The 70,254-nt window shown below is 44.4% G+C and overlaps 1 protein-coding gene across 1 annotated transcript; it reads left to right on the top strand.

Moving 5' to 3' along the window:
• Nucleotides 1-37,350: 37,350 nt before the first annotated feature.
• Nucleotides 37,351-62,161, top strand: LOC133136655 (desmoplakin-A-like). Its single transcript, XM_061254296.1, is given in 26 exon segments — nucleotides 37,351-37,593; nucleotides 38,615-38,699; nucleotides 43,585-43,712; nucleotides 44,267-44,417; nucleotides 45,974-46,125; nucleotides 46,396-46,429; nucleotides 47,027-47,194; nucleotides 47,333-47,437; nucleotides 47,852-47,947; nucleotides 48,075-48,200; nucleotides 48,542-48,694; nucleotides 48,898-49,052; nucleotides 49,520-49,650; nucleotides 50,750-50,920; nucleotides 51,155-51,294; nucleotides 51,741-51,919; nucleotides 53,118-53,256; nucleotides 53,668-53,858; nucleotides 54,357-54,519; nucleotides 54,856-54,939; nucleotides 55,230-55,337; nucleotides 56,072-56,170; nucleotides 56,746-58,572; nucleotides 59,545-60,913; nucleotides 60,916-61,329; nucleotides 61,332-62,161. Coding segments are annotated over 26 exon segments (6,996 nt in total). The 5' UTR covers nucleotides 37,351-37,516; the 3' UTR covers nucleotides 61,883-62,161.
• The last annotated feature ends 8,093 nt before the right edge of the window (nucleotides 62,162-70,254 follow it).

The raw sequence follows: 70,254 nt of genomic DNA, 5'->3' as shown, positions 1-70,254 counted from the left end.
TTGGGAGATCGTTGGGAGAGAATGGCTCCTACCCCTACCTTGGAGGCATCCACCTCCACAATAAACGGCAGGCCCGGGTTCGGAGTTATGAGAATGGGTTCAGAGCAGAACCTCTTTTTTAGCTCCCCGAATGCTGCCTCCGCCCGAGAGGTCCACACAAAACGTGCAAGAGCATCTTTCCTAGTGAGCGCGGTGATGGGCGCAACTACGGTGCTAAAATTTCTTATAAAACGCCGATAAAAGTTGGCGAACTCTCTGCACCTTTTTGACGGATTCCGGAGTGGGCCAGTTCTGAACGGCCTTAATTTTTGCTGGATCCATCTCAGTCTTGCCCGCCGATACAATGAACCCGAGAAAGGAGACGGAATTTGCATGAAACACGCATTTTTCCGCCTTCACAAAAAGGCGTGCTTCTAGAAGACGCGTCAACACTAGCTTGACATGGCGAACGTGCTCAGAAATGGTGGCGGAGAAGATCAGAATATCATCAAGATAAACGAATATGAACCTCTCCAACATCTCTCTGAGCACATCGTTGACGAGCGCCTGAAATACTGCCGGAGCATTAGTGAGGCCGAACGGCATAACCAAGTACTCATAATGGCCCGAGTGTGTATTAAAAGCGGTTTTCCACTCGTCCCCCTCCCGGATGCGTACAAGATTGTACGCATTCCGGAGGTCCAACTTAGTGAAAACCGATGCCGTTTGCAGACGCTCGAACGCAGAGTTCATCAAGGGCAGGGGATATCTATTCTTTATAGTTATAGCATTCAGCCCTCTGTAGTCAATACATGGCCTTAAGCTACCGTCTTTCTTTTTGACAAAAAAAGAACCCTGCTCCTGCCGGTGATGAAGAGGGTCTGATGAACCCGCTAGCTAGGGCGTCACGAATGTACTCCTTCATGGCCTTACTCTCAGGCACAGATAGCGAATAGAGGGAACCCCGAGGTGGAACAGTACCCGGATGCAAGTCTATCGCACAATCGTACGAACGGTGCGGGGGTAACGAGGTAGCACGTTGCTTGCTGAACACCTCAGCTAGCTCGCAATAAACCCTCGGGATGTTGGTTGGCAGCGAAAACTCGATAGCCCCAACCATCTGATCATCGCCTCCACCGCCTGCGGTTTGACCCAGGAGCCCGGTGTCCCCTTTAATGTCATCACTGCCCTCACTCTCATCAATAGGACAATTCCAATCAAAATCAGAGTCCCACTCCAAACTCCCCTCGTGCTCCTCCTGCTCCGACACCCTGACATTATGACCAAGGGGCTCCCTAGCCTCCTCCTCGTCCATTTCGGACCCTATATCAGTGCCAATGTGAGGCTTCGAGGAAGTGTAACCCTGATACGAGTGAGCAGCGCATTGCGGACCCCACCGAGACACCGGCTGGCTCCGGTTACCCCAGTTTATTTGCGGCTGATGTTTTACCAGCCAGACGTGGCCTAAAACTATCGGATACGCTGGAGATTCCACTAGATAAAAATATATACGCTCCCGGTGGCCACCAAACGGGATGCGCATAATAACCCGCTCGGTCTTGTGGCGGACCACCCCTGACCCCAAGGGACGACCGTCGAGCGCCGTAATAGGTTGGGGCCGCGGCATAGATCGGACGGGCATTTGGTGTTGTGCAGCCCACTGACGGTCAATAAAGTTATCCACCTGAATCAATAAAAGCCTCAGCACCAATGGCGACCCCTCTCCATGCCAGTTCTATGCGCAGAGTTGTGCGAAAGCTAATACCTTTGACCGGTCCCACTAGCGACTTTCGCTCCGCTAGTGGGACTGATCTTTTGCTTTCAAGTGTGGACAATGTTTTACCAGGTGCCCTGGCCGTTTGCAAAAATAACACAACCCTTCTCTTCCGGACCACCTCCTAGGGCGTGCTAGAGAAGTGCTACCCAGCTGCATAGCCTCCTCCCCCTTGTGTGCACCCTGTCTCCCTTCTGCCTCTAAGGTTCTGCCTAAAGGAGGTGAACCCGGCCACATTAACCCGCTTATTTTGCCGGCTCTTTCTCTCTCTCTCTCTCTCCCGAACCCGATTATCAATTCGGATTGCTTTGGAAATCAGTGACCCTAAATCCCCTGGTGGTTCTACTGTGGCCAGCGCGTCTCTGACAGGGTCAGACAAAGCTCCCGTAAACAGTGTCACTAGGGGTTCATCAGCCCATCCTGTCTCCCCTGCCAGAGCCTGGAATGCCACGGAGAATTCAGCAACACTCCGGGTCCCCTGCCTCATCCAAGTCAAGCGGGCCGCAGCCTCTTTTCCCGTGACATTGTGATCAAAGACCCTAGCCATCTCTTGTATTAGGAGCTGGGAATCATTCATAAAAGGAGACTGGGTCCTGATCAGAGGTTCTGCCCAGGCGAGCGCAGTCCCGGTTAACAACGACAGGATAAACGCCACACGGGATTCCTCAGTCGAAAACACTGGGAGAGAAACCCCCTACATTTCCCTGTTTCTCCCCCGTACCGCAACGTCAGCTGTAATTTCGGCTCCCTGACCACTGGGGGAATAGGCTGGTAAGGCATAGCAAATTGGGGAGGGGTGGGTGGTTGAGGGTTGTCAGGGGGTGGCATAGGTGTTTGTGCTGCACGAAATTCGCTCGCTAACTGCCGAAAACTCTCGGCGAGCCCCAGCAGCACATCCTGCTGCCCACCTAACCTAGCCAAGATTTCATCCTGCCGCTGGTACACTAAAGTCTGCTGCTCGGTGGTGGCAGCCTGCTGAGCCTGCAGTGCCTGCAGCTGCTGTTCCTGCCTATTTAGAGCAGCCTGCTGGGCGGCTATCACCGCTTCCAGTGAGGAATCTCCTGCTTCCATTACTGACTAGTCGCTGGCCCCTCCGAGATGGCTTTTGTGTTCTGTAGGGTAGGGGCAGAGTGGAGGGCCAGTAGCGACTGAGGTTCGACCCTTGAAGGCGAACTCACAATAAAGAAAGTGGGATACAACAATAAGACCTTCTCCCGGGACACAGGGAGGAACAGAAACTAACCCGTAGGCGGTAATTGGAAAGAACAGAAATTAAGCCCAAAAAACGGCTGTAGAAAATAAAAACAACCCTCAGAAAACAGGGCAAATACACAAACCAGATATAGTGCTGGGAAGTGAGCACTGTGAGTAATAATAGTGAATTCCCCAAATAAAAGTACAACCTAGCAAAAACCGCTAGGCACAAAACAAAAACCCATGAGGCGCAGCTCAGGAAGAAAAACACAAACTAAAATACAATACCGGGGACAACGTCCCTCTACCACCGGCTCACACGAGCCCCAAACAAAAAGGAAGAAATGAAAACCTTTCAGGAAGGCGTCGGTGAACAAACACCACAACCGAGCGCCTTCCTTGCCTATTTTTTGGTAGTCTCAGAGATTTTTGGATAAATAACCAACACCGTACCTGACTCTACCAGTACAGAGTCTACCTGGTGTCTTACCAGCTTTGTGCACGTGCAAACGTTGAACACAAAAGCACTGAAGGGAGTCAGCACTGGCTTTAAATACTCTTGGGGAAGGTAATTCCCCAGGAGTTAATGAGGAACAGGTGGAACTAATGATCCTCAGCCCTCTGGTGGAGGTTTCAGAGGGCACGGCCTGTTAGGCCCTGACCTTCTCCTGAACCCCCCTTTATTGCTCTCTCCCTCTTTACTCAGTCACTAAATGATGTGTACAGCACTGGATGTTTCATGACAAAGTCAGTTTAGATAATATTCATGTTTGGTATTATTCTGATTGTTTCAGTGCGACTGGTGCAATGGTTTTATTTCTGCAACAGCAAACCCTGGACATCATAACCATCCAGGAGCCAGAGAAAACTGTGTGGAGCTCTGCCCCAGTGAAAGCCATGTGCCTCAACCCCCCTGCGCTTCCTGGGGAGGCGTGGCTCCAAATTACAGATGGGTGACCCATTTTTAGGGTTAACATCAAAGGCCAGATTTTGGATTTAAGGACAGCAAACTAAGCAATCTGGGAGAATGCAATCAGCCTCCCGTGCACTCCGTGCACGTAATTTCTACGTACAGGGTGTCTGTAGCCAGACTCCCGTATGTAGCTTTTATTACCAGGTATGAATTTTAAGACTCCGTAATTTGGTTTCCGTTGTGATGTTTTTTGATTTGGAACTAGTATGTAATTACGTGTATGTAACCTGCCTGGTAAAATAAATTGTTAAAACTTGATCTGTGTGGTATCGCTTACTGACACTCAAAGTTATACAGGGAATGCTTGGTTTACCCCCACGAACTGGTCTAGGGAGGATGAATATTTACGCTTAATGTATCACGGCGTATAGCACCCGTAGACCTATGATGGTAAATCCCTCGCCTCCACGTGGTAGTTGTCGAGCACAGCCATAGCTAGGTTGGTCTGCTTGGGTCCCTTGGCTGTAAACAGATATACCCAAGAGTAGCTATTCCTGCGACCTCTGATGACTACAGATAGCTAGTCAGTTCGTGAGATGTGCACATTACGCGCGATGTGACATGCGGTGGTACCAGCAGAGGACTGTTCGGAGAGTAAATCTCAGTACAGGATTCCTATAGCGATCAAGTCAAAATTATCAATAAGAAATCTACATAATGTGGATAACTAATCTAAATTATTATTCTAAAATGGAGTCAGATAAACGAAGGTGAATCTATTGGCCCTATTGTGGAGATTATTGGTCAGCCCGGACCAGTAAAGAGCGGAAGGCAGAGTGGTACTACTGTCTTGGATCATGGTTTATTTATTGGCTGATCTAGACTCTCCGCATAGGGGCCACTAATTTTTAACCCTACTAGTATTCTTTCAGCAACACCAGAAGGACGAGCACGCTGATACCTTCAGCCCTCGCTAAATTCCGTCGTTGGGTTAGCATGGGGTTTTACAGCTGTTTCTGAATCTTAATTAATCATGTAACCGAGGATGGCAGCACGCTGTGCTTGTATCCATAAATAAGGCACCTAACCTGAGCTGCTCAGCTGCAGCTAAAACATCCAGCCAGGTAAATAGAATGTACATGACAAATATAAGCTATGCAAGTCACAACCAAAAAAGCCGGCATCATGTGAGTAAATGAAAGGGAAAAAAAGTCTTACTTTTGCGATTACTTTGTTTGAGTAATCAACATTTTCTTTCAGATTTCCTCCTGATAAGACCCAAGACCTTTTTTGCCTCTTTAACTTTATGAGTCCTTCGGTATCCACCTTGATAATTAAAACCTAAAAATCAGAGAGAGAGAGAGAGAGAGAGAGAGAGAGAGAGAGAGAGAGAGAGAGAGAGAGAGAGAGAGAGAGAGAGAGAGAGAGAGAGAGAGAGAGAGAGAGAGAGAGAGAGAGAGAGAGAGAGAGAGAGAGAGAGAGAGAGAGAGAGAGAGAGAGAGAGAGAGAGAGAGAGAGAGAGAGAGAGAGAGAGAATAATTTCCATTATTCTAATGATAGTACTTCACATTTTAAAGCAAAAGTCATAGGTGGTCATAGGTACTGTTTTATTTAACAATTAATTAGTTGCAGCTACGTCTACAAAATGCCCAGTGGTCAAAGTATGATGGCTGCAATACACAGTATAAAAAATATCTGTTAACACCTTGGACAAAGCAGCCCATACCGCCCCTCTCCCACCCCACACAAAATGAGTTTATGATCATATCAAGAAGACACACTTGATTACCCTTAAAATGAATTTGTCTGCACACACAGAGACTGTGTCTAAAATCAAACACTACACACTGCACACTAAGCACTTTATTAGGTATTGATTAGACTTTTTTTGTGTGTTCAGAGATGCTCTTCTGCATACCACAGTTGTAATGTGTGGTTATTTGCATTGCTGTCGCCTTCCTGTCAGCTTTGACCAGTCTGACCCTTCTCCTCTGACCTCTCTTAATAAAAAGCCTGAAGAACTGCTGCTCACTGGATGTCTTTTGTTTTTTGCACCATTCTCTGCAAACTCTAGACTGTTGTGTGTGAATATCCCAGGAAATCATCAGTTCCTGAGATACTCAAACCACCCTGTCTGGCATGAATAATTATTCCACAATCACACTCACTTTGTGGCAGCCGAATATGTCACCCTCATGCGCAATGCACTGTAAATCCTGAAGGCCAATGACATTAGCCACAAATTCTTTCAAGAGTTTAGCAAGGTCAAACTCTGTAGATCCATTTGGCCTGGGACTAGGCGTGGAGATCCCACTGTGCAGGACTTACAGGGCATTAGGTACAACACTGATGGCACAATGGAGTACAAACTCCACCACTCTGAGCAGTGGACAGCATTACCCTTGCAGCTCTGAAACAAATGTTAACTCCATACTCACTGTCAGCATGTGGAGCAGCAGTGCATATATTCCAGCATGAAATATCCCAGCCATGTTGCTCTTCTGAATTACAATGATTCAAAACTGTCTGTGTTTTTTATGTCTAGTGGCTATGCCCAATGTTGTTTTTTTTTTTATTTACTCATGAAGCACACCAATTCCCAAGAAGGCTGCTGACAGAATAGTACGTGTATTGTGCCTCGGGAGTCAATATAAGTTTTTTTTCATTTGATTTTAATTTGGCTGGACTCCCATTTACCTGGGTGGGGCGGCATACATACATGCGCGCACACCCACATGTTTATGATTATACCAAAGGTACTTGCAAACAGGGACCCAAACATTATTTATTAAATTGTGCAAGGATGGGGCGGTGGGGCCCAATGTCAGATCTTTTCATGGAGAGTTCAATCCCAGGTATGAGTTTGGGGTTTCTGTGGAACAGAAAGTGAACCAGTAAAAGTAAAGAGAATGATGAAATAGCAGCACAGGTAATAACAATGTTAACCCACCAATTATGTTTGGGGTCAATTTGACCCCATTCAGTGTTTGACATGTCTTAAACACCAGTTAACCTTTTCTTCATCTTGATAATGTATGGTTTTTTTAATGTTCTATTCTGGTGGGATTAAATAGCAAACATGCAATAAACATAATTCTTTGTTTTCAGAAGTCCTGTACCAACGTTGCATGGCTTATTTTAACCGTCTGTAAGTATGTAAAATGTCTGTTCTCAAAGACTTTTTATATTTATCGATAAAAGGCTAGTCTTTTGGGAGACAATAAGAATGTGACACACAAAGTGTAATCATTTTGCATTTATTTAAACTGTTGGGGTCAATTTCACCCCAAATATAAAAGCGGTCATAAACTCTTAACATTATAGGGGGGTTAAGTAGATGGTTTGTTTCTAATCAAGTGGTTGATGAGACTGAGGTTTTTGTTACTCATCCCTATGAGGTAAAGCAGGCTGAAGGTGCTTGAGAACAGTCTGACAGAACATTGTCTGTACTATCTGAAACTACTGCCTGCCCTTCTTGGCCAAGACCAAATTTGGGAATGGAGAACTTAACCTATTCTGTCCGGGGCTTGTCATAGAAAAGTAAAATGTAAAAAAAAATGACAATCAATACCTGCCTCTGGAGAGATTAAAAGTGGAGTCAGCTCTTGTAATAACATGGTGTGGCCAATGCTAGCCTTAGTCAGCCTTCCAACGCACATAAAACTTCCAACGTCTTAATGTGCACATTGCAAGCGAATATGATTGAAATATACGATACAGACACAGAAATGTTCCCATGTAAATCTGGCCCTTGGCACATTCTCAAAGCTGAATCATACACCAATCAGTGACAAAATTAACATAACCAGACTTTGTTTGATTGATTGCCTGTTGATCTATATAGAGTACTTGTTATTCATTCGACAACAAAACAAGTATATTAAACACATTACGCTCAACACAAGATAAACACAAATATATCCCCATTTACAGAACTGTTGGGTGTTTATTAAAGTCATGATATAGCTAACCACATCACTTCTACGAGAAACTTTTCAGACAATGGCAATATGTTATCCTTAAAAGAGAAAGCTGCCGAACTGGAAAGGTTAAATTGCGACTCCATATTAGCAAAATGTTGAGTACATTTTAACATTTGTTGTGAAAACTGGATGAGAGAGCTGAAAATCCCTCTCCCACTTCACCTTCTGACTGGCAGATTATATGGACACCGCAGACTCTGAGAACCGTATTCACTTTTCTCTGTCTCCTGACAAACTACAGAAAATATGCCCGCAGCGTATCATCCTCTCCCAGGCCAAACGGGGGCATCGGGGAGGGGGGACAGTTACACTTGAGAACTCGTAAGGTGTGGTCTTCATTGGAAAAACGGGACTCATCCGTGTTTGCGAATCAGTCTAGGCGCTCGGAGACGGCGAAGGTGAGCGCACGGGAGTGCAACGGTGAAGTATTATTTCCCTCTCCATATAACGTCTACTTTACGTCATCTTGCTTTTTTTCTGTACCATCCCAAAAGTGCTGTTCTGCCATATACTGTCTACTGTGATCCAAGTCAAGACAGGGTAACAGTGTGAGCCAGTCATAAGTAACATTTGGTCTCATGCGCTGGTCAGCTCGCTGACTTCCCCCTCCTGGAGCATACATTGTTAGCCCCCACTGTTGGCACACATGCCTGTGGGGGAGAGCTAGAGAAGGATTCTTAGAGGCGCCTTCTTGGGCCCTGGGGGCCCCCTTTTTCTCACATTCCTGACAGGTTAGAGCACAGGAATATTGGAGATTTTATAAAGATGTTTCATGATAATCCCAGGTCAGAATATAGTAATGTTTGGTGTTATTCTGATTGGTTCAGTGCGCCTGGTGTAATGGTCTAGTTTTTGTAACAGTCTACCTTTGATAGCATAACCATTCAGGAGCCAAGGGGAAACTGGGCAAAAGCTGTCTCTGTAGAAGCCATGTGTTTTAGCCCCCTGCCTGGTGGGCCTGGCTGTAAATTATAGATGGGTGACTCACTTTTAGGGTCAAGAACTTAGGCCTGGATTTCGGAGATAAGGAGAAGAAACCAAACAATCTGGGGTTGTGTCTCCTTTCCTTTCATTCACCCAAATCAGGTTTATGCAAAAGGTATATTACCATGAGAGGCACAAATACAGATTTACAGCATAATGCAGTTATCATGAAAACTCCCAACGACAGCATTCATAGATATGATGGGGCGGCCTGCAGCATAGTGGTTAAGGTCAAGAAGGGCTGCCATTTGTGAGGGGCCTGAGAGCTGGGGTTTCAATGTTGTTTAAACTAGATTTGGGGAGTTTCGGGTAAAGATAAGAGAAAGATGTATGAGCGGTCCAAGGGCAGTTGGGTCATGGGAAAAGAATCCTCCCGAACATTGGTGACCTCCCTGTGACCCCATACCTGGTCACTTCCAAGGGGGAAGACTCCGGACAATGCCACAGTGCCCTCATTTGTGCACTGCTGTCATTACGCCGGTGACGGCTCTCCTAAATTAAATATTCAAAACTGCTATTAAGATAGTGATTAGACCCGGTAACACCTTGAAAACATTGCTCATGTGATCCTTGTATTATTGCATTCAGTCTTATGTAATGGTAACAGGAATTGCATGTAAAATGGATAATCAGGAGAGAAGTTTCATGATAACTGCAACATAATAAAACAAAAGGGTAATCTGTTTGGTATGGATGTTTTCAAGCACCTTCAGCTCAAGCACCTTCAGTATGTAAAATGTCTGAAAATGTGTATATTTTTATCTCAGATTTCTGTGGATGATTCTGGTGACACTTTCCCATACTGGTGCCAGAATTTCACTTCATCAGACTGCCATCAGACAAAAGCAAAGTTATTTGGAACTTCACTTGCAGTTGAGTTGAGGGTGGATGTTCTATCCAGGGCTTGTCATTGAAAAGTAAAATGTAAAAAAAAATGACAATCAATACCTGCCTCTGGAGAAATTAAAAGTGGAGTCAGCTCTTGTAATAACATGGTGTGGCCAATGCTAGCCTTAGTCAGCCTTCCAACGCACATAAAACTTCCAACGTCTTAATGTGCACATTGCAAGCGAATATGATTGAAATATACGATACAGACACAGAAATGTTCCCATGTAAAGATGGCCCTTGGCACATTCTCTGTCACGTTTCAGGTCTGTCTTGCCATGTTTTATGTTGATTTATGTTTATTCATGTTGTCTTAGTCACGTAGTGTCTTATCATGTATTATGTTAGTCTAGGTTTGTCATGTTGTTTAGTTTATTTCTTGTTACGATTTATTTTCTCGTCATGTCTAGTTATGTTTTCGTACGATTATATTACCTGGTTATGTTGAGTGATTATCGTCTTAGTTCCGCTTTGTGTTATGTTTCGATGTATGTTTATTGTTCCGTTAACTGGTCGTTGTTATGCATACACTTTTACATGTTTTTCCGCAAACCTTGCGTTCCGCCTTTTCTCTCTCTCTCTCTCTCTCGTTCTGTCCTTCACTCCCCTAATGTTCTATTTGTCTATTTACTAAAACTACTAACGCTAGATCAGGATTGGGTAGAAACTAACAAGACTAATCATGTGTTCATGTTACCTTATGTTTCTCGTGCATGTCATTTACTAATTTACTAATGCTAGGGCAGGATAGGTTTATTACTAACGATTACTAATCTCCTTGTTAAACTTGTCATCCATCGCACCTGTTTTCCATTTCCTTGCTACGCTCTTACTAATTGTCTACACCTGTCTACACCTGCATTTATAGCCCAGTCGCGCTACTGTTCACTGCGAAATTGTCTGCCTCTGTTTTTTCACGCAACTCTTGAGCATTACTTACTGTTTGATTACACGTTACGATCCACGCCTGTTTACTGACCATCGACTTTTGATTCCTGTTTTGTGACCTTCGTTTTGTTTCTCGACTACGTCCCCGCCTACCGTTTTTGTACTTTTGCCCCGCTGATTGTTTCATGGTTTCGACTCCCGCTTCGCCCACGACTACGCCTCTGCCTGCCGTCCGCCTGTTCATCTGCCCCGCTGACAGCTCTCCTGCTACCGGACCTCCCTGCACGCCTACCGACTAGGAGATTGCCTCTTCCCTCGGCACCGTGCTTTTTGTTTGTTTTGTATTTGTTTGGCTGGATCTTCGTGTATGGACTTTGCTTGTATTGACTACGCTCCTGGGACTCGTCCCTAATAAAGCCCTAACGGGACTTTATTTTACTATTGTTTCTGAGTCGTGCATTTTGGGTCCAACCCCCACGCACCCGTCTCAGAACAATTTCGCCACTATGGACCCTGCTGACTCAACTGCCATGTTCCACGCCCTCCAGGAACAAGGAGCCATCGTCCGGCTGCATTCACAAGGAATCTCCGAGCTTCACCTGGAGATTCGTGAACTGTGTGCAGAGATGAGGAGGCTCGCCATCGCAGTCCTGCCACAACCACAGGAGGAACCCACCCACCCACCCACTTCCTCGGCGGCAAACCCCTCGGGAGCCTGGCAATTCCGGGAGCCCCAACAACCCCCTCCGGAGAGGTTCGGTGGAGAACCTGAGAGGTGCAAGGCGTTCCTACTCCAATGCGAGTTTGTTTTCAAGCAACAGCCCCAGACCTACAACAGCGACGACCGTCGGATAGGCTATGTGATGGGATTGCTCAAGGGGAGGGCATTGGATTGGGCTACGGCGGTGTGGTCCGGGGATTCTTTTCCTCCTCGTTACCCAGTCTTCGCCGATGAGATTCGGAAGGTGTTCCAACACGCATCCAGCGACCAGGAGCCATCCCAGAGACTGATTGCTCTGCGCCAGGGACGGAAGACCGCGGCAGATCACTCCATCGACTTCCGCACCCTCGCGGCGGCTACTAGTTGGAACGATGCATCATTGGCGAATCTCTTCCTGGCCAGCCTGAGTGAGACGCTCCAGGACGAGTTGGCGCGACTGGACCCCATAACCCAGCTCGACCAACTCGTGCGCACCACGATCCGCCTGGACAACCGTGCCAGACAACGCCGGTCGGAAAGACCGATCCTTCCCGGCAACCTGTACCCCAGGCAGGGGCCAAGTCCGCGACAAGAGGAGCAGCAGTCGGAGGGACCCGAACCCATGGACCTGTCCCGAGCCGGTACCAAGATCTCTACCGAGGAACGAGCACGCCGCAGAACCACCGGCTCATGCTTCTACTGTGGGAGGCCGGGTCACACCCAGGCTCGGTGCTCCTTCAGGACCAGGCGACCAGTAGAGGTGAGAGCAGTCGACAGGCATGGGGGTTCTGACAAAGACAACCATCGTCCCACGCTCACCACCCTGCTGATTCTCCCCGACGGAACTACCCGGGTTAACGCATTGGTGGATTCTGGAGCGGATGCCAACCTCATCGACGAGGTTCTGGTGTCTGAACTGAACATTCCCACCCTCCCTCTACCCCACCCTGAGAATGCGCGGTCGCTGGATGGAAGGACTTTCTGTCGCATGACGCACATCACTATTCCCGTACAATTGATCATTTCTGGAAACCATCGGGAGATGATCCAGTTCCGCGTCATCCAGTCCCCTAATGACCAACTCATCTTGGGATTACCCTGGCTCCAGAAACACAACCCCACGATCAACTGGAGTTCTAACCAAGTGCAAGCATGGGATCCTAAGTGCCATCTGTCCTGCTTGCGTTCCGCCCCACCACCAGCAGAGGGAGTGCCAGCCCTACCACAGACTCCCAAACCCTCCCTGGATAGGGTCCCCTCTCCTTACCATGACCTGGGCACAGTGTTCTCCAAGACACAAGCTCAGTCTTTGCCGCCTCATCGACCCTACGACTGCGCCATCGAGCTCCTTCCTGGTTCGTCACTTCCCTCAAGTCGCCTATACAACGTCTCCAGACCAGAAAGGGAGGCGATGGAGAAATACATCCGTGACTGCCTGGCTAACGGACTAATTCGCCCTTCTTCCTCTCCCGTCGGTGCGGGATTCTTCTTCGTTCAGAAGAAGGATGGCTCCCTACGCCCGTGCATCGACTACAGGGAGCTGAACAACATCACGGTGAGGAACAAGTATCCTCTGCCCCTGATGGACTCCGCGTTTCACCCACTTCACGAGGCCACCATCTTCACCAAGTTGGATCTCCGCAACGCTTACCACCTGGTCCGTATCCGTGAGGGCGATGAATGGAAGACCGCCTTCAACACCTCTCTTGGACACTTCGAATACCTGGTCATGCCATTCGGCCTCACCAATGCTCCTGCTGTGTTCCAGGCCTTGGTAAATGATGTTCTTCGGGACTTGTTGGGTCGCCATGTGTTCGTCTACCTGGATGACATCTTGATCTACTCCACCAATGCCAAGGATCATGAGCACCACGTCAGGCAAGTTCTACAGAGACTCCTTGAGAACAGATTATTCGTCAAGGCGGAGAAGTGCGTCTTCCACTCCGACACAGTTGAGTTCCTAGGGTTTATCCTAGAGAGGGGACGGATCAGGGCGGATCCCAAGAAGATTCTGGCAGTTACCGACTGGCCCACACCCACCTCACGTAAGCAGCTCCAACGCTTCTTGGGATTCGCCAACTTCTACCGAAGGTTCATCAGATCCTATAGTCAAGTGGTCGCCCCCTTAACCAAGCTCACGTCCCCTGCGGTGCCATTCCGGTGGAGCCCCGAAGCTGAGACGGCCTTCACCAAGGTCAAGAGACTGTTCTCTTCCGCTCCCATCCTGGTACACCCCGACCCGACCCGCCAGTTTGTGGTCGAGACGGATGCTTCCGACACAGGGGTGGGAGCAGTGCTCTCTCAGGTGGCGGCCGCTGACAACCGACTACACCCCTGCGCCTTCTTCTCCAAGAAGCTGTCCTCTGCAGAGAGGAACTATGACGTTGGAAACCGAGAGCTGCTGGCAGTCAAACTGGCGCTGGAGGAGTGGAGACATTGGCTGGAGGGGGCCGAGAAGCCGTTCATCGTTTGGACTGACCACAAGAACCTGGCATACCTCCAGACAGCCAAGAGGCTGAACTCTCGACAGGCTAGATGGGCGCTGTTCTTCGGGAGGTTCAACTTTTCTCTGACCTACCGCCCGGGTTCGAAGAACGTTAAGCCCGACGCCCTGTCCCGTCAATTCAACGCCTGTTCTGAGCGTGAGGTTCCCGAGAACATCCTTCCTGCCTCCTGCACTATCGGATCTGTCACGTGGAAGATCGAGGCGGTGATCCAGAGGGCTCTACGGGAGGATCCCGATCCCAGGTCCAACCCCGGATTACGCCTATACGTTCCCTCAGCCGCTCGGACACAGGTGCTGCAATGGGCCCATTCATCCCTCCTTTCCTGCCATCCTGGCTTTACCCGCACCTTGGCGGTGCTGAAGCGGAGATTCTGGTGGAGCTCCATGATCCCTGACACCAGGCGCTTCATCAAGGCATGTACCACCTGTGCCAGAAGCAAGGCCTCCCACCAAGCCCCGGCTGGTCTACTCCAACCTCTGCCTGTGCCCAGCCGACCCTGGAGCCACATCGGCGTGGACTTCGTTACCGGACTTCCCCCTTCCGAAGGTAACACCACCATCCTCACTGTGGTGGACCGATTCAGTAAGGCGGCCCACTTCATCCCCCTGCCAGGGTTACCCACTGCCCAAGAGACTGCGGATGTACTTATTAAGGAAGTGTTCCGCATCCATGGAATCCCCTCAGACATTGTATCCGACCGGGGCCCACAATTCATTTCTCAAGTATGGAAAGCTTTCTGCCTGGCCCTCGGTGCCACGGCCAGCCTCTCATCCGGCTACCACCCTCAATCCAATGGGCAAACCGAGAGGGCCAACCAGGATTTGGGAGCCGCGCTACGTTGTGTCTCTGCCCAGAATCCGGCTTCATGGAGCAAGATGCTCACCTGGGTGGAGTACTCACACAACACCTTACCCTGCGCCGCCACCGGGAAATCTCCATTTGAGATCTCTCTTGGCTACCAACCTCCATTGTTTCCCGACCAAGAAGCTGAGATCGCGGTTCCCTCCCTCGCCACCCACATGAAGCGATGTGCCAAGATTTGGAGGGACGCCAAGGCCGCGCTCTTACGCACGGCAGATCGTAATCGGCGTGTTGCTGATCGCCACCGCACTCCAGCTCCGGCCTACAAACCAGGTGACTCCGTCTGGCTGTCCACTAAGGACATTCCCCTCCAAGCCACTTCCCACAAACTGCAACCCCGCTTTATTGGTCCCTTTAAAATCCACAAAATCATCAATCCTTCCTCTGTTAAACTGTCACTCCCTGCTTCCCTTAAGATTCACCCCACATTCCATGTTTCATGTATTAAGCCCGTATCCTCTCACCCTATATGTCCCCCGGATCCCCCACCACCTCCCCCCCGCATTATTGACAACCACCCCGCATTCACGGTTAAGAAACTCTTGAACATTCGTAAGAGGGGCCGTGGGGTGCAATACTTGGTTGACTGGGAGGGCTATGGCCCTGAGGAGCGTTCCTGGGTCGCTCCCAGTCTCATTCTGGACAAATCGCTCATCAGAGACTTCCATCGTGACCACCCTGATAAATTCCAAGGACCGCCAGGAGTCGGTCGTTAAGGGGGGGGTCCTGTCACGTTTCAGGTCTGTCTTGCCATGTTTTATGTTGATTTATGTTTATTCATGTTGTCTTAGTCACGTAGTGTCTTATCATGTATTATGTTAGTCTAGGTTTGTCATGTTGTTTAGTTTATTTCTTGTTACGATTTATTTTCTCGTCATGTCTAGTTATGTTTTCGTACGATTATATTACCTGGTTATGTTGAGTGATTATCGTCTTAGTTCCGCTTTGTGTTATGTTTCGATGTATGTTTATTGTTCCGTTAACTGGTCGTTGTTATGCATACACTTTTACATGTTTTTCCGCAAACCTTGCGTTCCGCCTTTTCTCTCTCTCTCTCTCTCGTTCTGTCCTTCACTCCCCTAATGTTCTATTTGTCTATTTACTAAAACTACTAACGCTAGATCAGGATTGGGTAGAAACTAACAAGACTAATCATGTGTTCATGTTACCTTATGTTTCTCGTGCATGTCATTTACTAATTTACTAATGCTAGGGCAGGATAGGTTTATTACTAACGATTACTAATCTCCTTGTTAAACTTGTCATCCATCGCACCTGTTTTCCATTTCCTTGCTACGCTCTTACTAATTGTCTACACCTGTCTACACCTGCATTTATAGCCCAGTCGCGCTACTGTTCACTGCGAAATTGTCTGCCTCTGTTTTTTCACGCAACTCTTGAGCATTACTTACGGTTTGATTACACGTTACGATCAACGCCTGTTTACTGACCATCGACTTTTGATTCCTGTTTTGTGACCTTCGTTTTGTTTCTCGACTACGTCCCCGCCTACCGTTTTTGTACTTTTGCCCCGCTGATTGTTTCATGGTTTCGACTCCCGCTTCGCCCACGACTACGCCTCTGCCTGCCGTCCGCCTGTTCATCTGCCCCGCTGACAGCTCTCCTGCTACCGGACCTCCCTGCACGCCTACCGACTACGAGATTGCCTCTTCCCTCGGCACCGTGCTTTTTGTTTGTTTTGTATTTGTTTGGCTGGATCTTCGTGTATGGACTTTGCTTGTATTGACTACGCTCCTGGGACTCGTCCCGAATAAAGCCCTAACGGGACTTTATTTTACTATTGTTTCTGAGTCGTGCATTTTGGGTCCAACCCCCACGCACCCGTCTCATTCTCAAAACTGAATCATACACCAATCAGCAACAAAATTAACATAACCTGACTTTGTTTGATTGATTGCCTGTTGATATATTTAGATTACTTCCTTGTTATTCACTCGGCAACAAAACAAGTATATTAAACACATTACGCTCAACACAAGATGAACACAAATATATCCCCATTTACAGAACTGTTGGGTGTTTATTAAAGTCATGATATAGCTAACCACATCACTTCTACTAGAAACTTTTCAGACAATGGCAATATTTTATCCTTAAAAGAGAAAGCTGCCGAACTGGAAAGGTTAAATTGCGACTCCATATTAGCAAAATGTTGAGTACATTTTAACATTTGTTGTGAAAACTGGATGAGAGAGCTGAAAATCCCTCTCCCACTTCACCTTCTGACTGGCAGATTATATGGACACCGCAGACTGTGAAAACCGTATTCACTTTTCTCTGTCTCCTGACAAACTATAGAAAATATGCCCACAGCGTATCATCCTCTCCCAGGCCAAACGGGGGCATCGGGGAGGGGGGACAGTTACACTTGAGAGCTCGTAAGGTGTGGTCTTCATTGGAAAAACGGGACTCATCCGTGTTTGCGAATCAGTCTAGGCGCTCGGAGACGGCGAAGGTGAGCGCACGGGAGTGCAACGGTGAAGTATTATTTCCCTCTCCATATAACGTCTACTTTACGTCATCTTGCCTTTTTTCTGTACCATCCCAAAAGTGCTGTTCTGTCATCTACTGTCTACTGTGATCCATTGCAAGACAGGGTAACAGTGTAAGCCAGTCATAAGTAACATTTGGTCTCATGCGCTGGTCAGCTTGCTGACTTCCCCCTCCTGGAGCATACATTGTTAGCCCCCACTGTTGGCACACATGCCTGTGGGGGAGAGCTAGAGAAGGATTCTTAGAGGCGCCTTCTTGGGCCCTGGGGGCCCCCTTTTTCTCACATTCCTGACAGGTTAGAGCACAGGAATATTGGAGATTTTATAAAGATGTTTCATGATAATCCCAGGTCAGAATATAGTAATGTTTGGTGTTATTCTGATTGGTTCAGTGCGACTGGTGTAATGGTCTAGTTTTTGTAACAGTCTACCTTTGATAGCATAACCATTCAGGAGCCGAGGGGAAACTGGGCAAAAGCTGTCTCTGTAGAAGCCATGTGTTTTAGCCCCCTGCCTGGTGGGCCTGGCTGTAAATTATAGATGGGTGACTCACTTTTAGGGTCAAGAACTTAGGCCTGGATTTCGGAGATAAGGAGAAGAAACCAAACAATCTGGGGTTGTGTCTCCTTTCCTTTCATTCACCCAAATCAGGTTTATGCAAAAGGTATATTACCATGAGAGGCACAAATACAGATTTACAGCATAAAGCAGTTATCATGAAAACTCCCAACGACAGCATTCATAGATATGATGGGGCGGCCTGCAGCATAGTGGTTAAGGTCAAGAAGGGCTGCCATTTGTGAGGGGCCTGAGAGCTGGGGTTTCAATGTTGTTTAAACTAGATTTGGGGAGTTTCGGGTAAAGATAAGAGAAAGATGTATGAGCGGTCCAAGGGCAGTTGGGTCATGGGAAAAGAATCCTCCCGAACATTGGTGACCTCCCTGTGACCCCATACCTGGTCACTTCCAAGGGGGAAGACTCCGGACAATGCCACAGTGCCCTCATTTGTGCACTGCTGTCATTACGCCGGTGACGGCTCTCCTAAATTAAATATTCAAAACTGCTATTAAGATAGTGATTAGACCCGGTAACACCTTGAAAACATTGCTCATGTGATCCTTGTATTATTGCATTAAGTCTTATGTAATGGTAACAGGAATTGCCTGTAAAATGGATAATCAGGAGAGAAGTTTCATGAAAACTGCAACATAATAAAACATAAGGGTAATCTGTTTGGTATGGATGTGATCTGATAAAATCAAGGAATTGGATGAGATACATTTCATACCAAATGGAATTTAATAAACCATAGTTTCAGTAACCCAAGGGAAAACCTACACGTCCTCTCTTGGTAATCATCTCATTTTCCCTACTCAACAACCCCCAACGGTGGGGGTCTAAATTCCAGATTTGACCACCCCTCCAGGTTGATTTATGGCACTGCCGCCTGGTTTCAAACATATGATTTTGCATAAAAGCAAGGGAGACAGACCAATCTGGGAAGATCGTATTCGACTTCCCACACAGCACATTGTATGTCTATGTAAGTATCGGGAAGATCGTGTTCGACTTCCCATACAACATGTCTTGGGTATGTAGGTATGTATGTATGTATGTGTAGCAACGGAAGATCGTAATCGGCTTCCAATACAAGGCATATTCTATACTCTTTGTTTGTGTGTAGTCCAAGCAGGCTAGGTATGATTATTTACAATATCTCTGTTCATAATTTGTGTATTTTGTAATTGATTGTGATATTCTAAAGCTAATAACCTACCTGTCTGTTTGTAACTTGCGTGATCTCCATCTTGTACCTTTTCAGCCTAAATTACAACTGAATACTCAGGGGGAAATGGTGGCTAGAGACCGACCGATCGGCGGTACACCTGTGGTAGTTCTAAGCTGTGAGGCCAGCAAGTTTCTGTCCGTTAAAGGGTCGGGGGACGTACGGCTCTTGTAATCTGGTGCGAAGGGAACCCATGGGCGTTACGGTGCTGGTTCCTGCCAAATTAGCTCTAAGGAGCCCAGACAATGCTACCCTGACCTGGGCTCACAACTATCATGGCAGGTTTGCATGTATTGTGTTGACTGGACCCTCAGCCTCTGAGTTCTCCACCGAACTGAGATTTCAGCAGTAATGCTAATCCCGGGAGCATCTATTGAGTAATAGTGAGTAAGTTGCAAATTTCTAAATTATATTTTAAAAGGAGTCAGATAAACGAGTAAAACAATAGTAACCACTAAGCGTACAATACGGCCCCGTTTGGGGCCCATTGTCAGATCTTTTCATGGAGAGCCAAATCCCTGGTATGAGTTTGGGGCTTCTGTGGAACAGAAAGTGAACCAGTAAAAGTAATGAGAATGATGAAATAGCAGCACAGGTAAGAACAATGTTAACCCTCCAATTATATTTGGGGTCAATTTGATCCCATTCAGTGTTTGACATCTCTTAAACACCAGTTAACCTTTTCTTCATCTTGATACTGTATGGTTTTTTAAATTTTCTATTCTGCTGGGATTAAATAGCAAACATGCAATAAACATAATTCTTTGTTTTCAGAAGTCCTGTACCAACGTTGCATGGCTTATTTTAACCGTCTGTAAGTATGTAAAATGTCTGAAAATGTGTATATTTTTATCTCAGATTTCTGTGGATGATTCTGGTGACACTTTCCCATACTGGTGCCAGAATTTCACTTCATGTACCTCACACTCTAAAATGAGATGTTCTCAAAGACTTTTTATATTTATCGATAAAAGGCTAGTCTTTTGGGAGACAATAAGAATGTGACACACAAAGTGTAATCATTTTGCATTTATTTAAACTGTTGGGGTCAATTTCACCCCAAATATAAAAGCGCTCATAAACTCTTAACATTATAGGGGGCTTAAGTAGATGGTTTGTCTCTAATCAAGGGGTTGATGAGACTGAGGTTTTTGTTACTCATCCCTATGAGGTAAAGCAGGCTGAAGGTGCTTGAAAACAGTCTGACAGAACATTGTCTGTACTGTCTGAAACTACTGCCTGCCCTTCTTGGCCAAGACCAAATTTGGGAATGGAGAACTTAACCTATTCTGTCGTTATCTAGTTGCCATCAGACAAAAGCAAAGTTATTTGGAACTTCACTTGCAGTTGAGTTGAGGGTGGATGTTCTATCCAGGGCTTGTCATAGAAAAGTAAAATGTAAAAAAAAATGACAATCAATACCTGCCTCTGGCGAAATTAAAAGTGGAGTCAGCTCTTGTAATAACATGGTGTGGCCAATGCTAGCCTTAGTCAGCCTTCCAACGCACATAAAACTTCCAACGTCTTAATGTGCACATTGCAAGCGAATATGATTGAAATATACGATACAGACACAGAAATGTTCCCATGTAAAGATGGCCCTTGGCACATTCTCAAAACTGAATCATACACCAATCAGCAACAAAATTAACATAACCTGACTTTGTTTGATTGATTGCCTGTTGATATATTTAGATTACTTCCTTGTTATTCACTCGGCAACAAAACAAGTATATTAAACACATTACGCTCAACACAAGATAAACACAAATATATCCCCATTTACAGAACTGTTGGGTGTTTATTAAAGTCATGATATAGCTAACCACATCACTTCTACTAGAAACTTTTCAGACAATGGCAATATTTTATCTTTAAAAGAGAAAGCTGCCGAACTGGAAAGGTTAAATTGCGACTCCATATTAGCAAAATGTTGAGTACATTTAAACATTTGTTGTGAAAACTGGATGAGAGAGCTGAAAATCCCTCTCCCACTTCACCTTCTGACTGGCAGATTATATGGACACCGCAGACTGTGAAAACCGTATTCACTTTTCTCTGTCTCCTGACAAACTATAGAAAATATGCCCACAGCTTGTGTTGACTGGACCCTCAGCCTCTGAGTTCTCCGTAGTAATGCTAATGCCGGGAGCATCTATTGAGTAATGGTGGCGCAGGTTGTAACGGTCAAGAAATGTGGTATGTCTCTTTAAGAGTTGACGTTTGGGCTGCGTGTGTGCGTAAGCAAGGTCACTGCCCCGCGTTGGCGCGTAAGTCGAAGTTGTTAACAGTTCGCCTACCTACAAAGAGGACAGCTATTACACATTCTATATTTTCTCTTTTATTGTTATGTTGTTATGATTTCTAACGGTGATGTTTGACGTGTGGACACTAGTCGTGTATGTAAATGTAGAATAGAAGCCGTGAGACCTGGCTCGTATGGTCGATGTGGGGATATAGGAAATAAATACATTGTGAATACCCAGTATTTGGCTCCCCCACTCTGCTTGAGCTCCGCCATTACGGTACCAGAGAGAAGAAGCATTACAAGGTACAAGTCGAATGTAATCACTCCCGAGGTCCGCGTAAGTTGCAAACCAAATTTCTAAATTATATTTTAAAAGGAGTCAGATAAACGAGTAAAACTATAGTAACCACTAAGCGTACAATACGGCCCCGTTTGAGAACGGAGAACATTAAGAATTGTACTGATCCGTTTCTGGCCAGCTGTAAGCGGGATATGGGGCAGGTCAATAGATATCCGACCCGTGGCAACGGACCCAGTACATTCTTAAACGTAATTGTGCTCTGTTCTTGTACGGAGGATAATAATTAACCCTACTAATCTTCTCCCAGCAACGCCAGAAGGACAAGCACGCAAAACCCCCTTCGGCCCCCGCTAAATTCCGTCATTGGGTTAGTGTGGGGTTTTACAACAGTGTACTTCATCATAGGTTCTCATGTATCACTATAGCAAGGGTAGGGGTGCCATATTGGGGTAGTGTGTGATTATAGTGTGTGATTATACCAAAGGTACTGGCAAACAGGGGCCCAAACATTGTTCATTAAATTGTGCAGGGATCTGGTGGCGGGGCCCATTGTCAGATCTTTTCATGGAGAGCCAAATCCCTGGTATGAGTTTGGGGCTTCTGTGGAACAGAAAGTGAACCAGTAAAAGTAATGAGAATGATGAAATAGCATCACAGGTAAGAACAATGTTAACCTTCCAATTATATTTGGGGTCAATTTGATCCCATTCAGTGTTTGACATCTCTTAAACACCAGTTAACCTTTTCTTCATCTTGATACTGTATGGTTTTTTAAATTTTCTATTCTGGTGGGATTAAATAGCAAACATGCAATAAACATAATTCTTTGTTTTCAGAAGTCCTGTACCAACGTTGTTGCATGGCTTATTTTAACCGTCTGTAAGTATGTAAAATGTCTGAAAATGTGTATATTTTTATCTCAGATTTCTGTGGATGATTCTGGTGACACTTTCCCATACTGGTGCCAGAATTTCACTTCATGTACCTCACACTCTAAAATGAGATGTTCTCAAAGACTTTTTATATTTATCGATAAAAGGCTAGTCTTTTGGGAGACAATAAGAATGTGACACACAAAGTGTAATCATTTTGCATTTATTTAAACTGTTGGGGTCAATTTCACCCCAAATATAAAAGCGCTCATAAACTCTTAACATTATAGGGGGCTTAAGTAGATGGTTTGTTTCTAATCAAGGGGTTGATGAGACTGAGGTTTTTGTTACTCATCCCTATGAGGTAAAGCAGGCTGAAGGTGCTTGAAAACAGTCTGACAGAACATTGTCTGTACTGTCTGAAACTACTGCCTGCCCTTCTTGGCCAAGACCAAATTTGGGAATGGAGAACTTAACCTATTCTGTCGTTATCTAGTTGCCATCAGACAAAAGCAAAGTTATTTGGAACTTCACTTGCAGTTGAGTTGAGGGTGGATGTTCTATCCAGGGCTTGTCATAGAAAAGTAAAATGTAAAAAAAAATGACAATCAATACCTGCCTCTGGAGAAATTAAAAGTGGAGTCAGCTCTTGTAATAACATGGTGTGGCCAATGCTAGCCTTAGTCAGCCTTCCAATGCACATAAAACTTCCAACGTCTTAATGTGCACATTGCAAGCGAATATGATTGAAATATACGATACAGACACAGAAATGTTCCCATGTAAAGATGGCCCTTGGCACATTCTCAAAACTGAATCATACACCAATCAGCAACAAAATTAACATAACCTGACTTTGTTTGATTGATTGCCTGTTGATATATTTAGATTACTTCCTTGTTATTCACTCGGCAACAAAACAAGTATATTAAACACATTACGCTCAACACAAGATGAACACAGATATATCCCCATTTACAGAACTGTTGGGTGTTTATTAAAGTCATGATATAGCTAACCACATCACTTCTACTAGAAACTTTTCAGACAATGGCAATATTTTATCCTTAAAAGAGAAAGCTGCCGAACTGGAAAGGTTAAATTGCGACTCCATATTAGCAAAATGTTGAGTACATTTTAACATTTGTTGTGAAAACTGGATGAGAGAGCTGAAAATCCCTCTCCCACTTCACCTTCTGACTGGCAGATTATGTGGACACCGCAGACTGTGAAAACCGTATTCACTTTTCTGTCTCCTGACAAACTATAGAAAATATGCCCACAGCGTATCATCCTCTCCCAGGCCAAACGGGGGCATCGGGGAGGGGGTACGGTTACAATTGAGAGCTCGTAAGGTGTGGTCTTCATTGGAAAAACGGGACTCATCCGTGTTTGCGAATCAGTCTAGGCGCTCGGAGACGGCGAAGGTGAGCGCACGGGAGTGCAACCGTGAAGTATTATTTCCCTCTCCATATAACGTCTACTTTACGTCATCTTGCCTTTTTTCTGTACCATCTCAAAAGTGCTGTTCTGTCATCTACTGTCTACTGTGATCCATTGCAAGACAGGGTAACAGTGTAAGCCAGTCATAAGTAACATTTGGTCTCATGCGCTGGTCAGCTTGCTGACTTCCCCCTCCTGGAGCATACATTGTTAGCCCCCACTGTTGGCACACATGCCTGTGGGGGAGAGCTAGAGAAGGATTCTTAGAGGCGCCTTCTTGGGCCCTGGGGGCCCCCTTTTTCTCACATTCCTGACAGGTTAGAGCACAGGAATATTGGAGATTTTATAAAGATGTTTCATGATAATCCCAGGTCAGAATATAGTAATGTTTGGTGTTATTCTGATTGGTTCAGTGCGACTGGTGTAATGGTCTAGTTTTTGTAACAGTCTACCTTTGATAGCATAACCATTCAGGAGCCGAGGGGAAACTGGGCAAAAGCTGTCTCTGTAGAAGCCATGTGTTTTAGCCCCCTGCCTGGTGGGCCTGGCTGTAAATTATAGATGGGTGACTCACTTTTAGGGTCAAGAATTTAGGCCTGGATTTCGGAGATAAGGAGAAGAAACCAAACAATCTGGGGTTGTGTCTCCTTTCCTTTCATTCACCCAAATCAGGTTTATCCAAAAGGTATATTACCATGAGAGGCACAAATACAGATTTACAGCATAACGCAGTTATCATGAAAACTCCCAACGACAGCATTCATAGATATGATGGGGCGGCCTGCAGCATAGTGGTTAAGGTCAAGAAGGGCTGCCATTTGTGAGGGGCCTGAGAGCTGGGGTTTCAATGTTGTTTAAACTAGATTTGGGGAGTTTTGGGTAAAGATAAGAGAAAGATGTATGAGCGGTCCAAGGGCAGTTGGGTCATGGGAAAAGAATCCTCCCGAACATTGGTGACCTCCCTGTGACCCCATACCTGGTCACTTCCAAGGGGGAAGACTCCGGACAATGCCACAGTGCCCTCATTTGTGCACTGCTGTCATTACGCCGGTGACGGCTCTCCTAGATTAAATATTCAAAACTGCTATTAAGATAGTGATTAGACCCGGTAACACCTTGAAAACATTGCTCATGTGATCCTTGTATTATTGCATTAAGTCTTATGTAATGGTAACAGGAATTGCATGTAAAATGGATAATCAGGAGAGAAGTTTCATGATAACTGCAACATAATAAAACAAAAGGGTAATCTGTTTGGTTTGGATGTTTTCAAGCACCTTCAGCTCAAGCACCTTCAGTATGTAAAATGTCTGAAAATGTGTATATTTTTATCTCAGATTTCTGTGGATGATTCTGGTGACACTTTCCCATACTGGTGCCAGAATTTCACTTCATGTACCTCACACTCTAAAATGAGATGTTCTCAAAGACTTTTTATATTCATCGATAAAAGGCTAGTCTTTTGGGAGACAATAAGAATGTGACACACAAAGTGTAATCATTTTGTATTTATTTAAACTGTTGGGGTCAATTTCACCCCAAATATAAAAGCGGTCATAAACTCTTAACATTATAGGGGGGTTAAGTAGACGGTTTGTTTCTAATCAAGGGGTTGATGAGACTGAGGTTTTTGTTACTCATCCCTATGAGGTAAAGCAGGCTGAAGGTGCTTGAAAACAGTCTGACAGAACATTGTCTGTATTGTCTGAAACTACTGCCTGCCCTTCTTGGCCAAGACCAAATTTGGGAATGGAGAACTTAACCTATTGTTTCGTTATCTAGTTGCCATCAGACAAAAGCAAAGTTATTTGGAACTTGACTTGCAGTTGAATTGAGGGTGGATGTTCTATCCAGGGCTTGTCATAGAAAAGTAAAATGTAAAAAAAAATGACAATCAATACCTGCCTCTGGAGAAATTAAAAGTGGAGTCAGCTCTTGTAATAACATGGTGTGGCCAATGCTAGCCTTAGTCAGCCTTCCAACGCACATAAAACTTCCAACGTCTTAATGTGCACATTGCAAGCGAATATGATTGAAATATACGATACAGACACAGAAATGTTCCCATGTAAAGATGGCCCTTGGCACATTCTCAAAACTGAATCATACACCAATCAGCAACAAAATTAACATAACCTGACTTTGTTTGATTGATTGCCTGTTGATATATTTAGATTACGTCCTTGTTATTCACTCGGCAACAAAGCAAGTATATTAAACACATTACGCTCAACACAAGATAAACACAAATATATCCCCATTTACAGAACTGTTGGGTGTTTATTAAAGTCATGATATAGCTAACCACATCACTTCTACTAGAAACTTTTCAGACAATGGCAATATTTTATCCTTAAAAGAGAAAGCTGCCGAACTGGAAAGGTTAAATTGCGACTCCATATTAGCAAAATGTTGAGTACATTTTAACATTTGTTGTGAAAACTGGATGAGAGAGCTGAAAATCCCTCTCCCACTTCACCTTCTGACTGGCAGATTATATGGACACCGCAGACTGTGAAAACCGTATTCACTTTTCTCTGTCTCCTGACAAACTATAGAAAATATGCCCACAGCTTGTGTTGACTGGACCCTCAGCCTCTGAGTTCTCCGCAGTAATGCTAATCCCGGGAGCATCTATTGAGTAATGGTGGCGCAGGTACAAGTCGAATGTAATCACTCCCGAGGTCCGCGTAAGTTGCAAACCCAAATTTCTAAAGTATATTTTAAAAGGAGTCAGATAAACGAGTAAAACTATAGTAACCACTAAGCGTACAATACGGCCCCGTTTGAGAACGGAGAACATTAATAATTGTACTGATCCGTTTCTGGCCAGCTGTAAGCGGGATATGGGGCAGGTCAATAGATATCCGACCCGTGGCAACGGACCCAGTATATTCTTAAACGTAATTGTGCTCTGTTCTTGTACGGAGGATAATAATTAACCCTACTAATCTTCTCCCAGCAACGCCAGAAGGACAAGCACGCAAAACCCCCTTCGGCCCCCGCTAAATTCCGTCATTGGGTTAGTGTGGGGTTTTACAACAGTGTACTTCATCATAGGTTCTCATGTATCACTATAGCAAGGGTAGGGGTGCCATATTGGGGTAGTGTGTGATTATAGTGTGTGATTATACCAAAGGTACTGGCAAACAGGGGCCCAAACATTGTTCATTAAATTGTGCAGGGATCTGGTGGCGGGGCCCATTGTCAGATCTTTTCATGGAGAGCCAAATCCCTGGTATGAGTTTGGGGCTTCTGTGGAACAGAAAGTGAACCAGTAAAAGTAATGAGAATGATGAAATAGCATCACAGGTAAGAACAATGTTAACCTTCCAATTATATTTGGGGTCAATTTGATCCCATTCAGTGTTTGACATCTCTTAAACACCAGTTAACCTTTTCTTCATCTTGATACTGTATGGTTTTTTAAATTTTCTATTCTGGTGGGATTAAATAGCAAACATGCAATAAACATAATTCTTTGTTTTCAGAAGTCCTGTACCAACGTTGTTGCATGGCTTATTTTAACCGTCTGTAAGTATGTAAAATGTCTGAAAATGTGTATATTTTTATCTCAGATTTCTGTGGATGATTCTGGTGACACTTTCCCATACTGGTGCCAGAATTTCACTTCATGTACCTCACACTCTAAAATGAGATGTTCTCAAAGACTTTTTATATTTATCGATAAAAGGCTAGTCTTTTGGGAGACAATAAGAATGTGACACACAAAGTGTAATCATTTTGCATTTATTTAAACTGTTGGGGTCAATTTCACCCCAAATATAAAAGCGCTCATCAACTCTTAACATTGTAAAACCCAATGCTAACCCAATATTTATAATTTTGACTTGATCGCTATAGGAATCCTGTACTGAGATTTACTCTCCGAACAGTCCTCTGCTGGTACCACCGCATGTCACATCGCACGTAATGTGCACGTCTCACGAACTGACTAGCTATCTGTAGTCATCAGAGGTCGCAGGAATAGCTACTCTTGGGTATATCTGTTTACAGCCTAGGGACCCAAGCAGACCAACCTAGCTACGGCTGTGCTCGACATGAATGAACTACCATGCGGAGGACTGTTCGGAGAGTAAATCTCAGTACAGGATTCCTGTAGCGATCAAGTCAAAATTATAAATACGACATCCACTAATGTGGATAACTAATCTAAATTATTATTCTAAAATGGAGTCAGATAAACGAAGGTGAATCTATTGGCCCTATTGTGGAGATTCTGGGTCAGCCCGGACCAGTAAAGAGCGGAAGGCAGAGTGGTACTACTGCCTTTGTATAGTGGTTTGTTTATTGGCTGATCTAGACTGTCTGCAAAGGGGCCACTAATTTCTAACCCTATTAGTATTCTTTCAGCAACACCAGAAGGACGAGCACGCTGATACCTTCAGCCCTTGCTAAATTCCGTCGTTGGGTTAGCGTTGGGTTTTACAGTTGATGACCCCGACGTGATCTAATTCCATTCATGTCAGATTCGTCTGCCGACGTGATCTGCTTTCATCCAATGTAAGATTTGAGCCTTACAAGGGGTGAGGTGTCTGAAGTTTGCTCCTTCTGGTGGTGTTGTGCAACCCGGCATGATACCCGTTACCCCGGGTGTGTGGTTTTCCTTCCATCTGGTTTTGCGATCCTTGGTGTGGTGAGTAGCATGGTTTCTTTCTATCAGTAATGTTAGGGAGAGTTGTGTTATTTTGCTGCATGAATACTGTTTAGGGGATCGACGTATCCCGGACAGGACTGGGACCGTAGAAACCAGCCATATTTGCAGGTTACTACCCCTCAGGGTACGTAGCGTGATCATTGAAGATGGCAGAGAGAGAGAAATGGTGGTATGCATGTTTTTATAACTGTGCTGTGTTACTGTGACTATTAGCTTAAACAGCAAATAGGCTACAGTAGGAACGGTTTTAGAAACAAGCATGTCGCAATTGAAAGTATATGAGTAGTATTTTTGATGGCTGCCCGTAGATCTGCAATACTACAACATGCACATATATATTATATTAATTGTGGAGTAAGTTTGAGCTCTGTTAAAGGTGGCAAGCTTCTCCATCTTATTTAAGTGTATAATTATAAGTTGCGACTGACTGCTGAGTCAGGAGCATAGCCTAGGTTTTAAGTTCCAGCTCTAGAAACAGAGTTTGGGAGGCCTGTACCAGTGGTCACTATACCTCTGTGTACTGGGCCTGATGTTACATCACAGGGCCGCTGGGTGCCACAGCAGATACAAGTCTCCAACCTTCTGATGCACTGCTACAAGGTTGGGGAATCAGCTGCATGTGGGGCCTATGCGAGACCTCTGAGACTGGTGTCGGGTGTCGCCTCACAGAACTTCTGTCTTTCTGAGCAGCTGGAAACTGAGTCCTCTGGCCTGTGCTACCTGTATCAGTAACAGTTGTATACTTATAATTAAATACATAGGCTATAGTTTGTGAGATATTTGTTATAGACATATGTAAAATTAAATCTACTAAATGTTCTATAATAGATGTCACATAGGCTTTGCCCTAGTGGGGATACATCTGTTGTAAAACAGGATGAAATCCCTGATTATATAATTTGTCCTATCGGATAAATTTAATTATATATAGGCATAGGCCAAACGTATAGTGCATCTTGGTGCACCATATTGTTTCCTCTGTTTCACTTTGTGTGCTTTAACTGCACCACTGTGAATGCAGAGGATTTATATTATTGAATACGGTATACTGCACGTCTTTGCATGCCATTTAGGAAATGTTAGGAAAACTAACATACTTACTTGGGTGCCAGTTAGATTAACTGAGGCATGTGTGTACCTAAATCTAATTGTATGTTTGTGTGGTTTCTCCCACTAACACAAGGTATATATATTAGAATATTTCCTAGACCATAGATAAACCAGTCAATGACAAAAATGTACCCTTAAAGTTTACTGACCTAACAGTGGCCAGCCTCATCTGCCACTGCTGGGGAAGACGTTTACGACCTGAGAGGTATTTATAACCTAGGGGAAATAAATTGGCTTATATTTTGGAAAAAGGTGTTCCAAATGGGAAAATGCTTAAGCAAATTTAAAAATAATGAGTAGAAGCAATTTCTTCTCTTGTTTTATTCCCTGGGCATTAAACTTCAAAAGGGGGGTCATTTTTGGCAAAGACTGGCTTATGGGTCATTCCCTCCTAGCTTTCCACTGTTGTCTCCTTGATTGTTGTCTTTCCTCCCCCACTTTGTCTGTCACCTGTTGTGTCACTTGTCTTTAGAACAGTGAACCTGCACTCCCAATGAAGTGTAAAATTTCTTATGTTTTGATCTTTTTGTTTTTGATCAATTCTTGATTGGATATCCGGATTTATGCAGATATTCACCCAGAATAAATGTATATTTTTTCAAGCAAATAACTGCATTATAAATCTTGTAATGGTGCATGTGAGCTATATACTTTCGAGTGTTCTGTTAGCATTCTGTATGCAACATACTGCAGTGTTGTATGAAATGTATGCATGGCTATAGGCACAGCTCGATGATTTAGTTTCTGAGTATTTAGACTTGTCGTCCAAATATTTATAGGATAATTAATAATCCTAATTTTCAGCATGTTTGGCAAACCAGGGCGCCACTGGTTTCAACCATGTAATCAATGATCAATAAAAATATATTCCAATCAGTTAGAATTGGAGCGCAGGCGCTTCAATTCTATCAGCCATTTCCTTTTCATCAGACCCTTACCATCGAGCGTGACTTAGCCTGCAGAACATACGCTGAGGATTTTCTTACTGCTGTCATACAAGATATTCTGGACCTTTGTCTGCACAAGTCTCCTAGTCATGTCTTAAGGGAGCTCATTGAAGCCTTAGACTGGCAAAGGTGAATTGTGTCAGAACAAGGGGAAAATATTCATTACCCACAGCATTTATGTATGTATGTAATGTTTATATGTTTATTGTAAGTGACTGTACCGGTTGTATCGGATTCTTAGTTTTCTTTCTTTTGATTTACCAAAACTGGTCTATCCAAATTCCACTACCATATGCTCAACCAGCATAGTAGTGCAGAATCAGGTATATAAATTAGATCACCGTATTGGTGGATATCACTATAAGGGGCATAGAAGCCATATTCACCACTCGCACTGATTGTCATGAAACATCCTGCTATGATCTATATGCGTAACCATCTTTTTCCCATTATGACACCAGAGGTATTAGTGTTCAGTTTTTGTATGGCCATGCTGAAATCATCCAGGTGTCTCACCCACAGTAGTACGTCACCAGCGAGATGAGTTCCTTCACAGGTGGAGGCCTGACCTGTCCAGCAAGTCACTTCACCAACTGGAAGTGATTGAGGACTTCACAAGGGGTCAGATCTGCGTTCTGAGGAGAATTCCGCTGGAGGTGGACGTCTCTCTGTGGTGGAAGGACACTCTTTTGGACAGTGTGCGTGGTCTCTAACTGACCTAATGGACCTGGTGCAACAGGTTGTCCAGGGCTGGCTCCTCTACCAGCTCTGCTCAGGACGCCTACACATGGTGGGACTGGTGGGACTGGGTGTTCTGAGGGTCCGTCATTATTGCTCTCTCTCTCTTTTACTCAGTCACTAAATGATGAGTACAGCATTGGATGTTTCATGACAAAGTCAGTTTAGATAATATTCATGTTTGGTATTATTCTGATTGTTTCAGTGCGACTGGTGCAATGGTTTTATTTCTGCAACAGCAAACCCTGTACATCATAACCAACCAGGAGAAGCTGTGTGGAGCTCTGCCCCAGTGAAAGCCATGTGCCTCAACCCCCCTGCGCTTCCTGGGTAGGCGTGGCTCCAAATTACAGATGGGTGACCCATTGTTAGAGTTAACATCAAAGGCCAGATTTGGGATTTAAGGACAGCATTACATTACATTACATTATTGGCATTTGGCAGACGCTCTTATCCAGAGCGACGTACAACAAAGTGCATACCCATAACCAGGGATAAGTTCACTGAAAGACCCTAGAGGTAAGTACAATTTCAACTGCGACCTGTACAACAAAGATAAGGACAAGGGCCATTTTTTTTTTTTTTTTTTTTTGAACAAACAAACAGAGCAAAAGTCACCAAAGTTAACTATCCAAACACTGCTTACCTAGCCAACTAAAATACTGATACACAAGTCACAGAGACAACAATTAAGGTTCACAGGGAGGTAGGGAGGGATGGGGAGAGGTGCTGTTTGAAGAGGTGCGTCTTCAGCTTGCGCTTGAAGGTGGGGAGGAATTCTATAGTTCTGACCTCAACGGGGAGTTCGTTCCACCACCGTGGAGCCAGAACAGACAGTAGTCGTGAGCGTGAGGTGGAGGTTCTGAGAGGGGGAGGTGCCAAGCGGCCTGTGGAGGCTGAACGAAGAGGTCTGGCAGGGGTGTAGGGTCTGATGATTTTTTGTAGATAAGCTGGGGAAGACCCTTTAACTGCTTGGAAGGCTAGCACCAATGTTTTGAATTTGATGCGAGCCATGACAGGCAGCCAGTGGAGGGAAGTAAGCAGGGGGGTGACGTGTGAGTATTTGGGAAGGTTGAAGACCAGACGAGCTGCTGCATTCTGGATGAGTTGGAGGGGTCTGATGGCAGACGCTGGGAGGCCAGCCAAGAGGGAATTGCAGTAGTCCAGGCGGGACAGAACCATCGCTTGGACCAGGAGCTGGGTCGAGTAGGGGGTGAGAAAGGGGCGGATTCTCCGTATGTTGTATAGGAAGAACCTGCAAGACCGGGTCACCGCCGCAATGTTCTCGGAAAGGGACAGTCTGCTGTCCATCACCACGCCGAGGTTCCTTGCACTGGGTGACGGCGTGAGTGTGGTATCCCCGAGGGAAATGGAGAGATCCAGATGGGGAGAGGTATTAGCAGGGATGAATATCATTTCAGTTTTACCTGGGTTGAGCTTTAGATGGTGGTTGTCCATCCAGCTCTGGATGTCCCTCAGGCAAGCAGAGATACGGGCTGAAACCTGCGTATCAGACGGCGGGAACGAGACGAAGAGTTGGGTATCGTCCGCATAGCAGTGGTAGGATAGCCCATGTGCAGTGATCACAGGGCCAAGGGAGCGAGTGTAGAGAGAAAAAAGAAGCGGGCCAAGGACTGAGCCCTGGGGAACTCCTGTGGCGAGGGGCCGAGGTGTCGATACCGAACCAGCCCAGGCAACCTCGAAGGAGCGACCAGAGAGGTAGGACTCAATCCAGTCCAGGGCTGTGCCACAGATGCCCGTTGCTGACAGGGCAGACAGGAGGATGGAGTGATCCACAGTGTCGAAGGCAGCAGAGAGATCTAGAAGAATGAGGACAGAGGAGAGGGAGGCTGCTTGTGCGGCATGAAGTGACTCACTGACGGAGAGGAGCGCAGTCTCTGTCGAGTGGCCCGATCTGAAGCCAGACTGATGGGGGTCTAGCAGGTTGTTGTTAGAAAAGAAGGAAGAAAGTTGAGTAGAAGCGGCTCGTTCTATAGTTTTAGAAAGGAAAGGAAGAAGGGATACCGGGCGGTAGTTCTGGATGATGGAGGGATCCAGGGTAGGCTTTTTTAGCAGCGGAGTGATGTGGGCCCTCTTGGAGGATGCCGGAAAACAGCCGGAAGACAGGGAGGAGTTGACAAGGGAGGTGACAAATGGGAGAATGTCAGGTGTGATAGTTTGGAGAAGAGAAGAGGGGATAGGGTCAAGGGCACAGGTTGTAGGGCGGTGGCAGAGCAGGAGTTGAGAAACATCAGAGTCTGTAAGGGGGGAGAAAGTGGAAAAGGAAGGGATGGGCCTAGAGGGGGGGAAGGGCACAGTGAGGGGGGCGGTGGTTGTAAAGGATCTGCGGATGACTGCGACCTTCTCATCGAAGAAATCAGCAAAGTCATCAGCAGCGAAGGAGGACTGAGGAGGAGGAGGCGGTGCGTTGAGGAGAGAGGAGAAAATGGAGAAAAGTTTCCGGGGGTTAGAAGCAGAGTTCTGAATTTGCGTTTGATAGTATTTTGCTTTGGCGGCAGTGACATCGGAAGAGAATGCCGCCAGGAGAGACTGGTAAGTCATGAGGTCGGAAGCGTCTCTGGATTTCCCCCACTTCCTCTCCGCTGCGCGGAGGCTGGCCCTGGAGGTACGGAGGGTGTCAGATATCCAAGGACTGGGAGGGGATGTGCGAGGTGGCTTTGAGACAGGGGGACAGAGAGAGTCAAAGGCGGAGGAGAGAGATGAAAGGAGGGTGGCAGATGCAGAGTCAGCGGGGAGTTTGGAGAAGGATTCGAGAGGGGGGAGTGAGGCGGTGACGGTGCTGGCAAAGGAAGAGGGTGAGAGGGAGCGGAGGTTACGGCGGGCTGAGGAAGTGTGGGAGGGAGGAGGGAGAGGAGGATGGGGAGGAAGAGGGAGGGAGAAACTAAGCAATCTGGGAGAATGCAATCAGCCTCCCGTGCACTCCGTGCACGTAATTTCTACGTACAGGGTGTCTGTAACCAGACTCCCGTATGTAGCTTTTATTACCAGGTATGACTTTTAAGACTCCGTAATTTGGTTTGCATTGTAATGTTTTTTATTTGGAACTAGTATGCAATTACGTGTATGTAACCTGCCTGGTAAAATAAATTGTTAAAACTTGATCTGTGTGGTTTCGCTTACTGACACTCAAAGTTATACAGGGAATGCTTGGTTTACCCCCTCAAACTGGTCTAGGGAGGATGAATATTTATGCTTAATGTATCACGGCGTATAGCACCCATAGACCTATGGTGGTAAATCCCTCGCCTCCGTGTGGTAGTTCATTCATGTCCAGCACAGCCGTAGCTAGGTTGGTCTGCTTGGGTCCCTAGGCTGTAAACAGATATACCCAAAAGTAGCTATTCCTGCGACCTCTGATGACTACAGATAGCTAGTCAGAGAGGTGCACATTACGCGCGATGTGACATGTGGTGGTACCAGCAGAGGACTGTTCGGAGAGTAAATCTCAGTTCAGGATTCCTATAGCGATCAAGTCAAAATTATAAATACGACATCCACTAAATGTGGACAACTAATCTAAATTATTATTCTAAAATGGAGTCAGATAAACGAAGGTGAATCTACTGGCCCTATTGTGGAGATTCTGGGTCAGCCCGGACCAGTAAAGAGCGGAAGGCAGAGTGGTACTACTGCCTTTGCATCGTGGTTTGTTTATTGGCTGATCTAGACTGTCTGCATAGGGGCCACTCATTTCTAACCCTATTAGTATTCTTTCAACAACACCAGAAGGACGAGCACGCTGATACCTTCAGCCCTCGCTAAATTTCGTCGTTGGGTTAGCGTTGGGTTTTACAACATTATAGGGGGCTTAAGTAGATGGTTTGTTTCTAATCAAGTGGTTGATGAGACTGAGGTTTTTGTTACTCATCCCTATGAGGTAAAGCAGGCTGAAGGTGCTTGAAAACAGTCTGACAGAACATTGTCTGTACTGTCTGAAACTACTGCCTGCCCTTCTTGGCCAAGACCAAATTTGGGAATGGAGAACTTAACCTATTCTGTCGTTATCTAGTTGCCATCAGACAAAGCAAAGTTATTTGGAACTTCACTTGCAGTTGAGTTGAGGTTGGATGTTCTATCCGGGGCTTGTCATAGAAAAGTAAAATGTAAAAAAAAATGACAATCAATACCTGCCTCTGGAGAGATTAAAAGTGCAGTTAGCTCTTGTAATAACATGGTGTGGCCAATGCTAGCCTTTGTCAGCCTTCCAACGCACATAAAACTTCCAACGTCTTAATGTGCACATTGCAAGCGAATATGATTGAAATATACGATACAGAGACAGAAATGTTCCCACGTAAATCTGGCCCTTGGCACATTCTCAAAGCTGAATCATACACCAATCAGCAACAAAATTAACATAACCTGACTTTGTTTGATTGATTGCCTGTTGATATATTTAGATTACTTCCTTGTTATTCACTCGGCAACAAAACAAGTATATTAAACACATTACGCTCAACACAAGATAAACACAAATATATCCCCATTTACAGAACTGTTGGGTGTTTATTAAAGTCATGATATAGCTAACCACATCACTTCTACTAGAAACTTTTCAGACAATGGCAATATTTTATCCTTAAAAGAGAAAGCTGCCGAACTGGCAAGGTTAAATTGCGACTCCATATTAGCAAAATGTTGAGTACATTTTAACATTTGTTGTGAACTGGATGAGAGAGCTGAAAATCCCTCTCCCACTTTACCTTCTGACCGGCAGATTATGTGGACACCGCAGACTGGGAGAACCGTATTCACTTTTCTCTGTCTCCTGACAGACTACAGAAAATATGCCCACAGCATATCATCCTCTCCCAGGCCAAACGGGGGCATCGGGGAGGGGGGACAGTTACACTTGAGAACTCGTAAGGTGTGGTCTTCATTGGAAAAAAGGGACTCATCCGTGTTTGCGAATCAGTCTAGGCGCTCGGAGACGGTGAAGGTGAGCGCACGGGAGTGCAACGGTGAAGTATTATTTCCCTCTCCGTGTAACGTCAACTTTACGTCATCTTGCCTTTTTTCTGTACCATCCCAAAAGTGCTGTTCTGCCGTCTACTGTCTACTGTGATCCAAGTCAAGACAGGGTAACAGTGTACTTCATTTATCAATATAGCAAGGGTAGGGGTGCCATATTGGGGTAGAGTGTGGGGGTGGGGGGGTGCTTGGTTTTATGATTATACCAAAGGTACTGGGGCTTCTGTGGAACAGAAATAATTCATAACTGTCTGTGTTTTTATGTCTGGTGGGTATGCCGTACGTTTTTTTTTTTTGTTAACTCATAATACACAGCTATTCCCAAGAAGGCTGCTGACAGAACAGTACTTGTATTGTGCCTCGGGAGTCTATCTGAGTTTTTTTTTAAATCAGTGGCAGCGATTTTTTGATCCATTTACCAGGGTGGGGCACTTTTTTTTAACAATAATTTTAACCTTGGAGGCTCAATACCTTATATTATAGAACAATGGGAAACAATAAAATAGTAATAGTAATGTCGTCTCAAGTAGCCTACTTGTTTGCCTTGGGTGCATGAATTTGTTTGTTGGACAAAGTAAAATGATCCATTAATTAAAATTACCCAAGATAAGGAGAGGCTTTAGATGGCAGGTATGGAGCATATTGGAATATACACAAAGGGATAAATACATTTCAGTTCAGCTTCTCTTCATAGGATCGAAACACAAAAGATAAGAGAAACAGAAAACCTGCAACTCTCGCAATAGCCTCTGCCGTCTAGCAGAGTTCACTCAGTGGTCAATTTATTAGGTACACCAACTTGTAAATGCAAATGTTTAAACACCATACTCGTAACAGTGGTAGCAACAAATTGCAATTTTGCAAATTGCAATACAGCGTATCATCCTTCCCCAGGCCGAACGGGAGGTGTGTACGCAGGTGGGGGTAGTTACTATCACCACTTGATAGCTCGTAAGGTGTGGTTTTGATCGACAAACCGGGACAAACTCTCTTTGTTTGAGAATCAGTCTAGGCGCTCGGAGACGGCGAAGGTGAGCGCTTTGCTGAAGTATTTTTTCCAAGTCTACTTTAAAATGTACAATTTCCTAGGACAGGGAAATTAGTTTTTACGGAGTCTTAACTCCATGCTATGAGCACCATAACCAATTACCGGCCAGACCAGCCCAGCGCTAGCTCCACGACCGAGAGGCAAGCAGACGGTAATAAATACTACCCAGATGGACGGATCCAGCGTCTTGGACCACAGCAAGACTATCGGGGGATATGGCGCGGGACATGGAGGGAGGCATGAAGGGTATGTAGCAGTCGCTCTTTTTCATGAATCAATGCGCAGCTGTAATACATGCTATGCACTGTAAATTTCGTTTCTTCAAAATAACGTTTTTCATGTCGCCCTTGATTGTACTCTGTCACATGTGTAATCTTGATTATGTTGTGACACAACAATTTTTGCATAATTTTGGTTAATTGAATTCGCTTAAAGTAAAACGTAAGCATTATTTATAAAAAATATGCTGTCACGTCTTTCATTTATTTAAATGAAATTCCGGTAGCCCATTAAAAGTTTTTTTTTGTTTTTGTTTTTTTTGTTATAGCTCCCCATTAGTGTTTGTGTGACTGTCACACACGCATGATCGATTTTTTTCTGGCTATTTCCACGTGCTGAAAATAACACTCATTCTATGTCAACATATTGATAATGTGTGGTTAAAATGATCATCGAGCAAAATGCAATGCAGTAAATTCCAGGCACATTATTATTATTATTATTATTATTATTATTACTATTATTATTATTATTATTATTATCCATCCATCCGTTCTCTTAACCTGCTTATCCTGAACACGGTCACAGGGGGCCTGGAGCCTATCCCAGCATACATTGGGCGAAAGGCAGGAATACACCCTGGACAGGTCTCCAGTCCATCGCAGGGCACACACACCATTCACTCACACATTCATACCCACGGGCAATTTAGAGTCTCCAGTCAGCCTAACCTGCATGTCTTTGGACTGTGGGAGGAAACCGGAGTACCCGGAGGAAACCCACGCAAACACGAGGAGAACATGCAAACTACACACAGAGAGCCCCGGCCAACCGGGATTTAAACCCAGGACCATCCGTGCCGCCCTTGAATTATTATTATTATTATTATTATGATTATTATTGTTATTATTGTTATAATAGTAGCAGTAGCAGTAGTAGTATTTAGATGCTGTTTTAAATGAAACATTGTTGAATTGTTCAATTATTATGATGGATATTGTCCATAGAAGTGATGACATTCATCTTTGCTTTCCCATTGCCCCTTCAGTGTGCAGGCCCTTCATCAGAAAGCACAAATCCTGCTGACTCTATTGAAAGAATATCTGGCCAAAGCGGACATGAGTCGTCAGTCTGTAAGTTCTTCTAAAGTGTGTAAATATACTATCCAGTGGAGGCAAGCATTCTGTTTTTACTTATACAAAGACTATATGTCAACATATAAATGTTTTACTGTTCAAAATAATCCTTTGGTCCTTGCTTATATTGTTGACATACTTATTTGTGACCAACACAATTTAGGCCTGTATTAACAGCAAGCAGTGTTCTAGGTCACACTAGCAAAGTATCCAAAATCTAGCTATAGCTGCTTCAGGTTTGGCAGTTGACAAAATGCCAGCAGTCAGTACAAAATGTCTGATCAACACTATTTATCAGAGAGCCATGTTAATGTGCTGTTGTGTGTTGATGTGTGTTGGGGAGTGACTGAGAGATTATTGTGATGAGGTAATGCTCGGTGGTGCTTAGGCTTACAATGCATCATCCTGTGGACCTGCAAAGTTCATTTGATTTTATCTAAATATTCTAATAACATTACATTACATTAATGCCATTTGGCAGACGCTCTTATCCAGAGTGACATACAGTTGATTAGACTAAGCAGGTGACAATCCTCCCCTGGAGCAATGCAGGGTTAAGGGCCTTGCTCAAGGGCCCAATGGCTAACCACTACGCTACAGGCCCGTTATATAACAAAATAATATGAAATAATTTTAGGATTTTTTTTTTCCTGTTTTTTGATTGCCTTCCCAGTTTTGAACCTTCGTCTGTCTGGATTACGCTCTGTCTGACCCTCATTACAACCTAACATTTTTTCCATACCCCTGTCTGCTTCTGGTTCCTCTGTCCCTCCTGGTGTGACATTCACAATGTTCTTGTAACAATATTTTGATTCAAAAATCTTACCTACTGTACCTTTAAGAGTAAACTTAATAATATAAGTAAAATAGGAATGGTAGTTTAATTCATGCAGTTCAATTCAATAATTCAATTAGTGTTTGAAGACAAAATGACAAACAAAATCCCTCTGAAAAACATACGTTTTTTTAATGCATATTATCATAGCACCCACTTGGCTGAGGGGAAGGGGCCACATTATTATAATTTTTTTTTATATTAAGCCAGAAAAAATGTTACAAAACCTTGAGTTATGGAAATAAATACTGCGTATTTTAAAGTTTAATGCAGAAAGATTGATATCCATGTAATGTGGGAGGGTTAGCTGAACATAAAAAAAGCAATTTTGAAAATATTTATATCTTCGTCTTGATTTTTATGAGGAGATACCAGCGTTATGGATGTGACACCATTGCATTATGGATGTGACACGTCTGAAATGCACATTGCTTGACAATCTACTTCCCAATCAAATTTTATCATAACACATTTGTTGTCATCTGAAATCTATCTAAATATCAGTTTTGACATTGATGTGGCTGCCAAATGGCATTGATTTCATTAGATTACATTACAGACATTTAGCAGACATTCTTATCCAGAGCAACATGCAATGAAGAGCAAATCACACCCAGATGATTTCCAATGGTAATTCCAATGGTGATAAATCATTTTTTATGCATTTTCCTGTTGTTAGTCTACATTTGATCAGATTTCAAAATGGTCACTATGGCCTGTTTGGGACACAATACATTTAATTGGGAAGTAAAACATTTTATTTTTTCATGTTCAGATTCACATTACTGTGGAATTGCCCAGATATGAAATGAAATAGAGATAAATATAATAATTAATCTGAAATATAAATTATTTCATATTCTGATTAAATAGTGATTTAAATTTGTAAGTATATAGTAACTGTTCAAAATTCTGAAAAGAGAAAAGATAAACCAAATCTAACTAAACAGTTTTATGTTTATGTGTAAATGTGTAAAAAGGCACTCGCTTGGTTTTCCTCCTACCTCTCTGGTCGCTCCTACCAGGTGACTTGGAGGGGCTCAGTCTCTGACCCTGACTCCCTACAAACTGGAGTCGTGCAGGGCTCAGTTCTTGGGCCTCTCCTCTGCTCGCTATACACCATGTCTCTTGGTTCTGTTATCTCTTCCCATGGCTTTTCTTATCATTCTTACGCTGATTACACCCAACTCTTTATTTCCTTCCCCCCCGACACCCAAGTCACCACACAGATCTCTGCCTGCTTGGCTGATATCTCTGCGTGGATGACGTCCCACCACCTGAAGCTCAACCTTGCCAAAACTGAGCTTCTCTACATCCCTGCTAAGTCCTCTCCGTCAATCGACCTCTCACTGACTGTTGAGGACTTTGTAGTTTCCTCCTCCCGTACGGCAAAGAATCTTGGGGTGACTCTTGATAACTGCCTCACCCTGGCTCCACAAGTATCCTCCACTGCCAGAACCTGCAGGTTCTTTCTGTGTAATATACGCCGTATCCCTCATCTCCTGACGGAGAAAGCAACCCAGCTCCTAGTCCGGGCGCTCGTCATTTCCCGCCTGGATTACTGCAACTCCCTCCTAGCCGGTCTCCCAGCGTGTGCCATCAAGCCCCTCCAGCTGGTCCAGAATGCTGCAGCCTGCCTGATCACCAGTCAGCCCAGGTCGGCTCATGTCACCCCGCTTCTCATTGGCCTCCACTGGCTTCATATTGCCGCACGCATCCGTTTCAAGGCCCTAGTGTTGGCATTTCAGGCTGCTAAGGGGACTGCCCCACCTTACATACAATCCTTGATCACTCCCTACTCCCCAGCTAGACCACTCCAGTCTGCCAGCTCTGGTCGCCATATGGTTCCCTCTCTACGTGCACCTGACGGTCGAGCTGCACGTTCACGCCTGTTTTCCGTTCTGGTTCCTCAGTGGTGGAATGACTTGCCCACCACTGTCAGGACACCAGAATCCCTCCCCCTATTTCGACGCAGACTCAAAACCCACCTTTTCAAACTCTATCTTAGTCCTCCCTCCTGATTTCCCCCGCCCCTCCTTTCTGATATCCCTATCCTTGTCTAACCCCCCCTCCCAAAAAAAATAAAAAATTGCACTTATGATGACGACTATGTTTAGAACAGCATTCCATGTGTATTTTCCTAGTTCTGGATGTGATGCTTTGACTTGTGGTAGAACCTATGCGCTTGTAAGTCGCTTTGGATTAAAAGCGTCTGCCAAATGACAAAAATGAATCTATGTAATAAAGTCTAGTTTTATAATAAAGAAATCTTTATTTGTGTGCTTATTACTACCTCCTGCAACCCTAGACTTCTGATTTGGCCTATGATACAGAGTGTTGCTTTATGCAGTGTTATGCATTATAATGTCATTAGTATCAAATAGATGTACACTTCACACAGGGTTTGCATAAATATGGCGAACCAGCCAGGAGCCTAGATAAAGATAATTTTGAAGCACACACTAATTGGTGTTGTTCAAAAACTGTCTTGGTTATCTAAAACCTAAAAGTTAACAAAATGGAAGTTGTAGAGGAGAAACATGTTAAAATGCCAAATGCTGTGTTAGTCCATGGCATACCTGCTGCAGAATGAGAGTTAGGACGTACCTGCTGTTCCTGAGGCAGAAGAACCTGTTGCAGAACGTAAACTACCTGCAAGTTCAAAAGAAAGATCCATGGAACAAACAACAAACAAAGAAATGTGCAATCAGATCAGATCAGAATCAAATGAGCAAACTTGCCCAATAAAATAAGTCTTCATCGGTTCTAGATGAGCTAGAAAACAGTCAAGAAGAGGCACCAGATGCAGAACAGATCAGATAGAGATGGATTAGAATTCTTACAGGGAAGAGCCTGAACTAAGAAGGCCTTCTAGGCGTAGAGAAAAGCCTAAAACCCTATCTTACCCTGAGCTAGTGAACCCTTTCGTTAGAATAGTTAAGTCACTCTTTCAAGGCCTTAATGCTGCGTTTGTGGGAGCTCTTCCAGAAATCAGGTATGTTGAACACCACAAACCCATAACAGTGAAACCTCAGGCAACATACAAAGGGACTTGCATACATTCAAAGGGGGAGGGTGTAACCCCTGCAAAGATTGCAAATTCATTATATTGTATCGAAATATCGAATAACTTACCAAAATTATATAAAATAGATACAGATAATAATTCCTAAAATAATCAATGTCATAAAACTAATTCTGATTGCTGACGCAAAATGACCAATTAGGCTCATATGCCATGCTAGAGATCCATACTCAAGTGGAAAAAAAGGATCATCGGATTCTCACGCTGGAAATCTGGTATTGTTGAACGAACTGAGTTATTGAACGAACTGAGCAAATTGAGAATTTTTTTTTTTTTTAAACTGGAAGTTATTTATTGTGTTTCTGTATACTCATTGTTTGAACTGCTTAGTGTTAATAGATTTAAGATTTATTTTTGGTTAAAAGGTGAATTCCTACTACTGAAGGTGTGTGTTGTGAATTGAGTTTTGAATAGCCTGTTAACAGTAAACTTAAAAATGTAAGTAAGATAGGAATAATAGTTTCAGTTTAATGCAAAAATAGGATTCAATTGATGTCAAATCAAATAGAGATAAATATAACATTTAGTCTGAAACTGAAATAATTTCATATTGTGATTAAATTGTGATATAAATTTAGTGATTAATTAGCATATAGTAACTATCCAGATATTCTGAGAAAAGAAACCAAATCGAACTAAAGCGTTATATTTGTGTAAATGTGTAAAAAAAAATGTGTATAGTTTTATAATAAATAAATCTTCCTAAAAGAAGTGTGTGCTTGTTATTACTACCTCCTGCAACCCAAGACGAAGAGTTTCTGATATTAAGGCAAAAACACAAATCAGCAGACCCTGTGTCTCTCCAGGACCAGGAGTGGGCACTACTGCACTAGAGCATCCACACTCATAAAGAGTGATTGTGAGTGTGTATGAGTGAGGGGCAGTATGGGTCAGACTTCTGTCATTGTAATAGTTGCTGATTGGCCTGTGGGATGTGTGTGTGTATCGCATGTGTGCTGCAGGGTGGAGAACGAGGCTCAGTGGAAACTGAGAACTATCTTGACATTTCCACCATGGTCCTGGATCAGCTGTATGCCTGTTGTGTGGACCTGCTACAGATGGGTCAATCCAGGAAGGGCATCATGAGGAGGTGAGTTTTGCCTTGCCTTGCTGAAACAGTGTAACTCCAGGGCTGCTGTAGATAGGACTGGGATGTGCAGTATATCTCCCGTCTCAGAGACATGACACACAGAATCAGGAACTGAGAGAGGTCATGTTAGGAGACAAGTGTTTAGCAGCTTCATGACCCTCCTGATGTGACATCCACCCTGCAGGCAAGAGTTCATAACACACAAGAATCTTAACGGGGACAGAATTCTCCATCAGTCACAGGGAGTTGCGACTGATGGAGAACAGGAGAGAGAGTAACACTGATTTATGGCATTATGCGCCACATGTTTCATGTGATCTACAAGTAAAAAAATAATACAATTATTCAGTAGGTGGAAACTACTGAGAAATGAAAGTATCTCTCCTTCTTCTCCTTCCCTCTTTTTTCTGTTTCTCTACTTCCTCTCATTTCACCTCTTCTGCTGCCCACCTCTCTTTCACTTTCCTTCTTTCTTTCTCTACCTGTCTCACTTCTTCACCACCTCTCTACGTCCAACTCTCCGTCTCTATGTTCCTCCCCCCACTCTCTCCCAGTATGGAACAGGGTCGGGAGCAGCTGAAGATAATGGTCTTCAGTAAGAGCAGCCAGGGTCACGGGGTACGGAAGAACCGGGGCAGCTCCATAGGGCACGATGGAGGAGGGAAGAACTTCCAGCAGGCCATGGCCTGGATCGCCCAGCACAAAGTATGTCAACAGAGACCCTAATGACCATTTTCGGTATTTAAAAATAACAAATGTTGTATATCTGATTCTCTGGTTGTACAAGGACTTGTTGCCCTCTTGACCCTTCCAACCGTACCCACATGGCACTCAAGCGTTAACTACTGTCAAATCCCTTGAGTGCCATGTGGCATTATACCTTTACAACCAATTCAAATGACTGCTATACTATTATTTTGAGCCCCTATTAAAGCCCGGCTAAATTTTCTCAACTGAAGCCAAGGTGGAGACACCTGATATTGGGCCTAAGGCTGAAAGGGTTAATTAGGCAGTGTTGATAAGGGCAGTAATAATAATCCTCCTCATTGCCATTTTAGGGTTTTTCTGTTACCTGCTAAGGACTTTTGTGTTTTCTCTTTCACAACCTTTCTTTTTCTGTTTCTCTCCTCTCTCTCTTTCTTTCTCCCTTCCCCCTCTCTTTACATACCACTTTCTTTCACTTCCTCTCTCCTCCCTGTTTTCACTCAAACTCTCATTATTTCCACTCAAATTACTTTAAACGCAAAACGCAATTAAACGCAAATTAATGTTTTTCTTTCAAAAAAAGTTTCAAAAGTTTTAATTTTCCACACACCGCCGTGTAGACTGTTAAGTATGTTCATTTGTGGGCTGTGGGATTAGGGCAAGAGGCAGAACAGAAACTTCAGCTGTTATCAGAACTCAAACCAAGAAAGGATTCATGAGAGATAGCAAGGTAGAAACCACTACTATCCAAGAGAAACATCAGTACTCCTCTCACAATTGCAAAGAAACATCTGGATGATCCCCAAGCCTTTTGGGATAATGTTCTATTGAATGATGAGTCGCAAGTAGAACAAGTAGTATAATTCTGTGCTGATAAGAGTCTGGGGAGTGAAAGGCTTTGTGTTGCCATCTAGAGGCTTGTGATTAGAACAGTAATGCTCAGATTAATTAAATCTAGTGTGCAGAGCTCCAGCCCTAGAGGGCATTGAGGTGCCGGAGTTCAACTGGGAGACTACTTACTCTAACTCTGTGTCTCTCCCCCATGTTCTGACCAAAATAGTGCATCAATCCCCTTTTGCAAAGTGTCAAAAATCTTACACAAATGAAAGGCCTTTGTTAATTTAGTTGTGATATTACATTAGCTTTGAATGAAAAAGTTGCCGTGTGTGTATTGTTGAATGAAGAGGCGGATATTTTTGCTGTGTGTAGTGTTTGAGTGAGTTTGAGCTTCCTATAGTAGAGCCCTGCTGAAAAAACTGAAGCTAGATTTTCAAACAGCTAGTAGCTGGTTGACCAGTTCTAGCTCCCAGTATGATGTGGTTTGACCAGCTCAAGCTATTTTTGAAACAGCTGGTCGACCAGCTCATACCCAGCTAGACCAGCTTCATGACCAGCTTGGCCATGCTGGTTAACCAGCTCACACTCAAGTAGACCAGCTTATGACCAGCTTGATCAGCTCAATTGAATTGTCAAGCTGGTTGAGCTGGCCTGGCTGGGTTTTACAGCAGGGAGCTTCCTGCTGACGGATGCTCTGTGTGCCTCTTTGTCCTCCACAGCGCCTGATAGAGACCTCTCCTTGGGGGGGTGACCAGGACATCATCGAGTGGCAGATGACGGAGCACAACAAGTTCCACAGCTCCATCCAGAGGAGCCTGGAGGTGGAGCATGCCCGGACCGAGCTGGTACAGTCACCGAGAGGGGGGGGTTTTAATTGTCTTGAGATATAAGAGAAGTTCTATCCCTGGATTTCTTATCAAACTCTGAACAATTTAATCAGCCCAATTATTTATTCTAAATGTTCTAAATGTTGACTGTGCTCCAATGTAAGAGGGGGCTAACCTGCATTCAGCCATTCACAAAATGTCTGCCAGACACAAGCTGGTCCTCCATGACCTTTCCTATATAGCTAGATGTCTCACAGGCCCCAACCCCTGGCCATTTCCCTTCTTCAGGAACTGAAAGGAGACCAATTGTACAGGCATTTTCTGGAGCAGGAGTGGGACACTCTACAGGTGAGCAAAACTTTCCAAATCTACCAGCATCACTGACCTGAGGGTACACTGCCATACAACTCATTTATATAACTATTTTTATACCACTGTTTTCTGATAACTGTCGCCATCGAGGAAGAGCAATTCCAAGGTTGACTCTGGTTTGTTGGCTTGTTGTTTTGCTTCGCTGTACTTGTGCTTCTTCACCTCTGCCATTGCAGTAGCTAGCTGAAAACACTCAGCTGAAACCTCATCCCACCCTACAGGCTCTGTACACACCCACAGCTCCCCACACAGAACAGAGAGTCACTCCCAGAAGCTCCCAAGAACATCTTATAAGAAGGAATATAGGCAGTGGAGCAAAGACAGATTGCCAGTGCATCATAAAAATGACTGCATGATTATTTTATATTTTCAGGGAAAAAATCCTGCATAGTGTGCCTTTAGATGCTGTTGAGGTTGTATATCAACACCCATAACTACTTATTTTAACATATTGTTAAATTGTATTTTAGTTACAATATCAAATTTATTTTAAAATGACAAATACATTTATTTGTAATTTTACTGAATGACTAAATCCATTCATTCATCTGTATATTGATGAAAATGTTTCAGAAAATGTCCTGGAGCAGGTCCAATCAGCTTCAAGACCTATCAAAGATCTTCAAGGATATCTCCGTGGAGATCATATGGGTGAAGGAACGTAAGGAAGAGGAGCTGGTGTTTGACTGGGGTGACAAAAACATTGACAACTACATCCCCAAGAAGCAGGATAGCTACTTGGTAAGAGTTCCCCATCCCAGAGCCACCTGCCTTTAACCAGGTTGCATCCATTATTACATACAATCCAGGCTGACCAGCACTCACTCGATACAGTGTAAATTTTTAAGTGGTTTAAATTTTTTTTTTTTTTTTTCTCAGAGGCTGATGCGTGACCTGGAGAAGAAAGAAAAGGATCTAAATAAACTCAGTGCAAATGTGGAAAGCCTTCTGAACTATAATCACCCTGCTGCTGATAAGATTAAGGTACTATAGGTGTTGCCTGACCCTCTCCTAACCTCCTTATGCATTATGAGGACAGGAAAGCATCCATTAATTTTATAACAGAACTATTTCAAAGAAAAGCAAGACATTCATTTTAGCAAATGCAAGACGAATTTACTATGATGGTTTCCAAAGGCTGGGACTAATACACCCAAAAAAACAGTGGATGTACTATAGTTTACACTCTGAAATCATTGAGCCACCCTTGTCACCCTCTCAGAAGATTGAACTGCTGAACCCAGGAACTGACTTGTCTGGACAGGAAATGACTATGTGAATGAATGATAAATGATCTCTAATGAGGAAGGCAGACCTCCTCTGTCAATCCATAGGCCCCTGTGTTAGACTCCCCTTCAGAGTGAAAGGCTCCTGCTAACCCAGGCTTGCTCTGTTCAGGCCTACAAGGACACTCTGCAGACCCAGTGGAGCTGGCTGCTTCAGATCACCAAGTGCATCGACACACACCTGAAGGAGAACGCTGCTTACAGCCAGGTAAGGCTTCCGTCCCAGCAGTCAGCCCCCACCCTCACTGCCTGACAGACGGCTGGCATATCAGGGTGGTTACTGGATCAGCCATTTCTCAAGAAGTGACAAACCTTTCTGTTTCCGTGACTCATAGTTTTTCAAGGAGGCAAACAAAATGCTTGTCAAGCTGCAGGAGGAACACGAAAACATCCATAAGAGGTATACCTATGACAGAGACACCCCACTGGAGAAGCTTCAGGACCTTCTCAAGAACTTGGAGGTACAGCTGCTTATTGCATAATCAATACTGAATGAGCATGAAAATAATAACCTTCAGTGTGTAGCTGGATATGAACTACACACAGCCAATGGCATTGCGTTTGGTACACCTGATCAAAATATTTTCTTTTCTTCTTACACAATCTCTCCTGCTGCCTTTTAAAATATTTTGCGTTTCAAACCAGAAACACGTGCTTAGTATGTGAGTTTGATGGATTTTATGTAAATGACTGTTCATCCATGTGAGGGAAAAGTTGTATGTGAAGGATGGGAAGACAAAGTTCTCAGGAAATTAAAATCTGTCAGTCAGTGGTGGGTGACACAGGCCTGTGTGGTTCACAGAGAGAGAAGGAGATGATCATGAAGAACAAGTGGCAGGTGCAGCACCTGGTCAACAAGTCCAAGAGCATCGTGAGACTGAGGCCCCGCAACCCGCACGAGAAGAGCAGCAGTCCTGTGATCGTCAAGGCGCTGTGTGACTTCAAAGAGGACCAGGTCTGACACGCACACACACACACACACAGACACACATGCACTCACACATACACTTGCACACACACTCACACACACACACTTGCATACACATACACACACACACGCGAACATATAGCCGTATAGCACATGGACTGACCCTCTTCATCTCTCGTTCCCTCCTCATCTCTCCATCTCTCGCTCCCTCCTCATCTCTCCATGAGCAGAAGCAGATCCTGAAGGGTAATGAGGCCATCCTGACAGATAACTCCCAGCACAGCAAGTGGCACGTGAAGGGGCCCGGGGGTTTGGACATGCCCATTCCCTCCGTCTGCCTGCTGGTGCCCCCTCCCAACCCCCTCAGCATCAGCCTGGCCAACAAGTAAGGGTCAAAAACCTGTACCCAGTCACCCTATATCAGTGTGACCAACAAGTAAGGGTCAAAAACCTGTACCCATCAACCCTATATCAGCCTGGCCAACAAGTAAGGGTCAAAAACCTGTACACAACCACCCTATATCAGCCTGGCCAACAAGCCAGCCTCAGAAACCTGTACCCATCAACCCTATATCAGCCTGGCCAACAAGTAAGCCTCTAAAGCCTGTATCCATCAACCCCAATCCCCTGAGTATCAGCCTGGCCAACAAGTAAGCATCAAAAACACTTTGGTTCCCCTGTTTTCAAATGGCCCCAGTGGGTGCAGCATACATTTAATTGCTATATCTGCAAAAATTCTCCAGTTTAAAGAGTATGTCGGACTATGTGCAGACTCGCCTTGAGCACCCTACAGCATCTTGCTCTTGCTACACAACCTCACAGGACCTTTGTCTTGTTTCCTCCCGCTTCCAGGACTGAGCAGCTCTTTGAGACCATCATGGGGATCTGGAACCAGCTGTTCATCAACATCAAGAGCCTGATATCCTGGCGCAACTGCATGAAAGACATTGAGCACATCGAGTCGCTCACCATTACCATGGCGAGTCTCCCAGGGCAACCCTCCTTCCTCCTGCTCAATTGGGCCCCTAATGCACCATGCACCCTAATTCCTCCATCACTGGAGACAGATTTTCTTTCTGGTCCCTGGGGTTTTTGCCTCTTTTTTCCCTCTGTGACCACCATAGTCTGTTTCCAGTTTCATTTCCTCATTATTTGTTCCACATGTGTCATTTTGTGTCTCTGCCTCCTCGCTTCTTACACTATATGTACTTCTTTCCTGTCTCTTGTCAGTCAGCTGACCTGTGTCTCATTATCTGTCAATCACCAGTCAATTTAAACCTGTCATTTTTAGTTTCTTGTTGCTAGTTCATCTTTCTGTTTTCTGTTCCCCACCCCAGTTCTAGCTCCCTGTACCTGTACCCTGTACCTGTGGCATGTACCTGTGCCTTCTACCCTGTTCTGTTTGGTCCCTCTCCGCTCTGTTCAGTTCTGTTTTTGGATCTTTTGGTTTTGAACTGGCTTTTTCAACTGTTCTTTTGATTTTTGGATTTGTACTTCTGTTTTCTCTGTCTCCTCGGTTTATGAACTCTGCCTGTCCCACGATTACACTCTGCCTGCCCCACTTGTACCTGTCTGCCTGGATCTCAACCTTTGCCTGTTTTCTGGATTGCATTCTGGATCTGCCCCCCTGTGTGTCATTAAACCTGTTGTTTTCCTACCTGAGTCTGCATTTGGTTCCTCTGTCTCCCCGTACCTGACACTATACATTTAATGTAATGTGAAATGTTACATTTCTTTATGACTTTAATTTCATATTCAGTACATACTGGCTGATGTTACCATGTGCTATCTTGTTAGCTTGCTTGATTCATTTTATGTAGCCAAGTAGGCTAACAAAGTACCAATGTCCCAACTTAGTCAGTAAACAAGACAAAAATGTTAACTTGTGTGGAAAAATAATGTGGTCTGTATAAACTGTACTGTATAAACTAGTCTCTGTTTCTTCAAAAAAGCAGAGAGATGGTGTTCCAACAAAGAGGAGGTGCCGTTGGACTGGGTGACTCCAGCTGGTTGCCACTTCCACTTTAACTACACTGCACTTTTCTGCCGTGTAAAAAATGTTTTTTTATGAACCACAGCTAGCCAACATGCGGCCAGAGAAGTACCGAAAAATCATCAAGAGCCTGGAGACGAGCTACCAGGAGTTCCGGCGCAGCTACGTGGGCTCAGAGATGTACACCAACGAGGACAAGACGCATATAGAGAACCAGTACCAGTATGCTTTCGAGAAGCTGGTGGGGCTGCCCACTTACGGTGAGTCTGTTTCCCACCAACTGCCCTGCATATGGGGCTAATCTATCCCTTCATTTAGCTTTTTGGTAGACACATGATGCAAAATAATACATTATATTAACAGTGTAATTTCAGTAAACACCTCTTGGTTTAATGACCCTCAAATCACAATCTCACCTATTTTTGTATATTATTTATATATAACTTCAATACCTGCTATGTTCAGGGGCATTTACTGTTTATGGGTGTTAAAAGTAGATGGAAGTCTGCTATCCGAGCTTCATACCCTGCGGCAGAAGCTGGAGGAGACCGAGTCAGGCTTGACCCAGCACATCCACATACCCCTGGGGGAGAACAGCGTCCACGAGTGCTCCCAGCGCATTGTGCGCATGGAGGTACGCTATGGTGCTCGGCCACAGGTGTCAAACTCCAGTCCAGGAGGGCCCCAGTGTCTGCTGGTTTTTGGGGGTGTTCTTGGCACCAGTTGTGCATTCAAGTAATTGATTGGCTAAAGTCCATGCACCTTGTTTTCAAAGCCTTAAATGGCAGCTGATTGAAAGTAGGCCACAAAAACCCAGACACTGTGGCCCCTTTTGTCACCCCTGTGCTAGGGCTTGCCAACTCCTGGGAGGAGCCAATCAAGCCATGCCTCTCAGGCCACACCTACTGTTAGCTACTAGTCTGTTAACTATCCTTTGCTGTGGTCAATTTTGCTCTTGGAAATGTGTCCCTCAGTATTTGTAATGTACTTGGTTTAATTAGTCATTCAGGGTGTCTAAATGTATATAGTCTGATGTGGGGTAATGTATTTCAGTTTGTGTTCATGGATTGGGAATTACAGGGCATCAACCAGGACTTGGACCCTATCCGTGAGGAGTATGTGAAGCTGAGGGAGAAGATCCTGTTCCAGCTCGACGGGATGAAGGACACGGACAAGGCCAAATTCCTATGCTCTGAGCTCAACCTCATCAACCGGAAGATAGGGAGCCTGGAGGGCTTCTCCTCCTCCTACACAGAGAGGTGGGAGCAGTGGCACATCTGCATCCACTGTGGCTTTTTTCCCTGGAAAGCTGTGGTTTCAGCCAGCACTTTAGAGATGATGTGGAATGGAAAGGGCCAATGGAATGACATTTACATTTACATTTTAGTCATTTTGGAGACGATTGTAATCCAAAGCAATTTACAAGTGCATAGGTTCTTCCAAAGGGTAAAAGCATCAAATCCATAACTAGTAAAATATGCACGAAAGGCTGTTCTAAACAAGAAGACAGTCATCATAAGAGCAAATTGTTATTTTTTTATTTTTTTATTTTTTATTAAAGGGGGGGTGACGAAGGTATAGTCTGAAAAGGTGTGTTTTTAGTCTGCGTTTAAATATGGGGAGGGATTCTGCTGTCCTGACAGTGGTAGGCTAGTCATTCCACCACTGAGGAACCAGAACGGAAAACAGGCATGAACATGCTGCTCGACCGCCAGGTGCTCATAGTGAGGGAACTACACGGCGACCAGAGCTGGCAGACCGGAGTGGTCTTGCTGGGGAGTGGGGTGATATGAGCCGACCTGGGATGACTGGTAGTCAAGGACAAGGAGCTGGGTGGCTTTCTCCGTCCGAAAGAACCTGCAGGTTTTGGCAGTGGATACACGTGGAGCGAGGGTGAGGTGGCTGTCAAGAGTCACCCCAGGATTCTTGGCCATATAGGAGGAGGATACTACAAAGTTCTCAACAATCAGTCAGAAGTCAATTGTCGGAGAGGTCTTAGCAGGGATGTAGAGAAGCTAGGTCTTGCCAAGGTTAAGCTTCAGGTACATTCCTGAGTTTTAGATAGAAAGGGAAGAAGAGAGATAGGCCGGTAGTTGAATGAGCCAATAAAAGGAAAACATTTGAAGTGTTACTGTATGTTCTATAGTTTGTTATATTGTATAATGTATTGTGATATTGTAAGAAATTATAGGTTCTACCTTCTATGCATAACATTACAATGCTCTTGACTGGCAATATAGGATAAATGAAAGTGCATTCACATCATTAATATGGCAATATGTATATTTTTTCAAGACTTGGCTGTATCTGCATTCTGTTGAAAATCTTTTTTTTTTTGTTTTCAATCTAATATGTGTTCAGTCTAATATGCATCAATTAGTTTGAGAAAGTTGGGAGTGTGTATGTGTGAGGAGCCATTAGCCTTGTGTCTGAGCCTCTGGCGCCCCCATTCTGCAGGCTGAAGGCACTGCAGGCTCTACAACAAAGCCTGCTCCAGGCGGAGGACATTGTGAAAGTGCATGAGGCCCGTCTGACCGAGAAGGAGACCTTGTCTCTGGAGCCGAGGCAGCTGGAGGACTATCGGGCCATTCTGAAGGTAGCCAGCCTTTCGGTCATGTATGTGTCCGAGCCTACAATGCGTGTCCTGTGGCATGCATGTTTCTATGTCCCCATGAGTCCTCAATTCTTAACGGTTCATCTCTTCATGTTATCTGCTGTTCGCTTCCACAGGTCATAATGCTAGCATATGAATAACCAAATGAGCTAAGTGGTTGTTTATACATTGATGATGATAATGATGATATTTATGATGATGTCAGTGATGATGACAGCAATGATGATTCTTGTAGCTGTGATGGTGGTGGTGATTTTAATTATATTGAAGAAGATGCTGGTGACAATGGTGGAAATAACCACTCATCATAGGCAGGGTCCAGTGTCTTTCCTGTGTTTCCGGGAATGTCTTTGAGCAGTGCACTCCATGCGTCTTCCCATTGTGTATTTACAGAAAATGAAGCAGGATCTGGACCAGAGGGACGTCCTAAAGAAGCTGGAGTTGAAGCTTGGGAATGCTGAGCGCTGGAATGATCAGATCAGCCAGTCCTTCCACAAGTGTGATGTAGACCTGTCCAGATACCGGGAGCAGGTCACCCAGATGAGCGACCGATGGCGTCGCATCCTGTCCCAGATCGACAGCAGGTCAGAGGGACATACAGCAGCCACACCTGCCTGCTTGTGCCATTTACAGTTTATGTGTGTCTCATATAACAGAGATAGCCTGTATCTCATATTCTGCACATAAGACTCATATCACATACAGAGATTGCACTGGATGTCCATTATCTCATATACGGGACATAATATTTCACTTATCACATATAATGGACATATAGTATAATCTTTGTATCATAGATGAGATGGATCAAAGTTTAAACCAATCATAGCCTATAGAAAATTCAGCTTGAGGATAAATACAGTTAAAACAATATGGCTGGCTGTATTTCTTGTTCTTCAGGATACAGGACCGTGTTCCAGAGTTTATAGTTTTATGAACAAAAAGACCACTCATCAAATTGTGGTTATGTTCCGCATAATATGGGACCATGTTTCTCAGGATATAGGACCGTTTTCCATGGTTAGAGTGAGAGTTTGAGGAGTAAACCCTCATTGTGTTCACACTGTGGTTGCTTTCTTCAGGGTGAGGGACCTGGAGAAGCAGCAGCAGCATCTGCAACAGTACCAGCAGAGCAGATCTCAGGTCAGCAACTGGATCGAAAACACCCAACAGAAGCAGGACTCCCTGCTGTCTAACAAGTTATCCGATGTCAATACGCTCATCAAGCACCTCAACCAGCAGAAGGTACCGGAACAAGACCTCTCTCATCAAGGAAACATTTAAGTACACGTCCCACTGTTCCAAGGGAACACCTGAGTGCCCTCTGCAAATACATATCATTTTGCTTAACATTTTAGTTATCCCTTAAAACTGTAGAATGTAGCAACCACCCACCCACATCAACAGCCCTTAGAATGGTTGCTGTATGCAACCATCCACCTTACCTGGGTTTTCAGAAATTCTGATGGGATCAAGGAATTTCAAGAAAAGTCTCAATGAAAGTCTGTTTTCAAGGAAAGATTGTGTCTAACTGTGTGTGTGTGTGTGTGTGTGTGTGTGTGTGTGTGTGTTGATCTACAGACGCTCTACTCTCAAATCAAAGGAAAGAAGGACAAAGTTGAAGATGTTGTGAGGGACGCGAACACCTGTGCATCCTCAATCACGGTGAGCCTTTAACTGAGCACACCATTCATCACTTAAACCCTCTTACATGGAGACCACTCTGATCACAGTCTCATGTTGATGAATCATGTTAAAAATAATTAATAGTAGAATTAATGTTAAACATGCACTGTACAGAGGTATGCACAGTATATACCATTCTACACAGTTGTGTAACAAAGGTATGATTCAAACCATTTGTGTTCTGATGAGGTCACTTGCGGATTCTGGGATATGTAGTTTGTAGCATTTGGACATGTGACTTAACACGTCTACATTGGTGTGTATTGCAGGACTACGAGCTGGATCTGGCCTCATACGGCGCAGGCCTGGAGACACTGCTCAACATCCCCATCAAGAGAACCATGCTGCAGTCTCCAGCTACCGTTGTCAGGGAAGAGGTAAGCTTACCCCTTGCAGAGACGGTACAGAGAATGGAATTGCAGCCGTGACCCTTCTGTAATGAGAGACCTTGCCTGAGTCCGAGGTGGAATTTGGACCCCCGGCCTCACACTCATCCAATGAATTAGTTGGAACGAACGTATTACCAATCAGCTAAAGGCAAAATCGCCTCTAGGCAAAGGCAACAAAGTTCTTTTGTATTTGAGGGTTATGTCATCAGGGAGCATTGTCACGGTAACCTGCAATGAGCCTTCGTTTTCACTGCACTTCACTGTGCTTACTAGGGAACTAGCCAAGCTAACCCTGCTACACTCATCTCCCTTTGACTCCCCCTCCATTTGAAACTCTGCAGCAACCTCTTTTTTTCCACCCCCACCAATCCAAGTCACGGCACCAATGTAGTGAGAGGGACAGTTTTGCCTAAGTCCGAGGTGGGATTTGAACCCCAGTCTCTCATTCCGCGACATTACTTTGCACTATATTCATGGTTGTAGAACCATCTGCTTGTGTGTCCTTCCTTCCGTGTCTTTCTCTGCCTAGATGTGTGTGTGTGTCTGGGTCTGTGTTTGTTTCTGTGTTTATGTATCATATACAGTACGTTATGATTGATGATATTGTCTAATATCAATATCAATAATTTATATATAATCCATTTGTTACCATTGACATTGGTTACCAACGTGCACTGTAGTCATAGGCGTGTGTAATTTGAGACCTCCTGTCCTTCCCCCAGGCTAGTGACATCCAGTCCAAGTACATCGAGCTCCTCACCCGCTCAGGTGACTACTACAAGTTTCTGGGGGATTTGCAGAAGAACATGGAGGAGCTGAAGGTACAGTATGGTACAGAGTGGAGACAGGGAGTAAATAATTGCAGGGGCAGGGCTCTTATATATTAATGCAGAGAGGATGACCTGCGTGACATTTTATGAAGAATGTTAGATTTTTTGCTGATGTTTGTAGCCATTTTCCAGATAAAAATGCAATTGTTCCAAGCATGTCTTCATAATATAACATACATATTAATTTCTAATGTTTAATACGTATTATATATGCATTAGTGCTGAATGTCAATATAAAAATAAATGTTTTACATTTGGTTGCATCTAATCCATACGATTATCATTATTCTGACTGATAACCTAACCTCATCATTACTGCTTCAAACTGCATGATATCATGAATATAGCTTTATACAGTAGATGGAACTGGGCAGTTAAATTAAGCCAAAATGTGATATATATTTTTTTAGTCACTAAAAATTGAGTAATTCAATCACTTAAAATTTGACTTCACAATCATAACATATGTATGCCTTAAAAGATACCAGCATTCCTGATAATTTGTGTGTGTTGTCACACTTGTGTCAGATTTGTCTCACGGAAAGCCTCTATTTCTAATCACTCAGATCAGAAACACCAGAATTGATCTTTTGGAAGAAGAGCTAAGACGCTTCAAAGAGGAAGCTCAGGATCAGGGCCAGAAGAACCGGTCCCTGGAGGACAGCCTGGCTCGTTACCAGCTGGAGCTCTCCCAGTCCAAGGACCAACTCCTGTCCATGGAGGAGGTCAAACGGACCCAGGCCTTACAGTGCAATACTGCCAAAGAGAGCCTGGACAGCACCTACAGCCAGGTGAAGGACCTGGACGACAAGGTGACCCACCTCACCTATGCACTAGACGAGGAGAAGAGGAAGCGTCGGCTGGCAGAGGAGAGGTACACCAACCAGCAGGAGGAGTACGACATCATCGTCCGCAAAAGGCAGAGGGAGCTGGACGATGTCAGCCGCTCCAAGCTGGAGATCGAGAAGACCATCAAGGAAAAGGAGCGGGACATCGAGAGGCTACGGATGCAACTGGAGGACGAGGAGGCCCGTAGGAGAGCCTCTGATTCCGAGCTCTCAAAGGTAAGGAACAAGTATTGCCAGGAAATAAATAGCATTAAGCAGTCGTACGAGACGGATATCCATGTCACCAAGACGAGTATCCAGAAGCTGGCCCAGAGGAAGGATGAGGACTTGGCCGACCAGAGCATGGAGTATGAGATACTAGTTGAGGAGAAAAATGAGCTGGAGGAGGATCTGAGGAAGCTCAGGCTGTCTCTCAGCCAAGCGGAGGAGATGAAGAGGAAGGCAGAGGAGGAGCTGCGCCAGTGGAGGACCTTGGGGACGGAGGAGGGGAGGAAAAGGAGGGAGCTGGAGATCCAGCTCGAGACCTTGGTCAGGGAGAGGGAGGAGTTTGAGCTGTGGCAGAAGGAGACACTAGCAGGTGCCTCCAAAGCATCAAAGGATAAGGATCAGAAGATTACCCAGCTGTTGCAGGAGGTGGAGGACAAGAAGCGGAAAAGGAGGGACTTTGAGGCAGAGAATAGCGGCCTGCGGAAGGCCCAGACAGAACTACAGTCCAAGCATACCTCCACCTTGCAAATTGTCAGCAGAGTGAAGGCATCAGAGGAGGAGGTTGGTACAGTCAAGGCAGAGCTGGAGAGACAGAAGGCCGATAAGGCCAAGGGTGAGCAGCACATTTCCAGGCTGGAGATACAAATAAAGGACCTGCAGCGGAAATCTGGGGAGCTGGAGGCTGAGGCCCAGCGGCAGAGGGAGGCGGCCCAGAGAGAGGCGGCCCAAAGGAAGAAGGTGGAGGTTGATCTGGAGAAGACCAACCTAACCTGCAAGGGACACATCAGCACCATCACTCTTCTGATGAAGGAGAAGGATGAGTCATCCAGCTCCGGTCAGAAGGCCAAGCAGGAGCTGCGGAGCCTCCAGGAGAGCCTGGACAAGGCCCTGAGGGACTACAGAGATGCCAGAGAGAAGCTAGACAGGCTGACTGCCGAGCTGAAGGCCCTGCAACAGCAGCTCACCCAGGAGCAGGCGCGGGTCAGAGAGGTCAATATCCGCAATGAGACACTTTACAAGACCATTGAGGAGAAGAGCAAGATGCTCAGTGACCACAGCCGCGAGATCCAGAGGCTCCAGGGCATGACTGAGTCCCTGACTAAGGAGCGACTTAGGCTGGAGGAGGAGCTGAGGGCCCTCAGGCAGGAGAGAGATGAGCTAAAGGAGGGGAAGGAGAATAATGACACCCAGAACTCCACCTACATATCCTCCCTTGAGGTGCAGCTACAGACCAGCAGCAAGAAAGGACAGGAGCTCCAGGACCTCATTGACGACCTGACCAAGGAATGGGACAGGTTGAAAGCGGAAATTGAAACAATCCAAAAGCAAGCGGCTGAGGCATTATTTAATTTGAGATTTTTTTTTTTTTTTCAAATTAGTATAAATCGTGCAACTCCAGCTGCTTCAAGTTGATTGCTCCACCTTGTGCCACTATTGCATGTTGTAAGTGGGTTTGGGCCTTGGCTGCATCCTTGTGGATTTTTACCTGTTTTTTTTTTGTCTCATCACAAAAGAGCACATGCTTGGCGGCACGCATTTGAATAATTTGTGAGATCACTGCATTTTTTAGCTGTCAAGCTGTTTGTCTGCAGTTGTCACTTGTAGCTTGCAACCTTCATGGCATTTCATCATACAATGTTTTGGGGGTTATGTCAAAATTCATGCGATTTCAGATTAACTAAATCATATGAATCCAGGAATAGCAAGCAGAAATTATTTATTTACTTTTGATGATCTGCCATTCAGGACACTTGTTTGTTTGTTTGTTTGTTTAATTGTCTTTTACAAACCGTGCTGAAGAAAACAGCTATGTTTTGAAATGGCTGGTAGCGAGTTGACCAGTTAGATCAGCTCTGTACTCAACATGGTTTTACCAACTCAAGCTATGTTTGGAAACAGCTGGTAGCTGGTATTTCAAGCTGGTCAAAGCTGGATTTTACACCAGGGTAGTATCTCTGCCTGTTTGTACTGGAAGAATGTGCATCATTCTTGTCAGTACAAACCCAGCCATTCAAAGTGGATACATGTAAGCATATTCAAGGGTGTACTGTATTTATGAAATGGTCATTTGAATACATTGCCATTACCTTAATTTCAAAATGACATTTACAAATTGAGAGTATGGAATGAAAGAGTTCCATCTGATTTTTCAAATAGCAAACTATTAGTCAGATGAATCATCTGAAACTACTTTTACTTTTAAACGCTAACATTGATGTAATTAAAATGATGATATAATGGATATGAATCATGAATCTTCAGTCAACTTCAAATGATTGTAATTGTCATGACTCTTTTTTAAATTTACAGACATCGGGCCTTATGCAGGACTCCCAGACACGCTACAAGGAAACCCTCCTCATCAGGATCAAGAAGGTGGAGCAGGAGAAGGGGCGGGCCCAGAAGAATGAGGATGAGCTGTCCCGCATCCGGTTGTCCCTGGAGACGGAGATGCGACAGAAGCAGCATCTGCAGGATGAGCTGGATCAGCTCCGGAAGGACTTTGAGTATTGGAAGAGCCAATATGAGCTGAAGGATGGGCTCCTCCGCAAGTGTGACACTGACAAGGGCAAGGCGGAGCGGGAGCTCACATCCCTTAGGAGTGAGATTGAGAGGCTACAGGCTGAGCTGAAAGCCTTGGAGGACCGCTACAAGGGCCGGCTGCAGAGCTCTGAACAGGAAGTGACTGAGCTGACCCGGATCAGAGATGAGCTAGAGAGGGAGCTTGCGTTGCTCCGGAAGCACCTGGGAGAATTAGAAAAGAGAACAGTGGTTGATCATTCTGTCATCACTACAGAAATGGTCATCACTACCAGCACCGCCCCTCCCGTGTCATCAGTGAAAGAGCTGACAGTGGACGGAAACCGTGGAAAGGTCTCCATTAAGGAACTGGACCTCCTGAACGCCTTAGACGTCAAGAAAATTGGTGAGGGCCTGCTCACCCCCGAGGACATTGGGAGCAAGCTAAAGACATACCTACACAGGTCAGACTGCATCGCAGGAATCTTTCTTGAGAAGGAAAACAGTACCCTCCCCATCTACCAGGCTATGAAGGAGGGCCTTCTCCGCCCAGGCACCACCCTAGAGCTTTTGGAAGCACAAGCTGCCTCTGGTTTTATGATTGACCCCCTTAACAACCTGTTCCTGACTGTGGAGGAGGCATGGAAGAGGAACCTGATAGGTTGGGAGTTCAAGTCCAAGCTGCTGTCGGCTGAGAGGGCCGTCACAGGCTACAATGACCCACGCACAGGCAAAATCATCTCCCTCTTCCAGGCCATTGAGAAAGGCATCATAGAGAAAGGGCATGGAATCCGCCTGCTCAAGGCCCAAATTGCAAGCGGTGGTATCCTCGACCCCAAGGAGAACCACCGCATTGATGTGGACATAGCCTATCGCCGGGGATATTTTGACAAGGAGCTGAATGACATATTAGCCTATGAAGGGGATGACACCAAGGGCTACTTTGACCCCAACACAGAGGAGAACCTTACTTACCTGCAGCTGAAGGAGAGGTGCATCAAAGATGAGAAGACTGGCCTGGTCCTGCTTCCCCTTTGGGACAAGAAGAAACAGGCCTACCCCGGGGGGCTCCTTGACTACGACACTTTCTTAGAGCTGTCGGAGCAAGAGTGCGAGTGGGAAGAGATCACGGCGGCCGGTCTGGTGGTGGTGGATCAGAAGATGACATCCAGGACTACCTGGACAAGGGTTTGCTTAGCCAGAGCACAGAACCGCTCCGAGTTCACCGACTAGATCTCAACAAGACTAACACGGACTTGTCTATAACTTCCACTTGTGCAGAGGATGTTGCTACCTGCAGTAGCCCCACACAGATTAGGCCCTCCTCCCCCACCGCCAGAAAACGCTTCTCGAGCATCTCCATAACCCTCTCTTCACTATCAGAGATCCTGGACGATCAGAGCCCCATTGCTGCTATCTTTGACACGGAAACTGTAGAGAAGATCACCATCCCTGAGGCCCACCGTCGTGGGATTGTGGACACCATCACCGCCCAGCGTCTCCTGGAGGCCCAGGCCTGCACAGGGGGGATCATCAACCCAGGCAATGCCCAGAGACTCTCGCTGCAGGATGCTGTCCACAAGACATGGCCGCCAAGCTGAAGCCCGCCCAAAAGGCCTTCCTGGGCTTTGAGGATGTGAAGACCAAAAGGAAGATGTCAGCAGCTGAGGCCATGAAGGAGAAGTGGCTGCCCTACAAGGCTGGTCAGAGGTTTTTGGAGTTCCAGTACCTTACTGGGGGTCTGATTGAACATGGGACTAGCCAGAAGTTATCCATTGAGGAGGCTATCAATAAAGGCTGGCTGGATAGGAGGGCGGCGCGGAGGTTGCAAGACACGCGCCTCTACCTCAAGAACCTGACCTGCCCAAAGACCAAGCTGAAGATCTCCTACAAGGAGGCCATGGACAACTGCATGGTAGAGGAGGACAACGGGATGGAGATTATCCAAGCCACCTCCATCTCCTCCAAGGGGATCAGTAGCCCATACAATGTGCGTTCCCACTCCGGATCCCGCTCTGGCTCTCGAACCAGGTCCAGAACCGGGAGGGGCAGTGTGGACCTTACAACCTCCACCTCCTCCGCCTTCAGCTTCTCCTCCACCAGTTATAGCACTAGCTCCACCTCTTAATCGCCTCAGAGGGGTTTTTCGCGATGACCCATGCCAGGGGTGTTTTGTCTTTGTTTTCACAGTGTGAAACCGGTGCACTGAAACCAGGGATATTAAGTGAGTGAGGGGTGTTTGGGACATTCATGATCATACAATATTTAGGCAAGCTTAGGTGTAGACTGGTATCATTTAGTGGTAAGCATAAAAATGCTTACTTTGATTTAACACAACTTATACCCAGCTTCTGATGTTAATGCATTTAATGTGTTGATGTATTTTTTTACTTTGGGTGATGAGGAATATGGAAATATGATTGAAATGTTTGCAGTTTGAATGTGTTTTCAGCTTTTTATATAAAAATAAAATGAATCTTGCTCAGAATCTATGTTAGAAAAGTGGGAAACTGTGGTGTAGTCCCTAGGGCGGCCAACTATCAGCTGTAGACTAATCCCCTGTGCTGCCGTGGGTTGGATTCCCCATCATGACGCTTTATGCACTGTGTTTCCATCTCTATCTGTAACCCTCTCTGCTTTCTCCATCTTAATAAAAGGGAAAACATATGTATATAAGGAGGACACGCTGTTTGCTCTCCTTTTTTTAATAAAAGAAATGAAAATGTATGAGAGCAACGTTTTCTACATTTAGGCACCTTTGGAGGAGGTTCATGTTTTATTGTATTGCTTTCTCTGATCATTATAGCGTAATACTACTCAAGTTATGACACTTCTCTTTATTCATATTGTTAACTTGTTCTACATTTGAAAATTTGAAAATGCTGTGCCTTTTCTATGGAGGTGCACACTCTAAAACACTACTATTACACAATAAACATGTTTCAGTTTCCTAGACATAGCCATAGAACTAACCAAACACATTACCGCAAATGCATTTCTAGTGTCATTTCACTGTAATGGAGTGTGCTTTTTTATGTATTTCTACAAATAAATGTTTTATCACACTAACAAAGTGAGTGCAGTGCATCATTCATGAATTTGTGTCATTTATTTCTCGACCGAAACCATCCACCCTGTTTCAGTAGGCTTGAATGAGAAGGTCTCCCTTGCAGTGGCAAAAGCCTTGTTTCAAACATTTTGCTAATGTATGCAGACGGTGTCACACTCAAGTCTTAGAGGGCCACATCATCAGCAGGTATTTCAAGGATCTTCCTATCGGCCACCAATTAAAGGTAGAATCAGTCATTTCTGACTTCTAACTGTCAAGAGAGGAATTGCCGCAATGAACACCCTCAAACCTCAACCTGTTTATCCCTACCCCTTCTCTGTGAATGTGCTGATGTTGAAACCCCCCACCCACGTGATTGGCTGTGGCAATTACAACCAATTCTCAGCCAGTAAGCTTGAATTGATGTACAGCTATAAGCTGTTTGGGTCTGTCAACTGTATATTTGGAACCCAAATTTCAGGACTATAAACACAGGCAGAGGGTGGGTCAACATGTCAGTGAGCCTTTTTCAATGATAAGAAGGGATTTACAATGGCGTCTGTTCTTCCCTCCTGTCCTGAGGCTCTGCAGCAAGGCAGTTGGGGCAAAAATTCGGCTTGCAGTCCTCCTGCTCGCTGGTCTTCACCGCTTGAGTCTGCAAACGTGAGTCTGCGCCTCCTTCACTCCGTGATGGTAATGCCCATTGTCATGCCCATTTCATTAATTGAAGCTTAATAGCTGATGGACAACACATTAACTTAACAAGCAATAATGTAGCCTATGAGTTGTATGCTAATATGTGGGGTCAGTTCTAGCAAATGCACTGAATTCATGACATGGTCATCAGATGAACAGGAGCTTAGCCGACCAGCTTGTCGGGAGGAACTGGGGGTTGGGTGTCTTTCTCAGGGACACTGTGACACACCCAGGGAGGGGGATCAAACCCTTCTGACTACCGGGACAACTGCTCGTACATCCTGAGCTAATGTTGCCCATATAACTTAATGCAGGTTAATGAATTTAACCTCAAACCCCGCTGTCTTGAGAAGAGCTCAATTCTAGTGCCAAAGACTTGCAGTAGAAACAATTCAAGCTTCTTCAATGTACAATCAGAAATCAACTACAGGATGTTGTGTCTTTGCTAAATATTTTTTTACATTTCATGGATTTCAGGATCAACATTTAAACTCTCAAATGACATCGCTTAAAGCCATTTTCAGTCAGAAGTCTCAAAGACTTTCCATTAACATTTTTATTATTTACACTGCTTTTATAATCCTTGGAATCACAGTATTTTAGTGAAGAGAATTCAGTATCATGAAGGGATGTTTCTCTACATCATATCTAAAATACTTACTGGTAGAGATAACAACAGGCATTTATCCACTGGGCTCCAAATGTGAGGGTTGGTCACTCAACTGAGGAACACACATGGCCATTTTGGTCAAATGATGCAATTGTTTGGTGATTTAAGACTGCACTAATGCAGTTGTCAGTGGAACACCAGGGTGTAATCGGGGGATCCAGCTCTGAATTACCACTGGTGTTACCATGTATGAGCAGGGCTATCACAACTCTTATAAGTAGTGTAGCTGTAAGTAGGCTACATCTAACTTGGGGGAAAGAGAGACACTATAGCATGACCAGTTTATGGTTCGCCCCCGAGGTTCAAAATTTTAAGAGAAGAAAATGCCAATTTATGTTGACCCCTATAGACAGGTATCATGAATTAATACAGTCGACTCACATTTAAAAGAGGAGCTTTGGCTTTGACTGCTGCAAACTCTTTAAACTCTTCAAACTCTTGAAGTAATCCAATTCGCGACTGATTTTGATTTTGTGCTCAATTGAAATTTCGGCCAATCCATTGAAACGATCTGGTCACACTATCGATCGCGGATAGTAGGCTACAAGTATGAGAAGCAAAACATACTCTCTCTTGATGCCAAAGTTACCAGCACAGCTATCAATAAGCGCAGGGCAACACTATGATTTGGGTACAAAACAAAAAAATTCCCAGTTGAAGTACCTAAGCATGCCAATAGGTGAATCGCACACATTGTTGGGATCGCTCTTGATAGCTGTTTTTATCTCGAAGCTCAGATCATCTGCAACAATGTCCCAAATTTCCTATGCAAGATGCAGGCACTTGACATGCAGTGTGTTGTCAGTGATTGCTGTTTTCATCTCCTTGGCGCTGAAGAGAAATCCGAACAATTTGTAAAAAATGGCCAACTGTAAATATCTCTTGGTATGACTGATTAAAACGGCATCAACCAGGATTAGACAAAACTTTCCGCTTGTAGTTCTCTTCTGGTAGTATTGCTGGGCCATCATCTGAACTTTCCTGTGTAAACATTGCCCTTTTTATCACTGGCAAACACTACAGACTCATTTGTTGATTCAGTGCTATCTTCGGCTGCTGGTACCGCTGCCTCCTGTGATTGCGGTTGCAGATCAATACCGGCATCGTTGTCGGCTTCGTCTTTCCATCCCTCTGCTCTTTATGTTCCGAAGCTAGGCTAGTCACTGTTGCATGAGAACTAACTAGACTAAGGTTAGCTTCTTGTATCAGAAACTTTTCGGGAATTGTTTTGTTACATTTGGACATCTTTCCAGGCTTTTCCACTTTGCCTGTGCATGCTTTCTATATTCAGCACCACTAGGCTTTAAATGTTTCACTGTGATGACCATTACCACTGCTCAGCGTATGAAAATGTTCATAAAATGCCCTGCCTTTGGCAAAGCCATCGATTATTCAGTGATCGCACTCTTTATTTTTTGCAAAGCTCATGGTGCAGCGCCCCCTAGTGGTCTGGCGCCCTGGGCAATTGCCCAGTTTGCCCAGAGCCTCCACCGACCCTGTGTACTGTAGTCTACCAATAGATGGCAATAGAGCTACTTATTGAAGATTTACTATGGTCCATTTCTGTCTTTTTCACACATTGAAAGTTTCATCCACTCCTATGCACCATAAGCTGAAAAGTAATTTAACTGGCTTTTGGTTTTAACAGGTTTTGGTTCCTGACAATTTCTCTTTTTGAGATGCAAATTTTCTAAGCACTAAAAATATGACTATGATGATACACAATAACTGGTCACCTACAATGTGTGATATACAATAAGTATGCACAGCTATACCACACAATACACAATAATTATGTAAACTAGAGAGAGAGAGAGAGAGAGAGAGAGAGAGAGAGAGAGCACACTGGGAAAGCACCAGCCGAAATATATTTTATTCAGTAACCTGGGGGCACCTATAGACAGATTCATTGCAAATGACAGGTGAGCTTGGTTCCATTTTGGGCCCTGGTTCACCTTGTTTTTGGGGGGTTTTATCTGCTCCCCCTGGGGCTCTGTCTGATAAGAGGTGGGTCATTAAAACGTTTGTCTGGTGGAGTAAGTGATTTATCAGAGCATATTGCCTTGGGAGGGGGAGAACAAAACCTTTTGATTTGTTCAAATGTGATTAAAGCGACGGACGGCTCGTTGTAGCTCCACACATTGTGGGGTTAGGACTAGAATGGTCTCTCGGATGAGCTTCGGTGACTGGGAGCCCAGGGCCCCTGCTGGGGGTTTGAGGGGTGGATGACAAGCTGTGGAAATATGTGCATTTTTAACTGTTCTTAGAGCCCAACTGTCCGTCAGAGCCAACATGTGCAACTCATTAAACGGGAAGTGGGGAGTATGCCAGACTTGTGAGAGAGAGAGAGTGAGAGAGGCAGTGAGAGTGAAAGACAAAGAGAGAGATTTATTGTTACTGTACTTTTATTTGCTTTTTCAGTATTTTGTTTTAACAAATGATTTGCTTTGGCAGTAAGTTGAAATGTATTGTCATGCTCATAAAGAACATGTGAACGCAGGATGCTTGTCCAATTTGGCACATATTTCTCTATGAGATGAAGTGATAATTACATATTCCTTTCTTGGGGGATTCCGTGTGGTCACACTCAGATCCCCTTATAGATTTTCAGGAGAATGGGGTGGGGAGAGGGGGGCACAACCTCCATGTCACCCCTAACAAACTGAACATGAATTGTCTTTTGGAAACGTTCCAACATGTGCACTTTAAAAATGGCCACAGATAGTGCCTGTAAACAGCACTTGTTTACATTTATTGTATGATTCAAGGGTGTGTTTAGTTTTAAATAAAAGGACATAAAAACCTAAAAACAATCAGGACAACCAAAAAAAAAAGGGCTAATGCATTATGGCATTTTAAACAGACATCCTTAAGCCATTGTTATGCTATTCCATGGCTTTATTATGTTGGTTGATAAAGTGATTTTGTTTGCTTTTTTATTTCATATATTGTCTCAGCTTGGCGAGTTTTTTCTTGAAAGGTACCTAATGTTTGTGATTTTGGTTGTGGTTCTGATTGGAAGCAGCTCAAATCGATGGGTCCTCAGCTTTACTGAGTCAGCCATGCAGAGCCATCTCATCCGTTTCACCGTGGTGGACAGCTGTTAGAAAAAATTCCTGTTTCAAAATTCCTTGGCTACAAAGGAATTTCCTCCCCTACAAACTCTTTTATCCAAAGTTGCTTACTGCTCATTAGACTAAGCAGGAGAGTATCGCCCCTGGAGCAATGTGGGGTTAAGGGCCTTGCTCTAGGGCTGAACTGAGGTGTGTATCTTATTGTGGCTACGCCAGGACTTGAACCACTAACCTTCTGGGTTCATGTCATGTACCGTAGCGACTAGGCTACTGGACGTGATAGAGAGCATGGCTATGCACAGCATAAGCTCTTTGACACCTGCAGCTCTGGCCCTCTAATCACAGACGAGCTGACCATGCCGTGAATAAGAGATGAACGTTTATGCGGCCAGACCTTTGTCACCTTCCCATCGATCTGAGTAAAGCAAGACCGGCTCTGAGTGATGAGTTTACCTACAGTCATCCTCTTCAGCACTGAAATGCCACCAGACCGCTTTCATTTAATAGAGGCGAAAGGTAATTATTATTTATCTTTTGTAACCAATTACTTTTAGATTTTTTTTCACAATGCACAATATTTATTATATCATTTATAAAAATATGCTGTCACGTCTTTCATTTATTAAAATGAACTTCCGGTAGCCCATTAAAACTTTTTTTTTGTTGTTATAGCTCCCCATTAGTTCTTGTGTGACAGGTGTTTACTGTCACACACGCATTTTTTTCTGGCTATTTCCACGTGCTGAAAATAACACTCATTCTATGTAAACATATTGATAGTGTGTGGTTAAAATGATCATAGAGCAAAATGCAATGCAGTAAATTCCAGCCACATTATTATTATTATTATTATCATTATTATCCATCCATCCATTATCTTAACCCGCTTATCCTGAACACGGTCGCAGGGGGGCTGGAGCCTATCCCAGCATACATTGGGCGAAAGGCAGGAATACACCCTGGACAGGTCTCCAGTCCATCGCAGGGCACACACACCATTCACTCACACATTCATACCCATGGGAAATTTAGACTCCCCAGTCAGCCTAACCTGCATGTCTTTGGACAGTGGGAGGAAACCGGAGTACCCGGAGGAAACCCACGCAAACACGGGGAGAACATGCAACCTACACACAGAGAGCCAACCGGGATTCAAACCCAGGACCATCCGTGCCGCCCTTTAATTATTATTATTATTATTATTATTATTATTATTATTATTATTATTATTATTGTTATTGTTGTTGTTGTTGTTGTTGTTGCTGTAATTTTTTTTAATTATTATTATTATTATTATTATTATTATTATTATTATTATTGTTATAATAGTAGCAGTAGCAGTAGTAGTATTTAGATGCTGTTTTAAATTAAACATTGTTGACATAAATATTTCTGTTTTATGAAAATGAAAAATCATGCCATGAGAAAGCTAATCCCGCTTTCTCAAACAATGCTGGTGGCTGTAACTCCATGTATACATGGAGTTACATTAGAGTACTGCTAACAGCCCTGCTAGAGCATTCAATTATTATGATGGATATTGTCCATAGAAGTGATGACATTAATCTTTGCCCATTTCCCCTTCAGTGTGCAGGCCCTTCATTAGAAAGCACAAATCCTGCTGACTCTATTTAAGGAATATCTGGCCAAAGCAGACATGAGTCGTCAGTCTGTAAGTTCTTCTAAAGTGTGTAAATATACTATACTATATTGTTGACATACTTATTTGTGACCAATCCTATTTAGGCATGCATTAACAGCAAGCAGTGTTCTAGGTCACACTAGCAAAGTATCCAAAATCTAGCTATAGCTGCTTCAGGTTTGGCAGTTGACAAAATGCCAGCAGTCAGTACAAAATGTCTGATCAACACTATTTATCAGAGAGCCATGTTAATGTGCTGTTGTGTGTTGATGTGTGTTGAGGAGTGACTGAGAGATTATTGTGATGAGGTAATGCTCGGTGGTGCTTATACCAGTGTGACTCAGGCTTACAATGCATCATCCTGTGGACCTGCAAAGTTCATTTGATTTTATCTAAATACTCTAATCACATTACATTACATTAATGCCATTTGGCAGACGCTCTTATCCAGAGCGACATACAGTTGATTAGACTAAGCAGGTGACAATCCTCCCCTGGAGCAATGCAGGGTTAAGAGCCTTGCTCAAGGGCCACTACGCTACAGGCCCGTTATATAACAAAATAATATTAAATAAATGAATACATATGAATAAAAAGGATCATTCTTGAAGTAATCAAATCATTTTTTATGCATTTTCCTGTTGTTACTCTACATTTGATCAGATTTCAAAATGGTCCCTATGGCCTGTTTGGGACACAATACATTTAATTTGGAAGTAAAACATTTTATTTTTTCATGTTCAGATTCACATTACTGTGGAATTGCCCAGATATGAAATGAAATAGAGATAAATATAATAATTAATCTGAAATATAAATTATTTCATATTCTGATTAAATAGTGATTTAAATTTGTAAGTATATAGTAACTGTTCAAAATTCTGAAAAGAGAAAAGAGAAACCAAATCTAACTAAACAGTTTTATTTTATGTTTATGTGTAAATGTGTAAGAATGCACTCGCTTGGTTTTCCTCCTACCTTTCTGGTCGCTCCTACCAGGTGACCTGGAGGGGCTCAGTCTCTGACCCTCACCCCCTACAAACTGGAGTCCCACAGGGCTCAGTTCTTGGGCCTCTCCTCTTCTCGCTGTCTCTTGGTTCTGTTATCTCTTCCCATGGCTTTTCTTATCATTCTTACGCTGATTACACCCAACTCTTTATTTCCTTCCCCCCGACACCCAAGTCACCACACAGATCTCTGCCTGCTTGGCTGATATCTCTGCGTGGATGACTTCCCACCACCTGAAGCTCAACCTTGCCAAAACTGAGCTTCTCTACATCCCTGCTAAGTCTTCTCCGTCAATCGACCTCTCACTGACTGTTGAGGACTTTGTAGTTACCTCCTCCCGTACAGCAAAGAATCTTGGGGT

This window comes from Conger conger, chromosome 9, assembly GCF_963514075.1.
Source record: "Conger conger chromosome 9, fConCon1.1, whole genome shotgun sequence".
Taxonomy (NCBI): domain Eukaryota; kingdom Metazoa; phylum Chordata; class Actinopteri; order Anguilliformes; family Congridae; genus Conger; species Conger conger.
Note: the sequence above shows the minus strand (reverse complement) of the source record. Positions and strands in the feature narration are given on the sequence as shown.